The 72,089-nt window shown below is 39.5% G+C and overlaps 1 protein-coding gene across 2 annotated transcripts; it reads right to left on the reverse strand.

Annotated features, from left to right (window-relative positions):
* Window positions 1-12,772: 12,772 nt before the first annotated feature.
* On the reverse strand, window positions 12,773-59,758 carry LOC120517707 (macrophage mannose receptor 1-like). Of its 2 annotated transcripts, XM_039740169.1 has the most exons (7): window positions 59,697-59,758; window positions 35,357-35,680; window positions 25,625-25,660; window positions 21,735-21,764; window positions 19,882-19,911; window positions 15,501-15,595; window positions 12,773-13,354 (listed from the first exon to the last, which is right to left on the reverse strand). In XM_039740169.1, exons 1-7 carry the CDS (start codon window positions 59,746-59,748, stop codon window positions 13,265-13,267), a joined length of 657 nt encoding a protein of 218 aa, XP_039596103.1. In that variant the 5' UTR covers window positions 59,749-59,758; the 3' UTR covers window positions 12,773-13,264. The 2 variants fall into 2 exon arrangements, with proteins under 2 accessions (XP_039596103.1, XP_039596095.1); XM_039740161.1 differs by lacking the exon at window positions 12,773-13,354 and having other exon boundaries at window positions 14,814-15,595.
* Between the last annotated feature and the right edge of the window lie 12,331 nt (window positions 59,759-72,089).

The following is a 72,089-nucleotide window of genomic DNA, read 5'->3' on the forward strand; positions in this document are numbered from 1 at the left end:
TTCAGTTTATTGGATTAACAGAAAATATGCAATATGCATCATAACAAAATTAGACAAAAGAGAGCAGAAGTTGCCAAGTTACTTATTATGGAGGTGCTGATTCAAACCAGCAGCAGCCATTCTTAAGGGAGAAATTTAAAATTTTGGGATGTTTACATTATGTTTAATCTTTTTATGTAAATAGAAAACATACAAACAAAGAACTTTGCTTTGTTTTTCTTCATTGGAGTTTGATCTAATAATGACTTTTGGAATTTGTATTTGAGCAAATTTTCTCACAAACCCAGCAATAAACAATGAGTGGTGTTGTATTTTTTTTAAGTTTATTTTCAATGCCTATAAATTCTGATTTTGAAGTTTGCAAGACTAATTAGGAGGTCCTTGATCCCTTAGAGGGTAAGAAGCTTAGACAATGAATAGACAGGTATACTGTATGTACACTTTATGGCCGCTTCATTTGGGCCACTTAACTAGCACAGGGTAGGGCCATCTTTTGCCTCCAGAACAACATGAATTCTCCAAGGTGGATTTACTAAGGTACTGACAGCATTCTGCAGTAACTTTGGTCCATGCTAGATCAATAGCATGACACGTGTCCCAGAGATTTTTTTTGCCATATATAACCTTAATAAATTTATTTCTAAATTTAAATTTCATGAAAACTTTGGAAGCATTCATTTAGATTTGCAGATGATACTCACACTAGGTGGATTGTCAGATAATCTGGAATCCATTAAATCGTTACAGAAGGACTTGGACAACATACAGTATAGGGTTGGGCAGATTTATGGCAGATGAAAGTTAATGTTAGTAAATGTAAAGCATAACACAAAGAAAGTGAAAAGGTTAGGTTTGAATAAACAATGGGAGGTCTGAAAGTTGAAAGTACACCTTAAAAGAAGGATTTCTGGCTGACCAACCATAAGTGTTACCTGGTAGGTAATCATCCAAATCATCAGATTGCATTTCAGACCTATGAATATATACTGTTCAAAGAAATGAAAGGAACACTTTTAAATCCGAGTATAGCATCAAGTCAGTGAAACTTCTGGGCTATAGATCTGGTCAGGTAAGTAGCAGAGGGGGTTGTTAATCAGTTTCAGCTACTTTGGTGTTAATGAAATTAACAAGAGGAGCACTAGAGAGGCAACAATGAGATGACCCCCAAAACAGGAATGAATGGGTTAACAGGTGGAAGCCACCGACATTTTTCCCTCCTCATCTGTTTTCTCACTAGTTCTGCATTTGACTACGGTCCATGTCACTACTGGTAGCATGAGGTGATACATGGACCATACAGATGTGGCATAGGTAGCCTAACTTTTCCTGGATGCACATCAATACGTGTCATTGCCAGAAGGTTTGCTGTGTCTCCCAGAACAGTCTCAAGGGCATGGAGGAGATTCCAGGGGACAGGCAGTTACTCTAGGAGAGCTGGACAGGGTCATATAAGGTCCTAAACCCATCAGCAGGACCGGTACTTGCTCCCTTGGGCAAGGAGAAACAGTATGAGTACTGCCAGAGCTTACAAGATGACCTCCAGCAGGCCACTGGTGTGAATGTCTCTGACCAAATAATCAGAAACAGACTTCATAAGGGTGGCCTGAGGGCCCAACATCCTCTAGTGGGCCCTGTTCTCACTGCCCAGCACCGTGGAGCTCGATTGGCATTTGCCATAGAGTACCAGAATTGGTAGGTCCACCACTAGCACCCTGTGCTTTTCACAGATGAGAGCAGGTTCACCCTGAGCACATGTGACAGATGTGAAAGGGTCCGGAGAAGCCATGGAGAACGTTATGCTGCCTGTAACATCGTTCAGCATGACCGGTTTGGTGGTGGGTCAGTGATGGTCTGGGAAGGCATATCCATGGAGGAACACACAGACCTCTAAAGGCTAGACAACAGCACCTTGACTGCTATTAGGTATCGCGATGAAATCCGTGGACCAATTGTCACACCCTGTGCTGGTGCACTGGGTCTTTGGTTCTTCCTGATGCACGACAATGCCCGGCCTCATGTGGTGAGAGTACGCAGGCAGTTCCTGGAGGAAGAAGGAATTTATACCATTGACCGGCTCCCAAGCTTGCCTGACCTCAATCCAACAGAACACTTCTGGGTATAACGTTATGTTTTCGTCTGTCTGACACCACCAGGTCGCACCTCAGACTGTCCAGGAGCTCAGTGATGCCCTGGTCCAGAACTGGGAGAAGATTCCCCAGGACATCATCCGTCATTTCATTAGGAGGGGGCATACAAACTACTGAGTATGATTTGGAGTTGCTGCAATGACATTTTGGAAAAATATGCTAGCCTGCCTGCCACATCATTTTTTCACTTTGATTTTCGGGGTGTCTATGAATTCAGCCTTCTGTATGTCGATCATTTTCATTTCCATCAAACGTTGTGGCATCCTTTCATTCTTTACACATTACCCTGTCCATATCAGTAGAGATATCCAGCAGGATTGAGATCAGATGTGTTTTCAAAGTGTACCTTTAATATTTTTGAGTAGTTTATACAAAGGTGTGACCAGAACATCATGTGTGGGTGGGCATTCAGCTTGTCTGGTGGGGCAAAAAATATCCATCCATCCATCCCCATTTTTGTAGGGAGGTCAAATAATAATAACAACATAGTTTTATATGACATATAAAAGCAAAAATTGTGGCATAAATCATAACCTGTTGTTCAATAAAATTAACAGAGGCAATAGAACGTATATTATTATTTTTTGTGAACAAATATAGAACTACATCTACAAGGTAAATATCAACAAAGTCAAATGTATACAACATATGAGAGCAAGAACAGAAACGTGGCTCATTGTAGTCATTAGGAAGGTTATGGATATCAGTTTCCAGTGTTTAACCTGGATATTATCTACAGGACGAGTCTGCGGTTACTCTTGGCAAATTCTGAAATAAATTCATTCATGTCTAGATGTTCTCTGATGTTTTTCTCATGTGCCAGAATGACTAAATTTCTCTTCCTTGAATGCAGCATTGTTCGTCGGAGTGGAGTGAGAATGTGGTTCAAAGTAGAGAAAGTAGAGAAAGAGCTTTTGCATGCAGCTAAAGACACACCAATGATGAGTGCTGTGACACATAGCAAATGCAACATAGGGAAGGCCTCTTTGTACTGCTGTATGTGTTTGCACGCTTCACAGAGATTAGCATCAGCTGGCAGTTTATTGATCAACATTGCTTTTGCCACAGCCATTTCATTTTGCAAGCTCTTGCTGTTTTGCTCTGTGCCTGCAAGTGCCTGAAGTGGTTTCAGGAGAGAATGATCAAGAAATAATTCTGTTTTTGGAAGGAGAAGCGATCTGACCCTCAATAATTCAACATTTCTCTGTGAGGATCTTGTCTCCATTTCCACAATAGCTCTACCAAGAATGCTAAACATAACCCTTTTAAAAGTCTGATTAGGAGTAATTTGTTCATCAGAGTCACCATGCCTGAGCGTAGACACGACAATACTATCATCAAGCTGTGAGTTAACTTTCCATTTCCTTTTGAGCGAATTGGTAGGTTTACTTTCACACTGAGAGAAATGATCCTCCCAGAATGAGATGCATCTCATCTCCTTCAGTGTGGCCAGTGACACTGTCACCACCTCCCCAGCTGTACACAAATCCACTGCATGTGCCTGTAGAATTGCATTGGCTGGTTTCAGCACAACAAGCACATGAAGGAGGAATTTTCCTGTATTGAAGAAATTCTGCTTTTTTAATTGGGTCAAAAGACCACATGCCTCTATGCAAATGTCAAAAGGGGCAGTGTCAGCCTCTGCTACCTCTGAGAGAAGCCCCCTTATAGCTTCCTCATTGTTGACAATGGACTTTGTGACATCATAATGACTGGTCCATCGTATTTCTAGAAGTCTTTTCAGTGTGGGTGTATTGTATGTGTGTGAAACATAATGTCTGTGACAAAATGTTTTCAATGAATTTGACCAGTCAAAGAACTTCTTAGCCAGAGGTTCTGATTCCATTGCATGTATGACTGCTAAATGGAGCTGCTGGTTGTAGCAGTGTACATATGGAATGTAATTGTGACAAAGCCTGGACACTACACCTTGCACCAGACATGACATCAAAACACTGACACACTAAATTGTCTGGGCTGTAACCTAGCTCAGAGAGATGTGACAGAATTTGGTTACAAATATATTCAGCATCAAGCTGATTCAGTTCAATTAAGCCAATCAGGTGTTCTTCAGGGATGGAGTTCTGGACAAATCTAATCACTACAGACAAATTCTCAATGTTACAGCGATCCCTGGTACCATCACTTTTAATGCAAAATCCAGGAGAGTCAGCTTTTTCATATTTGGTCCTGATATCTTTTACCACCATTTTGGCAAGAGTCTCAATTATTTAATTTTTAATTACATTGGATGTGTATTTTGCATTGTCTGGGATGTATTTTACAATTTCTGCAAGTTTGGCATCTTTTTTCATTGTGTAATCAAAGAACTTAAGGAAAAGTCCGTCCTCCCCACCTTCGTGATTGTGACCACGCAGAGCCAGTTCATTGACTGCAAGGAACTGAACGGACTCCCCAATGCTTTTCATATAATATCTATTCTTTTGTATCTGGGTTGGACCCAGTCGTTGAACTATGCTTTCACCCGTCTCTGCCCAGCGCCGATACTCTTGCCATGCAGACATGGCTGTGACGTGCGGGATACTAGACGCGTGTTTGTGGAAGCCGCCACCATCTTTTTCTAGAGCTTTTTTCCAATTAGAGTAGCTGTGTTTGGTGAATATGTCCTTGTGGTCCAAACTGGAAACACTAAATTTGCGGCAGGCAAAGCAAGAGCTGGCATCATGGACAACAGAATATTCAAGCCATGGTCGAGACTGATACCAGCTTGCACTAAAACACCTGAGTGTCTTTCCGAATGCGCACTTGGGAAAATTAATTAAAATGGGCTGGGATGGGCTATCCATATTTAAGTCAGGCAGTCTGGACTGTATATTTTGTTGAAGGCAGAGGTTGGGAGTACCCGACACGGGCACAGATCTGGAGGATTGTGTAGGCTTATCTACATCTTTTGGAGTGTCAGTTCCCGACGTGGGTGCGCTGTGCTCCATGTTGGTAGCAGCGGTGCTGGGCTCAACTGTGGAGCCAGCAGCTTGTGGAAGGACAGAGTTTGAAGATGTCTGCTTTTTAATAAGCTACCTATGCATAGCCTTTGATGTTACCAACCAGAAAATAAAAGAAGAATGGAACGTATGCACTGTTTTAATTAAAGAATGTGGTCAACAGGTTCAAAACGTGCTCCAAAGTGAATTTTGAAAATAAAATGTTATTCTTCTCCAGAGTTTTTATTGGACAGACAGAGCATTTCGCAGGGTGGGCACGGCTTGTCTCTGGGGAGGCAGTGCCCACCCCAGCCCCCCCATGGTCACACCTCCAAGTTTATATATGCAGTAATTATTTATATTTATAAAATCAATATAAATAAAGAGTATTATTCTGTTTCTTAAAACGAGTGCACTTCAGTTACGTTGACATAAGTCTAATGGCTGGAGACCACCTCCTTCTACAACAGAGAAAGGGAAGGTAAATAAAGTAGGAGCCTTCCTGAAGTATTGGATTCATTTCTGACATTACTGAAAGCAAAATTGATAATTAATTAATCAAGCTAAATTCTCTTCCATTTCTTATAGGAAGGACCTCAATCTGAATTTTGCCACGCTGGTAGCCTGCACGTCTAACTCATGGGTTGTGTACAGTATATTAAGGCACCGGCTGACGCATGAGACCAAGACTAAAGCTGAGGACCCATGGGTGAGCAGATTTTTGCGTGACAGATAGACAAACCTTAGAATTTTATATACAGATTATTAAATAATCAATTTGTTTTTAAAAAATAACATTGATAGTTGTGCTTCACCTCAATGCCTTGTGCCATCGGCTTCTTTAACATGGCACAAATATAATGTTCTGTCTGTCTGCTTTTGAGCTGCTAATGGCTTTGTTTAAAGCTGAGTCGAATGGCCAGAGGATTTGAAAGCAGAATGAAAAGGAAATAAAGGTAAGAAGCCAATCAATTAGGAACAAAGCCAAAGTGGTCAGATGACATTTGCCATTTAGGAAAAGGTCAAAGCACAGAGTGAGTCAGATATCAGGAACTAGAGGCAAAAATCTAATGTGACATTGAAATAACACAGTTAAAGTTAAAGTTCAAAAGAAGACATAATAAGAGTTGAGCAGACAAAAGCAACTGTAACCTACTGACTCTGCAGAAGGAATAAATAAATAAATTAATTAAATAAATAAAGGTTAGCTAGGCAGAATGATGCAACTGACCTGCTTGCCTGGTCTATTTCACCTGACTGAGTTGGTTATTTGCCATTGGTTAATCTTGGACTGTTGGGGGAGGATCCATTGAAAGGGGTAAGGGGCGTCAGTGTTATTAAGGATATGGAGAGTAGACGTAAGTTTGTTAACCAGGAGTCAAGCTTGTAGCAGTTGTCATATGTGGCCGATGTCATGGCCGGGTTCTACATTCTCCATTATTGCAGAAGGACAAAAACTGCACAGGTATTAGGAATCTAGGTATTAACTGACAAGGACCACCTGACTCAGTGGGCCAATAGAATGTAACAGGGGAGGGGCCTACCATACAAAAAAGGTGAAGGATACTGGTGAAGGGGGAAGAAAAAAAGTCAAGGAAAGTAGCAGAGGAAGAATGCAAAATTACAGGGGACCACTACAGGAGGAATCAGGTGAACCCGGGTTCATCCACAGACAGCAAATAAAACCTACAGGATTTTTCCACTTCATGTTTTACATGGAAGAGGGCCTAACAAGTCTGTATAAGGAAGTTCCCTGTATCGAGGAATGGCTCTGTGTAAGCCTCGCAGTAACGAAAATTAAGGCAAAAAAGAAGTGCAATCCTATGGGTGGACATTCAATGAAATTTATTTTCAATTCAGTTAATCTTTTACGATAACTGTTGATTGTTTATTTCTGTTTTTCAATGGATTGTCTTATTTTATGATCTGTCAGTGTTGGGGTTGCTCTGCAGTGCGGATTTTGTATAAGAAACGACTTATTTACAATAATAATTTTACTGCAGTTATCACCTTGTACTTGTTGTGGGATTAGTAGAAAAGTAGTGCTGGTCACTCACACTCCAGATTCTTTTGATATTTTTTCTGCTTAGTTTCTGCTCTACGGACCGTCAGCGTATTTTATAATTGTGCCATCTCGGGGCAAGGAAAGTTTCACGAGGAGTGGAACAAATTGATCTTTCAACAAATCTAGCGTCAAAACAAGAATTGTGTTCAGAAAGAGAGAAATCAACTCTTTAAGCCGAAAACATCTCCACAAGAGCAATTTTTATACAACATTGGATAATGTGAAGGAGAATTTACTGTCCTTTAGACTGTACAGTAAAGATGTCACATGTTGCACAGCCCTGGAGAATTCTGGGAATATAACTATGTAAAAATGAAATGCAAATATTAGAAAAATGAAATGCCCAGAGGAAAATCAAAATGGCATTAACAATTTGAAACTCTTCCAGAACATTTTAAAATAAAAACTCAATGACACAATTGAATTCCTTGGGATTGAAACCCACAGAATAGACCCATAGATGAATACAAACACTTTAGGAAGAATCAGAAACATTTAAGGGAGGAGATCAATCATAGCACAGACTTTGCAGAAGATCTTCAAAGAGAATAATAACCTACAAAATTAGAAAAGTGTGTGTAGCTGCATTTGATGAGCATTTCTGAAGAGTTCCAAATAATTCTGAATGCAGCTACCAGAAAGGTTCCAATAATTAGTATGTGTTGTGTAACCAAAATAAAACACCCCACAATTTCCATGACCAACGCTTCCAGCCCTATAAAGTCCACTGGGAGATGCGGTCCATGGCTGTTCATTGTGAATGCGCTTGAGTTCTCGTTTTGATTATTTGCTTCTGTGTATTTACTGTTTTTTGTAATATCTGCTACTGTTTTACAGTAAAAATTCAGATTTTTGGCTTTTGTCTTGGACTTGCTTGATGAGGTTTGCCTTTCAGATAATACTCTTTTGACTATTTTTATTTTTTTATTTTGTTATTTTTGCTAACAAATCCTCCTTTATAAATATTCTGGCGGGACCTGTGTCTCTTCAAGCTGGAATTTCATTCTACTCCCTCTTCTGATGAGATGTCTGAAATATTGAAGACTCTCTTTTGCTTCTTTAACTTTAAAAGACCGTTCTCCATTTTGAGGTCTAGACAGGTCTAAAGCCACCTATTTTCCTAGGGTCAGGCTCCATTGGGGTGAGACCTATTTTTGGGGAAGTCCAGTTTGGATTCTGGCCTGTATTTTGTGGGCCTTTTTGATGGCCTCACCTTTTTACCAACTGTGTACTGGCTCAATCAGTACAGAATGAACGGCTGTATAAAAAACAAGAAACTTGTTTTGAAGTATAGCTCAATCCATAATGAGCTATATTATGTTTAAGAATCATGGGAGGATGTGGATACAAGTTTTCAAAAATCTTGTAACAGTTTGAATGCCATACAACTCATGGATGATACCCTGTTGATTTTCCAGACTCTTTAGTTATGTGCCCAAGCCACATTCAATATTTGATAAATGGAGACACTCCTAGAGCTGTAGAAGAAGCTTGGAAGCCCACAACGGTTAATAATGTCCATAAAATCCATGTCTATGCTATAGTATCTGTTGAAGCACTGACTCCAATTTTGGCCTCACTTGTTATCACGTCAGTGGTTCCAGTTTCTGCCACAGTCACTGTCAAACTAGTAGTTCCTGCCATTGCTTCAGTTATAATTAAACCACCAGTCCCAGTTTGTGCCTTCATTGTTGTAAGGTCATCAGCACAGTCTCTACCGAATCAGCAGTTCCAGTTATTGCCACAGTTGCAGTTGAGCCATCAGTTCCAGTGTTCGGCGTTGGTATAACTAAATTTCAAGCATTGATCATTGAGAATGAGCTTTAAGGTTTTGCTTTTACCTGTTTGCTTGAGTGTCTACTGCAGCCCATGGGGAACTACACATTCTATTTCCTTTAAGAGGCATGTTAGGGAGCATTAGAATTGAAAAAATTAGCCTTGTAAGGCATGCTCTCTCTCTCTCTCTGTCTGCCATTTTCTACCCAGGCCATCAGTACTTCCATTCAATGGCCATGAAGGAGCAACGATCAAGCCTGCCCAGAACATAAGACAGAGAGCCACCTGGTAGCAAGCATCTATGTAAGCCGTAATGGTGTTTTTGTGTCATTCATTTTCCCTAATTTATTGAACATTAGAACAATCTAGACGAGAACAGGCCATTCAGCCCAACAAAGCTCGCCAGTCCTATCCACTTGTTTCCTCCAAGAAAACATCAAGTCGAGTTTTGAAAGTCCCTAACGTCTTACTGTCTACCACACTACTTGGTAGCTTATTCCAAGTGTCTATCGTTCTTTGTGTAAAGAAAAACTTCCTAATGTTTGTGCGAAATTTACCCTTAACAAGTTTCCAACTGTGTCTCCATGTTCTTGATGAAGTCATTTTAAAATACAAGTCTCGATCCACTGTACTAATTCCCTTCATAATTTTAAACACTTCAATCATGTCACCTCTTAATCTTCTTTAGCTTAAACTGTAAAGGCTCAGCTCTTTTAATCTTTCCTCATAATTCAACCCCTGTAGACCTGGAATCAGCCTAGTCGCTCTTCTCTGGACCTTTTCTAGTGCTGCTATGTCCTTTTTGTAGCCTGGAGACCAAAACTGCACACAGTACTCAAGATGAGTCCTCACCAGTGCATTATAAAGGTTGAGCATAACCTCCTTGGACTTGTACTCCACAGATCGTGCTATATAACATGACATTCTGTTAGGCTTCTTAATGGCTTCTGAACACTGTTGGGAAGTTGATAGCTTGGAGTCCACTATGACTCCTAAATCCTTCTCATAAGGTGTACTCTCGATTTTCCGACCGCCCATTGTGTATTCACACCTAATATTTTTACTTCCTATGTGTAATTCTTTACATTTGCTAACATTAAATTTCATCTGCCACAAATCTGCCCAATTCTGTATGCTAAGTCCTTCTGTAATGATATAACGGATTCCAAATTATCTGCTAATCCACCTATCTTGGTATCATCTGCAAACTTAACCAGCGTGTTACTTATATTCCTATCTAAATCATTTATATATATTTAAAATAGTAGCGGCCCTAGCACTGACCCCTGTGAAACACCACTCTTAACATCGGCCAGTTCTGATGAGGTTCCTCGCACCATCACCCTCTGCTTCCTGTGTTTGAGCCAATTCTGTACCCATCTAAAAACATCACCCTGAACTCCCACTTCTTTTAACTTGATGCCCAACCTCTCATGTGGCACCTTATCAAATGCTTTCTGAAAGTCCAGATAAATAATATCATAAGCTCCACTTTGATCGTATCCTTTTGTTGCCTCCTCATAGAATTCCAGCATGTTAGTAAAACACGACCTCCCTCTTCTGAACCCATGCTGACTGTTCAGAATAACTCCTATCCTTGTCATGTGTTTCTCAATCTTATCCTTAATAATTCCTTCCATTAATTTTCCTGTGATGCATGTTAAGCTTAATGGCCTATAGTTGCTTGGATCTGCCCTGTCACCCTTTTTATATAATGGGATGATATTTGTCATTTTCCAGTCCTTTGGAATCTCTCCAGTGCTCAGTGACTTCCTAATAATAAGTGTCAAGGGTTTATATATGTACTCACTAGCCTCCTTAAGAACTCGAGAGTAAATATTATCTGATCCTGGTGATTTGTTTGATTTCATCTTATTTAATCTGAGCAGCACTTCTCCCTCTACAATTTCTAAATCCCTCAGTACCTCCTTAGTAGTCCTGTTTACCTCTGGGAGGTTATCCACTTGCTCACTTGTAAACACCTCAGAAAAATGTAAGTTTAGGGCATCTGCTATTTCACTGTCTGTATCTTTTAATTCCCCTTTACTATTCCGGATGCACTTGACCTCCTCCTTAACTTTTCTTTTACTACTAAAATACTGAAAGAATCTTTTGGGGTCTTCTTTCGCCTTATCTGCTATATTCCTCTCCAACTGTCTTTTAGCCTCTCTGATATCCTTCTTAATGGTTGCCCTCATTTTCTCATACGCGCTACGGTTCTCTTTGCAGTCAGCTACTGTTCTGAGTATATATGAAACATTTTCTTCTGCCCGTTCTTTGCCTGGGGTTATCGATTGTAAAAGAAAGAGGGAAGCGTGGAACTACAGCAGAAGTTAAACCTGACAGTATGAGAGGATTATGGGATTTGGGTCATTCTGTTTAGGTCTACAAAATAAAGAGTATGAAGGGGAACAGGGTCACCCTGACATGACAAAACAGCATCCATTCAAACAAATTCACAAGATAGTAACACAACAACAATAAAAAAAAATACAAATATAAATTAATAACATACTGAAATAAAAGCACTGCAAAAACTAGACAAAAAGAAAGTCAAATGGGAGTTGTTTTGCTTTTATTTAGCAAAAATAATCTGCCTGTGAGGTAAGCAAAATTTGCTTGACAAGAATTCTTAAAGTGAGCTGAATAATTGTAATTATAAGTTTTTTGATAAGTTAATAATTCTTACAATAAGTAAAATAAGATTTAATGTCATGATAGAAATACTTTTTACTTTCTTAGATTTCAGTTTTTGTAGTGTGAAAATTCCTGTTGCTAAAATTTCTCTTTGTATTTTACAAATTTCGTTTCTATTTGTATCTTCAATTGTACTGTCTACAATTATTATATATTATTACTGTTTAGGGTCACTTTTTAAATACGAGGTCAGACACAAAAATAACCGGATTGGTAAGAAAAATATTTATTGATGAATTACAGCATTCTAAACATTGTGACCTTCTATATACACCCCCTCCCGATCTCTACACCGCTCCATACGTATCTTCCATTGATTGAAACAGTGCTGGAAGTCTTCTTGCTTGAGGCTCTTCAACAGACTTGGCGTTTCTGTCTTCACTTCATCCATTGAAGAACAATGTGTTCCCTTCAGGTCACTTTTGATTTTCATGAACAACTTAAACTCACAGGGAGCTAAATCAGGTGAATATGGAGGATGATCGAGGACAGGAATATTTTTGTCAGTCTAAAACTGCTTTAAGGAAAAAGAGAAAATTCGCAAGAAATTTGATGTTGATTCGCTGTTTGATTTTTTCCACCCGACATTATAGCTGCAACTCGTGCAGTGATTGTTGTACAAATACTGACTGGATTATTCACAGGTGTCACACATGTGCGATTAGGAGGCAGTCAAAGAGCCTAAAGGTGAGTGAAACATCGCGAGATAGAGGGTTGTCACATGGTACTTACCTGAATCTCTTTTGCCAGACAGAAAACTGGAAGAAAAATAACTCCTCCACTTCCGGATTCCAAAATGGCCGCGACGACGTCACTTCCGGTCCACCATGATGACGTCACTTCCGGCTCCATCAATTCACATCACCTCCGTCCCATCCTGATGACGTTGTTTCCGGTTCCTGTTTTGAAACGTCACTTACTGCCAACCATTTCCTGTCCCATAATCCTTCCCTCTATAAAATCGCCATTTTGTCTCAGGAAGATTGTTCATTGTTTTATTTTTAAGACTTTGAATCGTGTTTTCTTTGATTGTCTGGACGACAATATATGGGGACGGTCCCCAAAACTTTTTCTTTGTTTGTGTATCATTCTTTTGAAGAAGAAACCTTATCACACAGGATATACCTAGCCGGTTGGCGGTTTGAGAGGGCGTGTAGGGGGGATATACTGTAGTTCTATGATTCACGTCTGGCCAACCTCCAGACGGTGTTCCCAGAAAGCCCCAAGCTCAGTCCGGTTATTTTTGTGTCTCACTTCATATATTTGTGCCTGCATGATCTATAAAATAGAGATACACCATATTACAGTAATAAACTATGTAAAAGTCACAATCATTTACTAAACCTTAGGAAAGTAATAAAGATTTTAAGATTTTCACGAAACTAGCCAGTTGACATTGTTCTTATTATAAAAAAATGCTTTATTGACTAGTCAGCGTATTTATTTATTTATTTTTTGAGGCATTTAGGTATAACAGTAAATGAAGGCAGTAGAATTTCATTTATTGAAAGTAAAGTGCATCACATTGCTAGGTTTAAACAAACACAACTTAGAAGGGAAGAGAAACCTTTATGTGTGTTTTATTGAATTAGTTACACAATATACTTTGAATTTTCTGTTCAAAATATCCGCCAGTGTCATATGACTTGGAAAATATTTCCATCGTTTGTCTTCCAATAGAGAACAAAGTTTATGTTTGACAGCAGTGCTGAAAATCTCTCATGGATCTGCATAAAGAAATAAAGAGATATTCGATTGAACTGACTAGAACTGATACTGAAACCAAACTAGGACAAAATAACTAAGAGGGGACTTTCAAACTTTTGTTGCCATGAACACAGGATGATTAACCTACCAACACCTAAATCATACAAACCCAGGAGAGTTAGGCGTGTTGTGGGTTACAGCCGCGCTGTACACACTGCTTTTCATTTAGCCTGTCACTGTCTCTGGCTCGTAACAGTAGTGTAATGGTGTAATGCAGTGTTTCTCAACCTTTGGGACAGGGTGGCATTGGAGGTGCGGTGTACTAGTCCTCAGATAAAAAAGCTCTTCAATGATTACACTTGATTCACAGCATGACCTCCCCAGTCCCCACTCTGATGAACGTGTTTGATTCAACAAAGTGAAAAACCGTTGATGATCCCACTGGACTCTTCTAATGCTCTGGTGATCATGAGGGACCCCCCTGCTTTGACGAACGTGCTTGATTTTTACTTGCACTAAATTCACAGAAGGGGCACGTGAGAAAAAATATGTTTTGGCACCACAAAGGTTGGGAAACACTGGTGTACTGTGGAAGTATGCAGTGTTGGTCCTGGAGGGCCGCAGTGGCTGCAGGTTTTCATTCCCACCTAACTGCTTAATTAGAAACCAATGATTGTGAATCTCAGACCTTATTTAATTTTATGGTTTGTCAGTCTGCAATGTAAGGCTATTATATTGTGGAATTTTTCCTTTCCAAGGAAATCATCTAAATGATTTGAAGCCTAAAATGGATCATTTTCAGTCTGTCACATTTTCCTGTTAAGTGTTTTATTAACCAAATAATGTATGATGAATATGCACAGGTGTAAATGAAAACAAGTTAGATGGAGAACTGCTGGCTCCTTTGTCATTTGCCTCTTATTGCTAATAAGGAGCCATTAAAACACTGAATGTAGCTAGTGTCACACACGTGAGCATGGGAGGCAGCTAAAGGGCTTGAGTGACGGCAGTTCCGAAGCATACCGGGATGTGGCAGAGTGCACTGACTCTTTTTCTCCCTTTCCTGTAGACCATTCACAGGAGATCCCACCTGGCTCTTTTGACGTCACTTCCAGCACCGAGCATGTGGAAGAAGACCTTGCTGGCCCCGGCTCCTGTGATGTCACGTCCGGACTTGAACCAATGGCTGAAGACCATGAGCCCGATCCATATGATTTCACTTCCTGTCTTCCCTTTTAAAAACCTGCACCTTTTCCCTATTCCCTCAGTTCTGTTTTGGACTCAGTTTTGTGCACATCAGTGCTGTATTTTGCTAATCATTACTTTTGCAGTCAGGATACCAGATTATACGGGTGGCTGCCTGTCTCATATTTATGACACTTTTTAAGACTGAAATAAGCAAGACCACTAAAATGAAGCAGAAAAATGTTACTTGAGCAATAAGTGCTTCAGTAGCATTAACTGGCTTCTCATTAAGAAACTGGGCAGGAACAAAAACCTCAAGTTACTGAGGCCCTCCAGGATTGACGGTGCATCGCCATTGTGTAGGGAGTTTGTTCTTAGCATATATTAGGCCATGCTGACATAGCTGTTAACACTTGACAAAGCATCAGTACGGCATCGGCTCCATCAAGCAGCACAGGGGGCTGTGGACCTTACAAACAGAAGAAAAGCTTGTCTGTCTGATGTCTCATATTTTAATTTCCAAAACAGAATGGAAAAAAGAAAAGAGCAGAGACAGCAGCTGAACTTAAATAAAGTGCCGTCTCTTTCAGGCAGCATACAATTTGGTGTCAGGAAAAGGGATGAGCAAAAGTGGGCTGGAAAATCAACAACTGGCAAGTAAATGTGACCTGTGCTGTGATTTCCAGTTGTGCAATTTGACACAGTGCAGCTACAAGACCAACAATTGATGTCTGACGTAAGTCATGTGATGTGGCATTGGCGTTAGCTGAGAGTGGGATGTGAGCTATGTGGATGGTCTCTGAACAATATGCCTGTGGTTTGTGTATATTTCAATTTAATATGTTAAAGTTAATGCTCAGTAAACAATCACAACTTATTTGATTAATGGGAGGAAGAAAGAAACAATCTAATCCTACAATAAATATTAAGAACACTTAAATGACAAAGTTCTATACTAGTCGATAAAAGATATATACGCACCATGGACAAAATGATGTTGCTGCTCATTTCGGCTTCATCCAGGCTTATATGACGTTCTGCTTGAATCCCAACTCTCAGAACAACGATCACTTTAGCTGTTTGTAAAGGAAAGTCCCCAACAATTAAAACATTAAGCTTAAACTTCAGGAAACCTAAATTCTTAAAATGGTATAAAATGGATGTAGTTAGAAATATATTAAAGTAAATATATACAGTATATACTAGCTGTGTAAGCCCATTTTGTAGAAAGCCCAGGGTCCTAGAAACTATTGAAATCATTAGAAAAAAATTTAAATGTAGAGATATCAGATAATTGAAAGGAACTACTCTGGGCGTCTCTCCTAGGAGAATGGTGATGTGCTCGCATCGCTTGTGCATTAGCAGTTAAGCGACTTTGTCTTTCTTCGGAGGTTTCGTTTTGCCAACATGCTCGCCTCTCTTGTGTATTAGTGGGAGGAGAAGAGTTAAAGGGATACCGTAGGCAATAATGGATACAATGAGGCTATTAGAAATAAACTGGATACATTAGGATTAAAAGTCAAGACGGAGGTAAAGATAGATAGATAGATAGATAGATAGATAGATAGATAGATATGCAAGGCACTATTTAATAATAGATAGATAGATAGATAGATAGATAGATAGATAGATAGATAGATAGATAGATAGATAGATAGATACTTTATTAATCCCAGTAAAAAGCTTAGGGGTAACCGTTGACTGTAATCTGAATTTTAAATCACATATTAATCAGATCACTAGGACAGCATTTTTTCACTTAAGAAACATAAGTAAAGTTAGACCTCTTATATCACTGAAAGATGCTGAGAAATTAGTTCACACATATGTTTTCAGTCGACTAGATTACTGTAACGCACTCCTCTCAGGACTACCTAAAAAAGACATAAATCGTTTGCAACGAGTGCAGAATGCAGCTGCTAGAATCCTAACTGGGAAAAGAAAATCCGAACACATCTCTCCAGTTTTGATGTCACTACACTGGTTACCTGTGTCATTCAGGATTGACTTTAAAATACTGCTTATGGTTTATAAAGCCTTAAATAATCTCGCCCCATCTTATATATCGGAATGTCTGACACCTTATATTCCAAATCGTAACCTCAGATCCTCAAATGAGTGTCTCCTTAGAATTCCAAGAACAAAACTTAAAAGAAGTGGTGAGGCGGCCTTCTGCTGTTATTCACCTAAAATCTGGAATAGCCTACCAATAGGAATTCGCCAGGATAATACAGTAGAGCAGTTTAAAACACTGCTGAAAACACATTATTTTAACATGGCCTTTTTATAACTTCAATTTAACTTAATTTAACTTAATCCTGATACTCTATATGTTCAATTCATCATAACAACTATTCATGGTGGCTCTAAAATCGGTACTGACCTCTACTCTCTTTTCTGTTTCTTTTTCCGGTTTCTTTGTGGTGGTGGCCTGCGCCACCTCCACCTACTCAAAGCTTCATGATGCTCCAACAATGATGGACGAATTAAAGGGCAGAAGTCTACGTGACCATCATCATCAAGTCCTTCCGTGAGAACCCTAAATCCAAAGAGGACTGTTTCATTTATATTAGGTAGAATGCCCAGAGTGGACTGGGCAATGTAATGGTCTGGAATCCCTACAGATTTTATTTTTTTCTCCAGCCGTCTGGAGTTTTTTTTTTTCTGTACCCCCTGGCCATTGGACCTTACTCTTATTCTATGTTAATTAATGTTGACTTATTTTATTTTATTACTGTGTCTTTAATTTTTCTATTCTTTATTATGTAAAGCACTTTGAGCTACTGTGTGTATGAAAATGTGCTATATAAATAAATGTTGTTGTTGTTGTTGTTTTGCTGATGTGCTCACCTCTCTTCTGTATTAACAGCTAAGCGAACGATTCTTTCTTCGGAGGTTTCATTTTGCCAACGTGCTGGCCTCGCTTGTGTATCCTCGAAGGCAGAGCTCTTACCCAGACTCCACCTTTCACTTCCAGGCCGGACAGGCAGACATACATAATTCCACACATATATGATGTTTATATATAAGATATATTCGTAGTTCTGAATCGCAATATGATTATTTAGGTGATTACCTACAAGGTAATGGTCTGCTAGTCGGCAAACACCCACTATGTCCTCACACTTGCGAGCAGCAGATCATAGATATGTGATACAGTATCTGCCAAATAATGCAAAGAGTACCCGACAAGTGTTTTGCCCTAATTGGTTCTCATCACCTTTGGTTCTCTTTAAGGGGATCAAATGTCAGCGTGTGAGGAGAAACCTCTGACGTTGTGCCACAGTGGCTGGTTAAATGGATTATAACAGTACAGTATATATCAAAATCTAATATAAAATATATTTAATCAAATACAGTAAAAAGTATTCACAATTTATTGTTATACAGCATTGAATATCAGTGGAATTATTTGGGATTTGTTGACATTGATTGGCAGGAAAACACTCTGTAATGTTAATGTGAAAACAAACCTCTGCAAAGTGGTCTAATCTAAATACATATTTAAGACACAAAATAATTAACCACATAAATATTCACCTCCTTTAATGTGACACACCTAAATCAGCAGTGGTGCAGTCCACTAGTTTAAGAAGTGTCAGAACGAGTTCAGTGAAGATCGCCTGTCTGGTGTTTCAATCGATTACAGTCTTAGTACACCTGAATGCAGAAGGTCCAAATCGTGGTGAGTCAGGATGGTGGACTAACCTACATAATGAAAACTAAATCAAACCAAACCAACATCTAACCAACTCTGTGAAAAAGTGATTGAAAAGCCCAGGTCAGTGAATAGAGGCAAGAAAATATCCAAATCACTGAATATCCAGTTAAGTCAATCATTTAAAAATGGAAAGAGTTCAGCCAAAAGCAGCTGTCCACCAAAACTGGGTGATTATGTAAGAAGAAGAGAAAGGAAGGCCTATTAGACTTCTGAAGGAGTTACAAGCTAAAGTGGTTAAAGTTGCAGACAACAACTGTTATCTGGGTGCTTCACCCGTCACAACTTTATGGAAGGAAAAAAAACACACAGGAAATCTAGAGTTGTCCAGAAGGCATATGGGAGATGCTGAATTCGAATGAAAGAAGATTCCAAGGACTGATAAGACCAAGATTGAAGTTTTTGGCCAGTCAGACTAAGCGCCACAGAATTATAAAACTGTACAATTGATTCACTGCAGCTGGCCCAGGAATGCATGTGATGGTTAAATGAATGCTTCAAAATACAGTAAAGTCCTGGAGGAAAACCTGCTGCAGTCTACAAGAAACCTGCACCTTAGAAGAAGATTTGTTTTCCAAGCACAAAGCCAAAGGAATGGCATAAAAATAAAAATGTGAGTGTCCTGGAGTGGCCAAAACAGAGTCATGACCATAATTCAATTTTTAATGTGTGGCTGGACCTGGAAAAGGCTGTTCACTCGTGACCACCATGACACTTGACAGAGCTTCGGCAGATTGCAATGGAGAAAAAGAGCAGAGTCCAGATGTGTAAAGCTGATGAAGAGAAACAGTCCTGCGCACACAGCCTTAAGACTGACATTTTGACCAAAGGTGCATCGCTAAATACTGACTTGAAGAAGGTGAATATTCTGCGATCAATTATTTTATGTTTTATATGCATATTTAATTTAGTCCACTTGGCAGGGATATGTTTTCACTTTGACATTAAAGGGTCTTTTATTGTTGATCTACAGTATGTGAAAAAATCCAAATGAAAAACATTGTGATTCCATGTTGTACAACAAGAAAATGTGACAACTTCGGAGGAGGTGAATAGTTTTTATTGGTACTGAATAAAGTGTTGTCATTGAGCTAAGATACTCTGTTGGGCCTCTGTTTAATGAAGGACTTTCTTTCTGAAGGTGCGAAACAAAAAGTGTGGCTACAGCAGAAACTTATCCATGTCCAGTCCTTGGCATTTTGTATTTAATCCACTCTGTTATTTTATATAAAAAAAAAATGTTTATTGTCCACGTTATATATATTTCCACAGTCAAAATGAAACTCAAGACAGACATGGTAAGAAAACCGTGTGTTTCCAAAGCCCTATTAATCCACACTCAAACTTACAATAACTTCCTAATTCCCATAACTCCTGCTACCCAGCAACCCTTTTTAGAGTAACAATACCTCATTAGAACCAAATAATTATCTAGGCCTATTCTTAATATATAAGCTAATCATGAACTACAAATATATTTAACATATTTTCAAATTAGCAGAACATAGAAACGTTAATATAGAACTTGGCTCATACACTTTCTTTCTTTCTTTCTTTCTTTCTTTCTTTCTTTCTTTCTTTCTTTCTTTCTTTCTTTCTAGTATTACACCCTTTCTAAATAAAGTAATAGTAAAGGCAACAAACCAATATTTGATCCTTGAAGTCCATTCTGAACTAAAAAAAAAAGAATATAATGGAATGAATAATCATCATCATCTTCATCATCATCATCATTATTACCAACTTTAACTGAGTCCATGCAGCTTGGAAAAATTTAAATAATGGGGCACATGCCAAGATTTCAGGATGCACAACACACTATCTCCATCTGTTCTCACAGGCGTCTACAGGTGCACAGTGGCATCCAGTAAATCTTCGTATGGCATCTGCTTGGCTCAAGACTGGAAAGCATGCCAAGGGTGGTGAAGGTGCAGAGACATATGGCAGCCTTCTAGATGGGGGGCTGGTCTTTCTTCCATAAAATTGAATAATATTAAAATTAGCTTGCCTTTTTTGTTCATTTTCAGTGTATGTGATGTATTTCCCTGGCCTAAGGGTTTCATATGAAAACATTAAAATAAGCAGAGATACAAGGTAGACCTGTTGAAATATTGATGTTTATTATTCAGTGCAGAACTTTGTTTCTCATTCTACTTCTTGAACCAGTATCAAATCAGTATAAATTTGAAACAGAAATAGTGTTTAAATAAATAAATAAATAAATAAAACTTGTAAAAAGAGTATAAAACAGAATACAAAATTTTATAAAACATAATAGAAATACTAGTAGTTAGCATGAAATGCTACATCAGTGTTTCATTTACTTTCAATAGAGTACTTTAAATTTCTTTTTATTTCAAAAAGGCTCTATTTCTAAATAATTCATAGTGTGACTTTTTCGAATGACACATATCTAAATAGCTTGTTATTTATTTCAAAAGGTCACTTTTCAGCTGATCAATCCATCCATTATCCAACCTGCTATAACCTAACTACAAGGTCACGGGGATCTGCGGGAGCCAACCCCAGCCAACACAGGGCACAAGGCAGGAAACAAACCCCGGGCAGGGCGCCAGCCCACCGCAGGGCACACACACACACACACCAAGCACACACCAAGCACATACTAGTGTCAATTTAAGATCGCCAATTGACCTAACCTGCATGTCTTTGGACTGTGGGAGGAAACCCACGCAGACACGGGGAGAACATGCAAACTGAAAGCAATAGTGCTACCCACTGTGCCACCGTGCCGCCCATCAATCCATCAATCATACTTTTAAATATATTGTTGCAGTTTTTCAAAATGTAATAGCTTAAATATAACATTGCTCTTTTCATGTGTGTACAGTATAAACATTCTGGTGAGTGTTCAGACCAAAGTGTGTTTGTCTATCTATCTATCTATCTATCTATCTATCTATCTATCTATCTATCTATCTATCTATCTATTTATCAGTGCCTTTCACATCTATCTATCTATCTATTATATAGTGCCTTTCACATCTATCTATCTATCTATCTATCTATCTATCTATCTATCTATCTATCTATCTATCTAAAGAGTTTCTGTAAAAATCTAAATTTCCACTTGGGGACAAGGAAAGGTCTATCTTATCTTATCTGAACTTAGCTTATTCAAGTGTTTTCCCTTGAGGAAAATGTTCAATACAAAATAAAGTTAAAGTGACGTCTCTCAAGCTAAATTTGAAAACAGTAAACTTGTCGCACAGAATGTTTCTCCGTTCGCTTTAAGGATGAGCTTCATGTAAGAGAAAGTCGCTTAGGACAGCATGGATTTATTTATCATCATTGTTGATTATTAATATATTTTCATGAGATATGACTTGAAAGAAACCTTTGAGCAACAAAGTACCATTTATTGGAGATTTATTTTACTTAAGATACCTAATCTGTTGGCCCACCAGCCACCCTTTAAATTCTGCCCATGGCAACTGGACACAGTAATAAAAAAGAAAATAGTAAAAGTAACATACCAATAGAGGTTGTAGGAGCAAGGGTTTGAACTGTAAAAAGAAAGATTAGCAACAGCAATACATTATATGAGGAAGATGAAAAAAAAACATTCTTACATCAAAACAAAGAACAGAAGTTTACCTATTATATTCACCAATTTATTCTGGTAGAAAAACACGAGCTGAATATCCTATTTTAATGCCATCTCCAGTCAGTCATTTTTGTGATATATGAAGCAGCAGTAATGGATAATTCAGAAGATGAGCCCAAACATGTTATACGTTTAGATGTCTAAATATACTAAGGAATAAGTGGCAAACATTAACCTCTTAACGCGCACACGTGCCGGTCCCGGGACATAACAGCGTTTTAAAAACGTTACAGTAATGTGTGCATGCCCATCTGCCATGCATCTCGACACCCTACCCATCAAATGAAACTTCAAAGTCTCATCTTTCCGATGATATAAACCATTTTGACACACAACAACCACAGCACTGACACTAAAGCCTTTTTTACAGAGAAGTACATACTTTTAAGAGTTGACTGTGCCTACCTTTGAAGACCCCCTGCAAGTCAAACATCAATATTTCCGAGCAGTATTGATCCCATTGTGTCCGTAAGGCTCCAGCGAATATAATCCAGTAAAACGATTAGGTCCAAAACACACGATATATCCAAAAAGGGACAAAAACTCCAGAAAACGTTTCATAACTTGAGACCACCTAAGTAATTTTTTTTCACTTATATTGCTCATATTAGACGTAATTTGTTTCTGTCGGCGATAACCATGCTACCGCATGAAACACGGAAGTATTAGCTTCTGAAAGACACCTAAGTTGGCCAATTACGATGGGTCTGGGGTTGACTGGCACCTCGTATAGCCAACCAGTGTCACAGAAAGCTTGAAGGGTGACGTATAGCTCTGAACTCTGGTAGAATCTACCAGTTTGATTGGACACTGTGACTGACACTCAAAACTTACAGCCAATGAGCAGCCGAGCATTTTGATAGGTGACTTGCTATGCTTAACTTGTAAAAAAAACAATCAGAGCTGCGTGAAGGTGGCATTTGTGCCAGTCTGCAGAGTTGGTGCGTGGTTGTTTATTGTGATTTCGCCAAGTTTTTTCGCAGTTTAAATATGAATAAAAGTAGAAGTTTAAGCGTAAATAAACGCTCGATTAAATAATAGATGCATGTACGCATTGCAAAAGTATTCAACCGGCATACGGGAGGTATAATGGGAGAGAGCGACGTGCCACACCCTTGTGCTTTCTGTTTGCTAGCGATTGCTGCCATCAAGTGGCACATGGAAAAACGCTGAGCTGTGTTCTAACAGTTTGTAAAAGAAATATATATAGTTTGTGTGCATTTTATAAAAAAAGTAAAAATAAAAATATAAATATATTTTTGGCCCATAACTTGTATTGACTATTTTTACATAGAAATGTGTATTTTTTATTGTTTTTATTATTTCTATAACTAATAGAGTGACACTCTGTGTAGATATAGATTCCTTTAGGTGTAAGCTTTCAGTAGAGCCCTCATTGATATCTGTGGGTTGAAGCATTCAAAAGTTATTACACTTTTTCCATATGTTCCAAAATGTGGATAATGGTCCCTCTAAAAAGCCCCTGGACATGCCCACATAAAAACTGGTGTAAAAAATGTCATTTTTACAGGTATTCTTTTCAAATTTGAAATGTGAGTAGTCAACAAGTTATTCTGTTGGTACATAGTGTGTTTCTGTCCCCACCTACCTACTGCAGCTTTATTTGCCTTTATTTTCATAAAAAAACTTAGGCGAGAACAAAAAAAATTCGTTTTTTTTGTGAGTTCTAATGTGCATAACTTTTGATCAGTCACACCTACAGTGATTCTGACTGCTAAGGGTGAAACTAGAGAATGTTACCTTTACAAAGAGACCAAACATGTGTTTATACTCCAGATAGTTCAATAACAGCAATGATTCTAATTTGGAGAGGTCGAATTACAAGCGATTTAGCAAAAATGACCCCGAATGATAAGATAAATTTCTATCCTAGAAATTATATAGACATCTCTCTATATATAAAATCCAATGTCTGCCTGTCTGTCCACATTTCATGACAGAACTACTTTTCAGATTTAGATCGAGTTTTTTTTCTATAATTTGCTTGAACATTCCGGTTGATTTTGCAACCTCTCTCATTGCACTAATTATCATATTTTGTTTGTACAAATTCGAGAGGCACACAGTGGGCTGAGGGGAGGGTGGCGGTCCCTCCTCACTCACATGCCAGCCTCTGGGTGTATCTTACATCTGCTTAGCTAGCGAACGAGATAACTACTCATAACTACAGATTTAGATCGGGGTATTTTTCTATAATTTGCTTGAACCTTCTGCTTGATTTTGCAACTTGTCTCATCATGCTAAGAATCATAGTTCACTTGCAGGAGCGATATATTCGTGCTAATCCGAGACAAAGACTGTGGGCTGAGGGGAGAGGGGAAGCGTGACGTTAGGAGTAGAGAGCCAGGTGGGGTCCTCCTCACTGTCCTGTTTTACTAATACGCGGGTGAAGCCGCGGGGGACGGCTAGTAGATACAGTAATTAAAGAAACAACAATCAGTGCAAAAATACATACAGTGATCTTTACTTACAGTAATCAGCAGATACAAACATTTTTCTAAATCTTGATTAAAGTCATATAAAGAGCATGTCAGGTACTGTGTTATTATTATAAACTGTTGGATGTTAAACCCTTGCAATGTCTTTTGGGTCAAATTTAACTGCTTCTGTGTTTAAAATCGGTAAAAACACTCTGCTCAGTATGAAACCTTGTGCTTTTATTCCCTCAAATATTATCAAAAAGTAAAAACAAAAAAAACAAACATCCATTAATTTGTACAACGTTTAATTTATTTTTACCTTACCATTTCCCACTGCATTCAGGGTAGTTTGGCCGTTCAAAGCCCATAAAAACATTCTGTTAAAGGTTAGAGTATAGTGCCCATACTTTATAAATTATATATGTTTGTATACAACTGCTACACATGTTGAATTCTGCCATGTGACCCAACATTGACTAGTGGCCTGTAGTGTTCATGTAGGTTGGTTTGTTTGTTAACAGCTAATAGAAACGTCCCACGTGTCGCCTGTTCTCAAAATGATATTTATTGGTATTTCTGGTTAATATAGTCAATGAATACAAAACAGGTCTGTGGTGAAATATCTGAAGTCCAATGCACTTAAAATGGGGTGTGAGAATCGGGTGCGAGAAGATCCAGGAGACAAAGCATTGAGTTGGCACTGGAAGACATGCTAAAGGGCTGGCATACTCCGCACACACACACACACACACAGTTTGAACTCAAAATAATTCATATGATTTGTGCTTTCTTATTACTTCACAGCTATTTTATTAACACATTTCAAACCTTTATGGTAGCATTATTCATTTAATATTGTTTCTTTGTATCAGTATACTGCTGCTGGATTATGTGAATTTCCCCTTGGGATTAATAAAGTATCTATCTATCTATCTATCTATCTATCTATCTATCTATCTATCTATCTATCTATTATATAGTGCCTTTCAGATCTATCTATCTATCTATCTTTATCTATCTATCTATCTATCTATCTATTATATAGTCCCTTTCACATCTATCTATCTATCTATCTATCTATCTATCTATCTATCTATCTATCATATAGTGCCTTTCATCTATCTATCTATCTATCTATCTATCTATCTATCTATCTATCTATCTATCTATTCATTTTTTTGCCAGTTTTCCATTAACAGATATTTTTAAATGCATGTTCCTTACATATAAACTTTTGTTATGGTCATCTGTATCATTTATAACACAAGGCTAGCTAGTATTAAACCAAGCAATAGAAAAATCACAAAATAGGACATACCTCCAGATGTGTCAGTGATTGATGCTTGTTGTTTCACTGTAAGCAGAAGATGTTAAATATATGTTAAAAATGATAAAACCAATGCAAAATATACAGAAAATAATGAAAATGAATAGTTACTTATAGAATGAAATTAGTACCAATACTCCTGGAATGTTTATGAATATACAGAAATATAATAAAATTGTGTTAGAATTTTACATCATCAGCCCAAGCATAAGAATATAATGCACTTGATTTGTTATTTTTATTTATTTTTGTATGGAGTTAGTTTCTTAATAAAAAAAAAAAAATCTTTCCCTAAATTTTAGTTTTATGCGTTAAGTCTTTCTCATGTTTTGTCATTTATCTACTTCTCATTTACCTGCAACTAACAGAGGTGTTAATCTTTATCATTAATCATTACAAACTGAAGAGAACCAAGTGAGGAGGTTTGGAATCCCAAAAACAGGAATCTGAAATGACAAAGAGGCAGGACTCAAAATGACGACGGGAAGAGCAAATCAAAACCGAGATTCATAAACCACAAAGGAAGCTGTGAGCAGTCTTTCCTTTATTTGTCTGAAGACAAGGGGCAAAGGGGGCTCTAGTCCTTAAAGAAGCTGAATCCCATTATGTCATGAAAGGGTCAATGGAGCACAACCACCAAAGACAGCACATTCCCAACAGCCACAGCGATGCACAAAGGAGCATTTGGTGATTAAACTCTCGGGAAGCACACTGGATAACAAAGACTTTGCTTCCTGAACACTTTTGGGTGTATCTCATGGACTTTGACCTGATATTCACAAAAATCTCTTATTAAATGCTCCTGTCGCATACCATTTAATTGTATTCCCCTGTTTTTTGGACTTCCTCACAAATTCAAAGTATACGCACACAGTACAGCAACTTCAGCTGATCTAAAAGTAGGGGCTCAGCTACTAGGCATGCAGCTCGGCTACACGCAGTACTTTAGTTTCATTTGAGAAAGGGAGAGCTGTGCTAAAGAGACTCATTACACTAAAAAGCACTGCCCGCTCTGTAAGCATTTGGTTAAGGGCAAGAAAATGTTTTTGCCTATTTTTCATATAAAACTTGGCCTGACTAAACATTAATGAACCATAAAGGTAAAGAGTTTTGATATCTGAGACAGATCTTTCCACAAAGAACTGATGCCATGATTTAAGAAGGCAGTTTTGTTGGTTCCCAAATCAGACACGTCATCAATGACAAGCAATTTGAGGATCTGCTAGTCAGTCTGGAGGAAATCACAATGACGGTGTTCAGGGATGATGGTGAGAATTTTCTTGGCAACTGCTGAACAGAGCACCAAACTACTGCACACCCAGCAGGTTGACAAGATGCTTCATACATGCAAAACCATTAAACGCATCACTAAAGTTTCATTTTCTGAATTACACTTGGACTTGCTCCTTGCTAATCTTGATACAGTTGGTGACGAACATGATGAAAGGTATGGAATAAGAACACTGGCAATAATAACTTGTAATGATTAATGACAAATCTGCATTTCACATGTGTGAATACGCTTGGGTTTCTCAAAATTATGCTTATGCTTCTGAAAATTATGAGTACAATTCTCAAGCGTGAACAAACAGTCACGGGAGTGTAGTGCATCACATACTTAAGCATGGTTAGGATATCCAACCGTCCCGCATAACGTTATCTGCGTTTGCATAGGTAGATGTGAACGGCTCGGAATTTGTCTCCCCATCCCATCCTGTTTGCCGCTGCTGGGAGATTTATTCGATCTGCCAAAGCACTCCATTTTCTTCCCCAAATAATTGGTTCATACAATGCTGTGTAAGTTCCAAAATAGTAAGTTGTTATATAGGGTGGTCCAGATCTAATTATTCAATTTTCATTACGCTATAACTTATTAAGTTTATTACATATACTCAGCAAAAAAAAGAAACGTCCCTTTTTCAGGACTGTGTATTTCAACAATAATGTTTTAAAAACTTTACAGATCTTCATTGTAAAGGGTTTAAACAATGTTTTCCATGCATGTTCAATTAACCATAATCAATTAATTAACATGCACCTGTGGAATGGTCGTTAAGACCTTAACAGCTTACAGAAAGTAGGCATTTAAGGTCACAGTTCTAAAAACGCAGGACACTAAAGAGACTTGTCTACCAACTGTGAAAAACACCCAAAGAAAGATGCCCAGGGTCCCTGCTCATCTGCGTGAACGTGCATTAGGCATGCTGCAGGGAGGCATGAGGACTGCTGATGTGGTGAGGGCAATAAATTGCCATGTCCGCACTGTGACACGCCTAAGACAGCGCTACAGGGAGACAGGAAGGACAGCTGATCATCCTCGCAGTGGAAGACCACGTGTAACAACACCTGCACAGGATCGGTACATCCGGATATCACACCTGCGTGACAGGTACAGGATGGCCACAACAACTGCCCGAGTCACACCAGGAACACACAATCCCTCCATCAGTGCTCAGACTGTCCGCAATAGGCTGAGTGAGGCTGGACTGAGGGCTTGTAGGCCTGTTGTAAGGCAGGTCCTTACCAGACATCACCAGCAACAACGCCGCCTATGGGCACAAACCCACCTTCGCTGGACCAGACAAGAGTGGCAAAAAGTGTTCTTCACTGATGAGTCACGGTTTTGTCTCACCAGGGGTGATGGACGGATTCGTTTTTATCGTCGAAGGAATTGAGCACGTCTGGGACCTGTTGGATCGCAGGGTGAGGGCTAAGGCTATTCCCCCCAGAAATGTCCAGGAACTTGCAGGTGCCTTGGTGGAAGAGTGGGGTAACATCTCACAGCAAGAACTGACAAATCTGGTCCAGTCCATGAGGAGGAGATGCACTGCAGTACTTCAAGCAGCTGGTGGCCACACCACATACTGACTTGTACTTTTGATTTTGAGCCTCCCTTCATTCAGTTTATGTCTTATGGTGTTGACTCTTTTAGTGTTCATACAAATATTTACACATTAAGTTTACTGAAAGTAAAAACAGTTGAAAGTCAGAGGACGTTTCTTTTTCTGCTGAGTATAGTTAATCACCTGAAAAACCCCAGACCATCGAGAAGTTGCTGAACTGACGACATGAACAATCGTCTTTGTGCCAAAAGTCAATCAAAGTCATCCAGATGATCTGGATCTACATAATTAGATCTGGACCACCCTGTACATTTTATCACAGTATAAAAGGAAAAAGAATTTCTGTGATAACCACAGATAAGATGGAGTGGGGGGGATTTTAATTAGTTGGAGGTTGCAGATAAAGCGGTCTGAAATCCCAACCCCGTCCGTGTATGTGCACGCCCCTCTGAGTTTTGAACCCCGCCCCCATGCTCAGTCTCCGCCCCGCCCCACAACCCACAGTGAAGACCCGACAGTTTGTTCATGCCTGAGAATTGTACTCGCAATTTTCAAAAGCAAGTGTCATTTTGAGAAGCACAAATGTAACTTTGTCGTAAATTATTACGAGTTATTTTTGACAGCAATCTTTTCCATAGAAAGACTTCACCAGGACACTGCAACAGTGGAAAAGCAACGTTAGGGCAGATTGAATCCATCAGGGCTGGCCAGCTATTGTTGAACACTGAAATGAGAAGCATCAGACGATGAGTACATTTGAAAATCAGCAGCGAAACATGTGTAGCTCACCTAAGCTAATGCAATGTGTCATCATTAAGCGATTAAACACTCTCAATTTAATTAGAACATTAGAACAATCTAGAACAGGCCATTCAGCCCAACAAAGCTCGCCAGTCCTATCCACTTGTTTCCTCCAAGAAAACATCAAGTCGAGTTTTGAAAGTCCCTAACGTCTTACTGTCTACCACACTATTTGGTCGCTTATTCCAAGTGTCTATTGTTCTTTGTGTTAGGAAAAACTTCCTAATGTTTGTGCAAAATTTACCCTTAACAAGTTTCCAACTAATAAAATTGAATTGCTTAATGCCAGCTATCATAAACAGCAAATTATGATAATTAGGAAGCAAAATGTTTGGAAAAAAATGTTCAGTGTTATTCACAATCTGCGGTGGGCTGGCTCCCTGGCCGGGGTTTGTTTCCTGCCTTATGCCCTGTGTTGGCTGGGATTGGCTCCAGCGGACCCCCGTGACCCTGTAGTTAGGTTATAGCGGGTTGGATAATGGGTGGATGGGTTATTCCCGATTGGACGATTGACCTCTGTAAGCACAGTTCTCCCTAGAGCCGCCCATTGCATGTCATAGAGACAGCAAGCTGTCTGTCTGCCTTCTTTTTTTCTTTTCACTTTTTCCATAAGGGGAAGAAACTCATTGTCACTTCTATGTTATGATTTGCACAAATATTAATGTTTTCTCAGATGCCACTTTTGAATTTATGTAGTAACAACATCTCTATTTTCCTCTTTCACTCTGTTGTTTGTGTTTTGCTAACATGCAAAATATATATAACTAATTTATAAATTAAAATATAAATTATAAAATTTAAAAATAAAGATTAAGAAAAAAAAAATGATTCAGTAAGCTCATCTGAAAGTAGGTGCCCTAAAGTTAATTTCCATGTGGCTGTAATTCTGTTCTTCACATTAAGCAGTTTGTTTCTTGCAATACGTGGCATTCCTACTGGTTTAGACTTTGCCTCTCTGTGAAACTAAATTGGAATAAGAAGACAAATAAATGGCTGCAAGAAAACAAATGCTTAAAAGTTAATGTACTTTGCAAACAAGCACTGTATCAACTGTGATTGGTTTTGTAAAAACAAAAGAAAACAACAAAACTGAAAATGAAATGAAAAAGTCACAAGGAGTCAAAATAAATGTATTGAACAACAAATGAGATGTGATGAGTGACGAGTGATAAATGTAAAGTACTGAAAGTACCAAAGAGCACAACTAATGCACTGAGCGACAAGTGAGTACTGATCTGTGATGACAGGTAAGTAACTAGTGGAAAGCTCTAAAATGAGCAGCTGGTAATATGTTAAAGCATTAAGTGTTAACCACTGAGTAACCAGGCCTTAACAACACAGAAAACTGCACAGGGTTCTAAAAAATGTGTAATAGGCTATCATACAGTCGCGCCAGAGTGTTGTCTTCTAGGCTCACCTATTGTATGTGGCGCTACCTCAAGATGAGAGATGGGCTGTCACTAACGGTCTTGTCTTCTTTCTCCTTCACAGCACTGAAAAACTTCACTAGTCTGACTGATATAAATGAGAGACATCCCTAGAAGGTGCCATGTCATTTGAACCCGAGTGTCAAGGATGACTCCTTCCAAGGAATGCCACTAGAGGGCAATAAGAGGCTATTAACGGATTGTTTAATGTAGCACTACCATACACATATTGAGGTTTTTTTTTTCTCAGTTGGCACCTCAACGACGAGGGACGTTCAAAATGTTTCTGCACTTTTTTTAACTCTATTATTAAGAATTTCAAAAATAAATTGCATCACTTTTCTACATAGTCACCTTGCTTTGCAATTTCCCCAGCATTGTACCAATTTTTAAAACTATCAGCAAAAAATTCTTTTGGTTGTGCACATAGCTACTGATGCACCGTCACACTAGTACTGCCATTTTCAAACGTTTCAATCCACTCATAGACAACTAAACACTAAAGAGAACTTTATCCCTATACTGAGCACACATGCGGAGAAGGGTATTACAGAAGCTATGCCTCTTTGGTGCAATTTATAAGTTTCGCAGCCATCTTCACCACAGGGTGACAACTCTTATACTAAACTGTAAGTCACTCTCAGACACGACCAAATACTCCTCCGCCTTCACTGTTTCCAATGAAAATATAAAAGTGCAGAAAATTTTTGAATGTCCCTCGTATTTTGGGACTCGCTCTGCCTTACCACTCATCCCTCAACACAGACCTTAAAACTAGCCTGATAAAACCTTGTTTTGGAGACCACAAGAACTTCCTTAGCTAATACAATACAATACATAGCTAAGCTGATCCAAAGTAGTCAGTGTGAATATCAGCCTACGTTAACTAGCTCCTAATGTGTTCCAAAAATCACATTTGTAAAAACAAAAGATCAAACAAAATATTTAATAAAAAATAAGAATACTGCGGTAAATATGAACCACTAAATATTTCACAGTTCCCCGGAATGCTCAGTAGAGGTGATTATTCCCATGAAACCCTGGGCTAGTAACAACACTTCAATAGAGGCCCACTGAATCAACAAGCTAATTAAAAGGGCAGAGTGAGTTATAAGACACACTCTGGACCCCCTGGAGGTTGTAGTGGAGGAGAGAATGAAAGCAAAACTGAGTGCCATTATGAACAATGCTGCACATTCTCTCTCTAACACAACAACACTGAGGACTTTCAGATAATGAATCACTGTCAGCAGAAGTGTGTCAAGAAACGCTACAGGGGCTCTTTAATATCAATAGCAATACGCCTAAATAATGAACACCTCACTGGGACTGGGACTACCAAGTCAGAAGCTTTCTTTCTTTTTAGTCATTGTGGTGTGTTGTCAGACACCATATATATATATATATATATATATATATATATATATATATATATATATATATATATATATATATATATATCCCCTCACACCATCCCTACTACATGATCATCACCACCTAACACTTCAAGGATGACCAATCATGAGTTCATCTCTGACCATCAGTATGAGCTCTCCATAACCCAGTGAGGAGACAGCTTAGGAAACTACATACAAAGAAAGGCCATGGGACTTGAGTTCTGAAGGTCTGTGCTGACCAATTTTGTGGTGTCCTCTGTCACCTGTTCTGCCTGTACCTAAGGCTACAGAATGTGCTACTGTGGGAGAAAACAGCCTGCTCTGTTTCTGTTTCAAAGAAGACAGGAACCTCTTTACCTAATGACTACAAACCAGTGGCACTTGTATCTCACATATGAAGAACTTTGAGAGGCTGGTCCTGGACTATGAGTGCTCTTGTGGTGGACCACCTGGACCCACTGCAGTTTGTCTATTGGTTATTGACTTTACCCGCACCAAAGAGCCTCTATGTCCAGTCAGTATTCAGGGAGTGGATTTAGGGGAAATGCACTCTTACAAGTACTTGGGGGTCCACTTCAATGACAGGTAGGACTCATCTTGGAACACAGAGGAACTCTATAAGAAAGGACAGAAAGGCAGGCTCTTCTTCCTTAGGGGACTGCACTCCTTTAATGCAGGAAATTATATCCTTCACATCTTCAATAACTCTGTGATGGCCAGTGTGATTTTCTTCGCTGTGGTTTACTTGGCTGGTAAAATCACTTCAAGAGGAGCCCACCGGAACAACTAGCAGAATTAGAAGGCAGGCTCAGTTATTGTACACACTCTGGATTCTATTGGAGGTCTTAGAGAAGTAAACAATTAAAACAAAACTGAGTGCCATCATGAACAATGCTGCACATCCTCTCTCTGACACTCTGAGGACTTTCAGAAAACAAATTATTCAGCAGAAGTGTTTCAAGAAACACAAGGGAGGCTCCTTTATAACAACAGCAATAAGCAACTATAGTGCCGAGGTAAAAGTTTTCTTTTTTAAATTTTCTTCCTTTGAAGTCAATCTGGTTTATATAGTGTCTATCTATCTATCTATCTATCTATCTATCTATCTATCTATCTATCTATCTATCTATCTATCTATCTATCTATCTATCTATCTATCTATCTATCTATCTATCTATCATATAGTGCCTTTCACATCTATCTATCTGTTATATAATTATATAGTGCCTTTCATATCTATCTATCTATCTATCTATCTATCTATCTATCTATCTATATATCTATCTATCTATATCTATCTATCTATCTATTATATATTATATAGTGCCTTTCACATCTATCTATCTATCTATCTATCTATCTATCTATCTATCTATCTATCTATCTATTGTAACCACAAGGGGTGCCACCAAGTCCAAACTGGTTTCAGATAAAACGTTTTTATTTTTAAACAAAAACACTTTTCCACAAAAACACCAGCCGCAAATACTTCACATTGAACAGATTCACTCTCCTTCTGCGTCCAGCTGAGTATTTGACCTCAGGGAGTCAGAGTTGGGATCCAGTGGGCTTATTTTAAACTTGGCTGTGGTTGATTCCAGTATCCTGGGATTGGTTATCAGGGGCACTGCTGGGACAGAAGGAAACCCAGGTAGTCTTCTCATGGCAGTGTCCCCTTGTGGCACCCAAAGATCCATACAGGGTTGTACTTCTGGACTCCAAGTCCCATGATACCCTGCAGGTGTCTCGATTGGATTTAGCCTGAAGGAACACTGCCATCTGCTGAGTGGGGGAATGAACTGCTCCCGGCACTCATCCTCGCCCAGTCCACTTATCACCCATCTCTCCATGCTGGGATGAAAAATGTAAGGCATTCCGGCCAGTTCAGGTCTGTCTATCTATTTACCTATCAATTTGTCGATCTATTGTCACATACAAACATTTGGGTGTCAACCAAAGGGACCAGAAAACGCCAATTCCACGCCAGGCCAGGGGGTGGTGGGTTGCACTAAATCACTCTCTTTTCTCTCAGCCGACCAGTACGTATCTGAGTATGGTCTGACGACATCATTTCCTATCCCAGCCACGAGGACGTCACTTCTGGTTCCGCTGGGATGACATCACTTCTTTTGAGACATCTTAAAAACTCGAAATCATCCATACCAAGGCAGTTCTACTTTGGACTCAAACCTGTACACATTGTACTAAAACGTAAGCCCTTTTGCGGCCAGGGAACGTATACAGGTGGCTGCCCCACACCTTTGTTGTGCCATTTATTTCACACTATCTATGTAGCACAGCGTTTCTCAACCGTTAAGTATTTGTGACCCGAGTTTTCATAACAGTTTTAATTCTGCCCCCCCCTAACATTTTTTTGAAAAGTAGATGCATATTTTACTATACCTACTTAACTTTTATCGACATTTATCTAACTCTATATTTATTGTTCTAGTATCAAAATGTAGTTTAAGTTTTGGTTTCAACAGAGTTTTTTTTCATATTTTTGATTCTTTTTTTCACATCTTCGCACCCTCCTTTTTGTTACTTCGTGGCCCCCACAGGTTGAGCACCACTGATGTAGGACATTAAGCACAGTTTAAGAACCTTATTATTCTACCTAAACAGATACTGTAGCACATGCTACCTCCTTTGCATAACAGTCATGCCTGTTCTGATGGATGTGCTTTACATGAAGAGCTCACAATTAGGGAAAAACACAGCAGCCTCTAAAACATTTGTATTTAATACTAAAGTGCAAATACAGTAAAACCCCACAATAACCCAAACTGAGAAATGAACATGGTCTTCCTTCCCCACAAATGATCACAATAATGAGAGTTGCTAGTTTGCTTGAGCTCAGATTGTCCTCACTAAAGTGTGTGCCACTGGGTGTTGATGATACTCGCAAACTGGGCTCAAATCATGCGGTGTTGCAGACAGCAGTGACGTGTTCTTAAATTATTCTGTTTAATTACAAGTCATAATGTTATAACAAATCAACACAGTCTCTGCTTAATATTGTAATTCCAGCCCCAGATAGAAGTATACAGTACAGTAGAAAACACAACTTGAGAAGAGAGAACGAAGTTGAACATTCTTATCTGGGTTCAGCCTCAGAGACTCAGTCAGTTTAATTTTCTTGCTGTCCCTCCTAACTTTTAGACCCCCATTTTGGTATCCATGTATGATTCATACAAACTCAACACTTAAAAGATCTTGAAGTTATAATAAATAAAACATTATAACTCCTCTTACCGTCATAGCAGAAGAAAGTATATACATCACTGCAGTACCTACTATGCCATATGTATGGGGACACATAACACAAGGCCATGCAGTTGAGGACATCTATATGTGGATTTAGAAACGTTATCGCTGTCCCATCTGACCACTTCCAGGCATGGTTGTAGAGGCCTATCCAGACTGCCCTGCCGTTCGCTAAATTGTAGATGTCGTTATTTGTGATGTCGCTGTTGATGGTGACGAGGTCGGCGTAGTTTGAACGACAATAGGCTTGTGCTTCACTCCATGTCTTTTGTAGCTGGATCAGGATATATTGATATGAGTTGTCACTGGTGTCTAGTGAAAACAAACACAATCATTTAGGAACATTTTAATGGACACTGTCACATTCATCTGTCATTTATATTCTTAGTCAGGTTTTTTTTACCAATATTGAGTCACACAGTGCAAGGTAGAGACAAGCCCTAGAAGAGAAAGCAGTTCATGGTGGGGTGCGGTCGCACATAAATACCCACACTCACTCTCATCCATACAACTATTTTCAGGATGCATTACACAGAAGAGTTTCTTTGCCTTGTCCACACTTGTTGCGCGCAACACATTTGTTAGTTTGTAACTATTTGTGCTCAGTGAGTGTCAGACTGTCCATGTACTGCTGTCCTGACAGTTGGGATAAGTCGGAGTCCTGTCACTATCTTAATCATCATCAAAATATTCATCTTGAAATAAATCTAGTTGTTTTAAAATATCAGTAGCTTTATGCCTTCTTCATGATGTCTTACTATCCATCCATCCATTATCCAACCCGCTATATCCTAACTACAGGGTCACGGGGATCTGCCAGAGCCAATCCCAGCCAACACAGGGCACAAGGCAGGAAACAAACCCCAGGCAGGGCACCAGCCCACCACAGGATGTCTACCGTAACTACAAACTGCCTATTTATGAGCACTATATTCCACAAGCTGTTTCCACCTAAAATAAAATGATATGTCTATCCACTAGATGGCAGCACTTTACTTAGTAACTGAGACTCATCAGAATAGCTAACCCGAAAGATGGCTGCATCTCTAATGGCTGTATACTTAGGGTGGCCAGATTAGAAAATTAGAAATACGGGACACTCTTAAAATCTCTGTATATATTACTATATATATATATATATATATATATATATATATATATATATATATATATATATATATATATACACATTTATACATGCCCCCTACACACCCAGACCAATATATTATATAAAAGTAGAGACATAAGTTAAAAACATAAAGCAAGGATTTTAATGGGGAAACAAAAGTGAAATTATTTGTAAATATTTATTTAATACAGACAACAGAGAAATATAACTGCACAGCAGCGTGGCTGGAGAACAAAATGGTAAGTGTCGCTGTCCTCGGCCAACCATAGCAAGTTGCAAACAGGCAGCAAACACTCGTTACATTTGGGTTATTTTCATCAAGAGAATCTGAGAAAAGAAAGTATAATTACTTATAAAATTACAACTAAGTACCATAAAAAAGTAGTAAAAATATATTTTTTATAACGAAATTTGAAAATGAACTAAAAACGGGATATTTGGGTGTCCCTGAAAAGTCAGTACGGGACAGGAGACAAAATAATCAAATATGGGACATGTTACGTATATAAGGGACGTCTGGCAACTCTATGTATACTGAGATACTTCTTTATTATTTTGCATTTGAATAGGCTCAATGAGATACAATTTAACGTGTACATTGCATTCAAAGTGTTAAACTTATTTCCTTATAATCTGCTATATATATCTATGCTCTATATATAAAATCCTAAGCCTAAAAGAGTAATGATTTTATGTGATGTTTTTATGTCACTTTTTTCTCCCGCTTTAAATCGGGTTATTTTAAAACCTACATATATATGCTTGATATCATTCCTTTCAGAATTTATCAAACTTTAATGTGATGTTGTTAGATTTTCAGATTCTTATTCCATTTGTAAATTATAAACTAAAAAATATCAAGAACCCATGTCCCATGAGACAAGACTTTGTACCAAGTGATTTAACCACACCCGGGACCGGAAATAAAAGACAAAGAGTAGGACAGCTGCTGTACAGGCTTTTAAATGTTTGAAGCGCCACGCGTGATGCAGATCACACGGCACAGCAGCAGCTGATCGAGCAAAGCGGAGGTAAAACAAAATCTGTATTTGTTTTCCATTGTATCACCTTTTAAGAGGGGGTTTGGGAGGAGCGACTACGTCTCCTTGGGGTGCGTTCAGCCCCCCTCTTCACAACTCCAGTGGCAGAGACGTAAAGTGGCTGGTGAGCGAAGTGAGCAGGGGGTGAAACCCCTAGTGTATATATAAAATGACTGGCTAGATTGTGCAACTTTTTCATGCAAAGCTCACTTTTCTTCAAAACAGTACATCATATACTGTAGTATACGTCTACATATCATTGTCTTCATCTTCATTCGGAGAATGCAACAATGATACTCTTGTTACAATACAACCAATTTAATGTGAATATGTCCAAAAAAAAATACATTAAATACATCAGCTTCACTGGGAACAGTAGTGGTTCAGTTGTGTGCTAGCAGTTGACAAGCCACACATTTGGTGCAATGGCAGCGCAGTTGTCTCCCAGTAAGGAAATCATAAGTTTGTGTCCCGGGTCATCCACATGTGAAATATTGTTAAAAGAGTTATTTTTGTTTTCATTAAATGCAAAAAATTTAACTGTGGACCAAAGCGAGCAACCAGTTAGGACAGCGTTTCTCAACCTTTAAGTATTTGCGACCCGAGTTTTCATAACAGTTTTAATCTTGCCCCCCTAACGTTTTTTTGGAAGGAGCCCACTAATACCAATTTGTTCTTTTTTAATAATGATATATCATAGAACTTCCATATTTTATTACACCTACTTAACTTTTATCGACATTTATCTTACTCTATATTTATTTTTCTAGTATCAGAATGTAGTTTAAGTTCATTTGTTTTGGTTTCAATAGATGTATTTTTCATATTTTCGATTCTTGTTTTCTTTTTTCACCTCTTTGCGCCCCCCTAGAGGGGCCTGCCCCACAGTTTGAGAACCACTGAGCTAGGGGTTTGGCCGCCATAGGCGACCGGGGGGCACACACCACTAGTCATGTTATATATTAATTTGCCACAAAACATCATGTCCTAAAGTGAAGCTTTGTTATAAATTTTAAAAATACCTTGTCTATTCTTGCAGCGTACAACGGGCACGTGTCCTTAGGTGAATGAAGAAAGCCTGCCTTCCATGTATTTGAAGCATCTTTGTAACAATGACATGAAACGAGATAGAATTATTTTATCACAGATTTTTCACGTGCGGAGGTATATCCCCAAGTGCCAAGATCAATTTTACTTAATGACCTACTTTTGCTTCTGCAATTTAGTTTTTTCAGCACTTGTGCTCTCCCATGGCTTGTAACAACACACAGATAAGAGCTTCAGACTTTTCACCCATTATATTCTGTGTTGCTATTTTACATAGTGGCAGCGTAATGAAAAAGCGCACATAACAGTTTCAATGTACTTTGTACAAATAACAATAAATCTGAATCGAAACTGATTACACTGCCTTGTATTTTTACTAAAGCCTTGGATTTGTGAATGAGCCAAGCCATCCTTTCTCTGAAAAAGACAGAGTGTGCGATAGAGCAGATTGAAGCGCCACAAACCAGCTATCGACTGTTTAAATGCAAAATGAGTCTCTCATGCTGTGGATTTGGAAATAAAAGAACTGAAGACGAAATGTTTGAGTGAGTAAAATCTCGGACACTCACTGATACCAATCAATCTGTCTATCTATCTATCTATCTATCTATCTATCTATCTATCTAATCCTCCCACATGCGCTATCTATCTATCTATCTATCTATCTATCTATCTATCTATCTATCTATCTATCTAATCCTGCCAATTATGCTATCTATCTATCTATCTATCTATCTATCTATCTATCTATCTATCTATCTATCTATCTATCTATCTATCTAAAATTCACAGGACAGAACATGCAAACTCAAGCAGACCTCGGCTGGCACTGTGAGGCTGGAATGACTCAGTACTGATTACTGAACTAACTAAACCTCAACCTGATTAAACGTTGGTGAATTGGCACTGCTGACCCTACCCTGTGCCTTTGTGTTCCCCTCCGATATGGACTGACGCCTTGTCCAGGGATCGCTCCTGTCTGGCACCTCTTCCACAATTCTATCCTTATGGGTGGATGTGTGTCTATAATCTCGACGCTCTGACATGCTCCGATCTCCAAGGGGGAGCCCACCCTGCTCATTGCTACCATATATATCATACCGCAAGGCCTGCAACATTTTGCAGGTCCCCTTACATAGACTTTTCACACTTCTGCCATCCAAGAGAAGATACTGCCGCATCAGAGCCAGATCTGCCAGGCTGCAGGAGAGTTTTTACCCCTTAACACCATGCTGCCCCCTGGGATCTTCCACATGGTCTCAACCAACCCTAAAAACAGAACTTTTATACATGCCAGCCACTTTCTTGCATTGGCAATCCTAAATTGTCCCTATTGTGTGCTTGGCGTGTGGGTGTGTGTGTGCGTACCCTGCCCGGGGTTTGTTTCCTGCCTTGCACCCTGTGTTGGCTGAGATTGGCTCCAGCAGACCCCCGTGACCCTGTGTTAGGATATAGCAGGTTGGATAATGGATGGATGGATGGATATTTCTTAACTATATTTATGTATCTAGGTTGCATAATACCATACTTTGCATCAATGTTCATATTGCTTACTACACATCAATATTGCTGCTACTTCTTTGTTTTGTCTTTGCACAATGTCTTGTCTTGTTTGTGTTTTAATTTTAAATCTTAATTTTAATTTTAATTTGCACATCTTGTTGTTACACTGTGCACCCTGAGCTTCTGTATACTTGTACAGTATATGGTTGAGATGACAATAAAGTTCGCTTTGACTTTGCACTCCAAAGTCATAGGAAGAGGGACTTAAATGTCATGTAAAATTTGTAACGCATCACAAGGATGACCAGCAGCACAGAGTACTAGGAGTAGTGCTGCTTGGTTCAGTTCTTATTGCATATTACAATGCAATACAATACCATTTATTTTTGTATAGCCCAAAATCACACCAGAAGTGCTGTAATGGGCTTTAACAGGCCCTGCCTCTTGACAGCTCCCAGCCTTGACTCTCTAAGAAGACAAGGAAAAATAAAAAAAAAAACACCCTTGTAAGGAAAAAATGGAAGAAACCTTGAGAAAGGCAGTTCAAAGAGAGACCCATTTCCAGGTAGGGTGGGCGTGCAGTGGGTGTCAAAAAGAAGGGGGTCAATACAATACAATACATAGACAGAACACAAGTAATCCTCAGTACAAAATAATATGGCCACTAGATGTTACAGATCATGTAGAGCACACACCATAAGCCTAACAGCATATACTATGACACCATAGTGACCAACATCCTAAAGTGGCAACGCTCATACAATACAATACAATACAATACAATTTATTTTTGTATAGACGAAAATCACACAAGAAGTGCCGCAGTGGGCTTTAACAGACCCTGCCTCTTGACAGCCCCCTGATCCTTGACTCTCTAATAAGACAAGGAAAAGCTCCCAAAAAATCCTTGTAGGGGAAAAAAATGGAAAAAACCTTGAGAAAGGCAGTTCAAAAAGTGACCCTTTTCCAAGTAGGTTGGACATGCAGAGGGTGTCAAAGAGAAGGGGCCCAATACAATACAATACACAGAACAGGACACAAGTGATCCTCAATACAGCATAAAAATACAAATTTTACAAGTACGGACCAGAATTCAAGAGTAGATGATATCACATAATATGATTTGGATTTGTTTAGAGGCCTGGAGAACTCGGCCAGCAAGCTGATGAAAGGACCCCTCTACCCCCCGATTCCTCCGATCCTCCATCAGGGATGACTTTACCTTACGACAGCTTGCGTGGTGCAATGCTAAGAACTGCTGACTCCCAATCAACAGCTTCTGAGTTTGATGCTGGCTGCTCTTATTGTTAATATTACAGTAATATGAGTATAGTAATAGGAGAGTCACGTGTGCTTTGTGCTGACGTGTGCTTTGCAAACGCTAGAGTCTGTTGAGAGTGTTGGTTTGTTCTGTGGTGTGAGATTTACATTAAAAAAATACATTTTGCTCTTAAAAACTTGGGTTTTGGTTGCCTCTAAGGAACCGTGTGGGAATTTTTTAAAGCTTTTTTCCCTTTAGAAGGGTTTTTTTGCTTTTTTTTTCGCCCGCACAAGAGCAAAAGTAGCTGGGTGTTTGGAAGTGCGCTTGGAAAAGTTATTTGTACTTGTTCTTTTTCTTGTTATCTGTATTTGAATTAGCATCGAGGCGGCAGGGTAGAAAGCAGCAGTAACTGATATCGGCATTTGTAAATAAATAACCGCGTCGTCGTAACAGCGATTCCTTAGTTTAAAGGAAAAGAAAAAAAGGCCGCGGCTGACTTCAAAGCAGTAAAAGGTGGAAACTCAGTAGTGCGCAGGTAAGCGGCCTGCGTTAAGACACCGATCAGGCACAAGGAGCAGTAGGAGCAAATAAGGTAGTAAAGTTTTATTTATTTGTTTATTTTAGATTAAACAGTCCTTAGCGGTCCAGAGGCAGAACAGTTAAGTGGGCGACAGCGTATTGGTTCATTAATACGGGGGAATACAAACAGTGCGAGTGAAGAGCTTATAAGTAAGAAGAGCGCAAAGCTAGAAGAGACAGAGAAAAGTAAAGTTAACCTCATAGAAAGGCAGGCAGCTGAGAGGGAGAACAGTACAGGAGCTTAAGGGGGAAAAGGTGTAAAATATCTGTAGCAGATCTTAGTGTTACCATTTAAGTTAAGGAGCAGCTGAAAGAAGAAGAAATTTAATTTTAAGAAAAAAAAATATATAGTTAAGGCAGCTTAGTAATCCCAAATCAAATTTTAATAATGAGGCCAGTGCAATGCAAGTCCTGTTGGATGTTGGACTTTTTAGATGATGGTTTGGAAGAGCCAGTTGTCTATGAGGGCTACATCTGCAAGAGATGCCAGCTGATCCAGCACCTCGAGCTCAGGGTCGCTGAACTGGAGGAGGAGTTGGCTGACCTGCGTTGTAATAGAGAATTGGCGGACTTGGCCCAGGTGTCCTTTAGAGATAGTGTGCACCCCTAAGGTGGCGCGGAGGAGATTCCAGACCAGACAGGTAGGAATAGGTGGGTCACGGTCGCAAGGCGTAAGGTAAAGGGTGCACACTGTCCGGGGGCATCAACCCCAGAATTAGAAGTGTCTAACCGTTATCATGTCCTGGCGGAGCTGGACGGTGACTCTGATAATTCTGAGGTGGTAGGCAGGGTTGAGGAGCCCCAACGGGCCACCTCAAAACCAGTTCCCAAAAGAGAGAGGTAGTGATAGTTGGGGACTCAATCATTAGGGGATTGAAGCGCAGGTGTGCTCCAGAGAGAGAGAGTCTCATGCGGTGTGTTGCCTTCCGGGAGCACAGGTGGGAGACCTCCTGGAAGGGTGGATAGGCTCTTGGCCAGAGCGGGTGGATCCAGTTGTCATTGTCCACGTTGGAACAAATGACATACATAAGGGTAGTCTGTCAGTTCTGCGATCCAAATTCAAAGAGTTAGGTACCAAGCTGAGGAGCAGAACTGACAAGGTAGTCTTCTCCGAAGTTCTGCCTGTGCCACGCGCCAGTCCAGGTAAGATTGAGGAGATTAGAAGGCTTAACGCGTGGCTCAAATCTTGGTGCAGGGTAGAAGGGTATAGGTTTATGGGGCATTGGGACTCCTTTTGGAACAGATGGGACCTGTTCGCCGTGACGGGTTACATCTGAACCGGAGGGGCACCAATGTATTGGGGAGGCGTATGTGTAGGCTAGTCGAGGATTGTTTAAACTAGGGAATGGGGGTCAGGGAGTTTAGGACAGGCCAGATTTAGATCTATACATGGAAGAACAAACAATGGTGTAGAAATAAAAATGCATAGTAATGTAAATTTTAAGCAAACACGTAAAGATAGAAGGATTAACACATTAAAAATAGCTTGCCTTAATGCTAGAAGTATCAAAAATAAGGTAAGTGAGTTGGAGTTGTATGTAGCAGAGCACAATTATGATATTATAGCAATAACGGAAACCTGGCTAAATAACAAAGATGGGGATGAGTGTAACATAGAGGGATACACATTTTTAGGAAAGATAGACAGAACAGAAAAGGAGGAGGAGTTGCTGTTTATGCCAAACAGGAATTAAATGTAAGTCATCTTCAGTTGGATGATGAGCCCCATCTTAGTGAGGACATGTGGCTTCGCCTGGAAAATATTAGGGAAAAGGTCTCATTTTAGGAGTGTGTTATAGACCACCCAATTCAGACAGTAATTTCAACACACATCTTTTAGTAATATCAAAAGGCAAGTTTACAGGGGATATTATAGTCATGGGGACTTTAATTATCCAAATATTAACTGGGATAACCTTACAGATGGAGGAGCACAAGAGCAGGAGTTTTAGAAGTAATCGCGACTGTTTTTAACACAGCATGTTAAAGCACCAACAAGGGGTGAAGCCTATCTGGATTTAGTATTCTGTAATAATCAGGATAGAATTGAGGGTGTAGAGGTGATTGAACCACTAGGGTCAAGTGACCATAATGTAATACAATTCTCAGTATTTTGTAAGAGTACAGATGCAAAGACTAAAATTGTTAAGTTGAACTTTAGTAGGGCTAATTTTGAGCAGATGCGACAAAGTCTAAGTAGGATAGACTGGGATAAGCTTTTAAATGTGGAGACAGTCGAGGAGCAGTGGAACAGGTTTAAAATGTTTTACATGTAATGCAGGACAGATACATACCTAAATTTGGAAGTAATAGGAAACTAAAAAATCTCCACGATGGATTAATAAAGATTTAAAAAGAAGTTGCAAAGGAAAAACTGCTGTATAAGGCATATAAGACTAATGACTGCAAAGAGAACCGTAGCGTATGAGAACATGAGGGCAACCATTAAGAAGGATATCAGAGAGGCTAAAAGACAGTTGGAGAGGAATATAGCAGATAAGGCGAAAGAAGACCCCAAGAGATTCTTTCAGTATTTTAGTAGTAAAAGAACAGTTAAGGAGGAGGTCAAGTTCATCAGGAATAGTAAAGGGAATTAAAAGATACAGACAATGAAATAGCAGATGCCCTAAACTTACATTTTTCTGAGGTGTTTACAAGTGAGCAAGTGGATAACCTGCCAGAGGTAAACACAACTACTAAGGAGGTACTGAGGGATTTGGAAATTGTAGAGGGAGAAGTGCTGCTCAGATTAAATAAGATGAAATCAAACAAATCACCAGGCCCAGATAATATTTATCCTCGTGTTCTTAAGGAGGCTAGTGAGTACATATATAAACCCTTGACACATATTTTTAGGAAGTCACTGTGCACTGGAGAGATTCCAAAGGACTGGAAAATGGCAAATATCATCCCATTATATAAAAAGGGTGACAGGGCAGATCCAAGCAACTATAGGCCAGTAAGCTTAACAAGCATCACAGGAAAATTAATGGAAGGAATTATTAAGGATAAGATTGAGCAACACATGACAAGGACAGGAGTTATTCTGAACAGTCAGCATGGGTTCAGAAGGGGGAGGTCGTGTTTTACTAACATGTTGGAATTCTATGAGGAGGCAACAAAAGGATACGATCAAAGTGGAGCTTATGATATTATTTATCTGGACTTTCAGAAAGCATTTGATAAGGTGCCACATGAGAGGTTGGGCATCAAGTTAAAAGAAGTGGGAATTCAGGGTGATGTTTTTAGATGGGTGCAGAATTGGCTCAGACACAGGAAGCAGAGGGTGATGGTGCGAGGAACCTCATCAGAACTGCCGATGTTAAGAGTGGTGTTCCACAGGGGTCAGTGCTAGGGCCGCTGCTATTTTTAATATATATAAATGATTTAGATAGGAATATAAGTAACAAGCTGGTTAAGTTTGCAGATGATACCAAGATAGGTGGATTAGCAGATAATTTGGAATCCGTTATATCATTACAGAAGGACTTGGATAGCATACAGGCTTGGGCAGATTTGTGGCAGATGAAATTTAATGTCAGTAAATGTAAAGTATTACACATAGGAAGTAAAAATATTAGGTTTGAATACACAATGGGCGGTCGAAAAATCGAGAGTACACCTTATGAGAAGGATTTAGGAGTCATAGTGGACTCCAAGCTATCAACTTCCAAACAGTGTTCAGAAGCCATTAAGAAGGCTAACAGAATGTTAGGTTATATAGCACGATCTGTGGAGTACAAGTCCAAGGAGGTTATGCTCAACCTTTATAATGCACTGGTGAGGCCTCATCTTGAGTACTGTGTGCAGTTTTGGTCTCCAGGCTACAAAAGGACATAGCAGCACTAGAAAAGGTCCAGAGAAGAGCGACTAGGCTGATTCCAGGTCTACAGGGGTTGAATTATGAGGAAAGATTAAAAGAGCTGAGCCTTTACAGTTTAAGCAAAAGAAGATTAAGAGGTGACATGATTGAAGTGTTTAAAATTATGAAGGGAATTAGTACAGTGGATCGAGACTTGTATTTTAAAATGAGCTCATCAAGAACACGGGGACACAGTTGGAAACTTGTTAAGGGTAAATTTCGCACAAACATTAGGAAGTTTTTCTTTACACAAAGAACGATAGACACTTGGAATAAGTTACCAAGTAGTGTGGTAGACAGTAAGACGTTAGGGACTTTCAAAACTCGACTTGATGTTTTCTTGGAGGAAGCAAGTGAATAGGACTGGCGAGCTTTGTTGGGCTGAATGGCCTGTTCTCGTCTAGATTGTTCTAATTGTTCTAATTGTTCTAATCCCTCCTCGATCGCGGGGGTTGCGTTCCAGAACCCCCCGCGATAGATGAAAATCCGCGAAGTAGAAACCTTATGTTTGTATGGTTATTTTTATATATTTTAAGCCCTTAGAAACTCTCCCAAACTGTTCAGAAATATTCTCCGCACAGTTATACAGTAAACCCTTGTTTATAGCGGTTAATCCTCTCCAGACAGATAAATGAATTTCCATGAAGTAGGATTCTTTATTTATCCATCCATCCATTTTCTAACCCGCTGAATCCGAATACAGGGTCACGGGGGTCTGCTGGAGCCAATCCCAGCCAACACAGGGCACAAGGCAGGAACCAATCCTGGACAGGGTGCCAACCCACCGCAGTTCTTTATTTATAAATCTAATATTTTTGCAGTTAGATTATAGAAAACCTGTTTATGACCTTCTAAATATGTTTTTTAACATTATTAGACCCCTCTAGACATGAAATAACACCCTTTAGTCAAAAGATTAAACTGTGCTCCATGACAAGACAGAGATGACAGTTCTTTCTCACAATTAAAAGAATGCAAACATATCTTCCTCTTCAAAGGAGTAAATGTCAGGGGCAGAGAATGTCAGAGAGAGAGAGTAAAGTAAACAATCAAAAATCAATAGGGCTGTTGGGCTTTTATGTATGCGAAGCACCACGATAAAGCGGCCGCAATGAAGGGATCAATGTGAAGGTAGTCTTTCAGCATTTTTTAGCGGAGCGTCCGTATCTTCTAAGCAAACAGCCCCTCTGCTCACACCCCCTCCATCAGGAGCAGAGAATGTCAGAGAGAGAGAGACAGAGAAAAGCAAACAATCAAAAATCAATATGGGCTGTTAGAGCTTTTAAGTGTAAGAAGTACTGCGCGGGAAGCATATCATATATCATTGAGGAGTTTTATTTAATATGTAATACGTGCTCTGATTGAGTAGCTTGTATGAAATCAACTGGGCAAACAAACTGAGGAACCATGTACCATAAATTAAAAGACCCATTGTCCACAGAAATCCGCGAACCAGCGAAAAATGCGTGATATATATTTAGATATGCTTACATTTAAAATCCGCAATGGAGTGAAGCTGCGAAAGTTTGAAGCGCAATATAGCGAGGGATCACTGTATACAATAAAAACTTACATTTGATTTACGTCTTTAACAGCCACTGTAAATTTATAGTACTTGTCAAAGTTAGCATTTTTTTTTCAGTTTTATTCTCTCACTCACGTTCACGCTCTCATAACATGTCCCCCCAAACCCCCGATCTGGCGCTGTTTTCAGATACAGACATGGTATAACAAACAAACTCCAGAAGAGGCAGAGGACAGAATAGTACAGAGAGGTTGGTTCCGTGCTGTATAAAATCATCACATTCAAATGTTAACAGTTCCCACACACCCAAGGACCGTTCTTCCTACATTTACGACACGTGCACTTGTTGCAGTGCACACACCTCTCTGTGCTGTGGTTCCTATTACACTGAACGAGCATCTGACACTGAACTTTCTTTCTTGGGGGAAGCGGAGGTCTTAGAACTGAAGTTTGTTGATGCTGCATCATCTTTTCTTTTTCCATTGCCTTTTCCTGTGTCACGCATGCGCGAGTAGGAGGCATGGCGGACCAAATCGCTTCGAAGGACGTTTGTCGGTAGGGAATGGCAGGGTACTAACCTTTCTGCTCTCTCTTTCAGGAAAAAAGACGCTCCGCCATCATAACCTGACCGCACCACGTCCACTTCCGCCCTTCCTCCGCCATCTTCCCTGACGTCACGAATCCCGTCATCCCTCACGCCTCCTTCCCAGCATTCCTCCACTTCCGGCTCCTCCTATATAAAAATGGCCGCCGGCGCATGTGAAGTGGTCGCGCGCATAAGCAATATTTTTGTTTGTACCCTTGACCTTGAGAACATATTTTGTTTACAGTATACGGGGCCGGAAACCCCAACTCTTTACGCTGTGTTGTCTTATTTCTTTTACACCTGTAAGAAGTGACAACGAAGTTCTTCTGCAAGGTGAGCCATGAACACTCTTGTTCTCCCTGTGGATGCCATCGCTGCTAAGTCAAGGATGTCTCACTGTAGCACATGTGTCCATTGTCTGCCCAGAGGCAGCATGTATTTGTGAAATAATTAAATAAGCTTCCGTATTGTCAAAGAGGTGCAATGTAAGTTATCGTAATGTGTGACAGGGCACCAGCATTCCATGTCACTTGGTGATTACTTCTTGAGGTGAATTCACATCCCTGGAGCTGAAAGGTCATCATGGAGGAGGACGAAGTAAAGCAAGTCAAGGGCTCAGCCGGTCTCCTTTTAAAATGGCTGAATAAAACAACAATGTTTTGCTTTTTTCCAGCTTATAATTGCAATACGCATTTAATCTCAAGGTGCAAATCAATACTCAATAATATTGACATATTTGGTAAGTTTTAATGCTTTTTCAATCACGAAACTGTGCACCCTTCTGCCCCATTGTAAGCTGCAAGAACAGACAAGTTATTTTTAAAATGTATTTAAAACAAAAAACACTTCACAGTAAAGCACAATTTTAAGTGGCAAATTACTAATTAGCAGGGATCTCAAACTCCTGGAGGGCCGCAGTGGCTGCAGGTTTTCATTCTAACCCTTTTCTTAATTACTGCCCTGTTTTTTGCTGCTGATTAACTTCTTTTGAATTCATTTTATTTGACTTGCTCTTGAAGACACAGACTCCTTAATTGTTTCATTTTCCCTAATTAGCAGCCAAACAATAATCTTCTTCTTATATAATACGCTACTGATTTTAAATCACCTGTAGCTCGCAAACCGTTTGAACTATTAACCTGAAATTTGGTACACATATACTATGTGACGTCTACTATCCACTTTTGGGGTGCTGATTGACCTCCAAAGTTATTCCTCTATTTATTTTTATTTTATTTCACTGAATCAACTTTCGCCAGCAGCCAGCAGGGCGGCCATGTGGCCCATGCGTACAAGCGCCGTTCTCATCCCTGCCACCTTCACTGTCACTTCCCCTACCTCTTCATGCCTTAAATCATTCTTGAGGCAGATTGAAGACTTAAGTGCCAGCTTATGTGAAACATTAAGGAAAACATAGTAAGTAATTGCAACACAAACACTGACTTAAAGATGCCGACGGAAGAAGAGAAGAAGCAGGCCGCTAGGGTGGAGAAAAGAACAGCTGCTCAGGAAATGTGACGATGCAGGTATACTGAATGCTCCCATCTCGCTTCCGGGAGCCCTTAAACCAAACACTGTCAGTAATGTTACCAATGAGCACGGCAGTGAGGCACAACAAATGGAGCAAGGAGATGGTGTAAAAAGTGTCAAGTGCTTTTATGTAAAAACCAACAACAAAAACAAAGTGTCCAAATAAATAGCGCAGTGCCTTCCTAAAATTTTCAGTACATAATCCAGTAAAACAGGGGTGAAAAGTGGAGGTTAAAATCAAATTAGAAAAAATCTTACTGAATGCTGAACTTTTAAAAATCCAGTACATCCTTCTTCTACTACTGGCGGCTCCCCTGCTTCTCCCAAATGGGCCCTGCAACAGGGGAGTCACCCTAGCTGCAGCTGACCTGCTCTGCCTGCTTCGGCTGATCGGTTCACCTCACCGAACCCTGGCTCCACCAAACACCGACTTGGGCTCCCCAGCAACCAGTCATCCGACTTCTGGTCATTCCCGCTCTTCACAATAAACTCAGCGGGAGTCGACCACTACGACTGCTCCCTGGGTGTCGGCCAAACACCCAGGCTCCTTGTTTAGCTACACTTGCACTTGGGTGCTCTCTCTCTCTCTCTCGCTCTCTCTCTCTCTCTCTCTCGCTCTCTCTCTTGCTCTCTTGCTCTCTCGCTCTCTCTCTCCTGCACCGGCTTTCTCCTCCTGCTTCATGCCTTCTCCTGCAACTTCTCGTTCTTTCCTATTCTCTTCTTTTTCTTCTCCCCCTTAGCCATCTCACACGTCTATTTATCAAGAGGACGTGGCAGCTGTGGCAATCAGCAGCTCCTGGGAACAATTATGGATGCAGACCATTTTTCACCTGTGCACTTAGGTGAGAAACGCCCACATCACAAACTACTCAGGAACCGCTTTGGCTACACAACCAGTACGCCCCTCGTTAAGCTGCGAATGCGCCGATTATTTATTTTAAAAAGAGGCCCTTTTAACATGAGCTGTGGACCCGCGATACCACAGGAAGCAGCAAGCACATCAACCTCTGAACAAAGGAATGCTAAACATACAGAGAAAGAGGATGAAAACTAGGAATGCTCAAGTCAAGTGTATTCACAGCATGGGCATTTCTGCAAGTTGTCCACAATTTTCTTGGCAGTCACAGAGCAGAGAGTTATGCTGAGCTTGTAGAGAACTGGATGGTATCGTCTTCTGGTTTGTTTTCAGAATAAACACATCAAAATAATTTTGGTGGGACAGAGTTGAAACTCCAGATATTGTCTTGATGTATTGATATTCAATAGTGTCAAAATGTCAATGATGTGTATCTCAAAAACCTGACGTGCTGGCTTAATTATGATTGCACATATGAAATCAGTGTAAAAAACTTAATAAAGAGCTGGTCGGAAGTTCCCAGCGGCAAACAAAAAATATTTTTTATAGACTTGTGATATCTGTTCTTTAATTCTTAATCAGTTCAGTCAAAGCCTACCTTGGTAGCACTGGGCACATGTAAGGAACCAGCCCTGAACTGGGCACCAACTCATCGCTGAGACCACTCAGGCACACACCTGTTCTGACTCCAGAGTTGAAAGTTTATAGTGTCATTATTGTCACATGCACAGTGACCAGTGAAATTCTCACTTGCAGCAATGGCCCTCATCACTCTTTAAGTCTGTAGATATAATATTTTCCAAACACCATTTTACTAGCAACAGTAGCCACCATGTTCATAGAAAAAGATGTTTTTTAACCGGTAAGTTAGGACAATAGGGTCATTCTGGTCACAAGCGTAGAGTAAAGTAAAATTCTTGTGTTAATTAACATGTGACCTGTTGCCATTCTCCAATGCCATGGTGAGTTTAGAGTTACTAATAAGCCCAACCAACATTATTTTGGGATGGAGATCATAAATCAGATCACAGCACCGGGCAAGAAAGTGCAAAATGCACACAAGACGTGTTCACACTGGGAGCCAACCCTGCAGCACTGGTGCTGGGAGACACTGCGCCACCATGACTTTGAATGGGAATGAGAAGAATTCTTTTAATGTGTGTTTGATGTTGAAGCTCATAAGCAGAAAGGAAAAACTCATAAATGCAGGTGTTATAACTTTGTGCAAACAGTAGCTCACCATCGATCAAATCAATCAACATTTAAACACAACAGATGGAAACAAAAGTGCTCCACACAAATGAAGAATAAAAAACAAGTTCAAAATAAAATCAATAACTATAATAAATAAATGTATTATAAGCTACAAAATGTAAAATAAAATACATAAACATAAATGATACCATGCCATTAAGAAGAATACAATAAAAAATATGATATTACTACCTTTAAGCACGTCCTTAAGAAATAAGAAAGGAAAAGATTTTAATTAAGATTTAAAATTGTCAGTAGAGTTGGAAGACATAATGAAGAAGGGTAGACTACTCCATAGAACATTATTCAACATTATTCCATGGAACATTCACATTATTCAAAGTTGTTGGCTGTTTTTACCTGCATTTTCATTAATCTTTAATTTAATATATATTTTTTATCATTATGCTGTTGCTGGAGTATATGAATTTCCCCTTGGGATTAATAAAGTATCTATCTATCTATCTATCTATCTATCTATCTATCTATCTATCTATCTATCTATCTGTCATATAGTGTCTTTTAATCTATCTATCTATCTATCTATCTATCTATCTATCTATCTATATCTATCTATCTATATATAGTGCCTGTTATCTATCTATCTATCTATCTATCTATCTATCTATCTATCTATCTATCTATCTATCTATCTATCTATCTATCTATCTATCTATCTATCTATCTATCTATCTATCTATCTATCATATAGTGTCTTTTAATCTATCTATCTATCTATCTATCTATCTATCTATCTATCTATCTATCTATCTATCTGTCATATAGTGTCTTTTAATCTATCTATCTATCTATCTATCTATCTATCTATCTATCTATCTATCTATCTATCTATCTATCTATCTAAGAACAGGGGCAGCCACAGACAGCGCATGAGCCCCCTAAACCTTCAGCCGAGACTGCGGGACAGAAACATGTTTTCAATCAGATTAGAGATGGAGTCGAAGTGAAGGAGGTCCAAGATATACAGTGATAAGGTACCAAACCATGGCAAGTCTGAGTTAGTGTAAACCTGCAGCGGCCTCGCTAATATGGCCTGGCTGCTGAATATCTGGAATGTCTGAATGCCCTGAGGTTGTTAATGTGTATGGCATGCCCTGATGAATTTGGCTATCTATAACCTTAAGGGAATTACCCAACATTATCCTATTTGGGGCGTTCATAAGAAAAGTAATGATTTACTTAATGAGGAAGAATTACACAGTTAAAAAGAATACTCGCGTCAAATATTTGAAAAAGAAGATGCCCATTGAGGGTAGCTGACTCTATCCTTCTGGCTGAAGCTCCGTAAAACTCGAAGACATCAAGAGAAGTGTCGGTCAATGATGACTAGAGCTTCATGCACTTTGAAGGCCACAAGTGCCACATTCTGATTCTTGTTATTTATTTTGTTTTTCACAAGCCATCAAGCGCCCGTTTTTGTTTTTGAACTAAACAATTAAAAGGGGAGGAAAGGGTTGGTACCCCAACATTTGCTTTGTTTGTGCACTCCTTCCCTTGCATGATGACACTGTCTAACTGATAGCTGTTAGGTTTTGTAAATCTGGGAATTATAACTCACTTATATATTCCATTAGCCATTTGCCGTGGCTTAGTAGTGAAACAGCATAGTGAGGAGGGCCCTGCCCAGCTCCCCACTCCTGACGTCACACTTCCCCCTACCCTCTGGAATGTTCAAGCAAATTATAGAAAAAAAAACGATCTAAATCCATTAAGTAGTTCTCTTGTTCGCTATCTTAGCGGAGGTAAGATACGCCCTGAGGTTGGAGCGTGAGTGAGGTGGGCCCGCCCCCCTCCCCTCAGCCCGCTGCGTCTCTCTCAGATTCGCACAGATAAATCAGTACCACAAGTGAACTATGATACTTGGCGCGATGAGAGAAGTCGCAAAATCAACCGGAATGTTCAAGCAAATTATAGAAAAAACCCGACCTAAATCTGTTAAGTAGTTCTCTCCTGAAAAGATGGATTTTATATATATATATAGGTTGAGCTTTTGATTTGTGGAAATCAAGTTTGTACCCTTGCCCTGTAACACCACAGACTGATGTTTACTCGATTATGTTGACTTCTTTTGGATAAAAGCACCTGCTAAGGAAATGAAACTAAATGTAGATCAACACTTTTATAGGAAGGACCCTGTTTTGTTCCCCGTGTGTATCTCTGCCTAACTGGTGTAGTTTTTTAATAAACACACATTGTGTTGGTGTTTTTCATGGGATTGAACACAGTCCAAGAACCCCTCTATCTTAGATAGTTTCTTCATTGGACATTCCTTTCTCACTCCATGCTACAATCAAACAGCCATAGCAGTTGGTACCTGTCATGTAGCAAATGAATTCCAGTTGTAAACTGCAGTTGTCCGTGAGCCACCAGCCAAATGGGTCCAACCTCGTGCATTCAAAATCATTTATACAGCCTTCACACCAGTTGGTGTAGAGAACGGCATCCCCGTTGGACCACTTAAAGTTACTGATGCCCCGGTAGAGCCCAATCCAGATGTGGAGCATTGATGTAGAATTCATGAGCCAGTTGTACAGAAGAAGGTTTTCAGCTGTGCTGTCAATGGTTGCCAGGTCCACGTAGTGGTTTCTGCAGTACGTCTGAGCATTTTTCCATGTCTTTAGTAATGGAACATAATGGTAGCTTTTGCCTTGACAAAATATAACTTCACAAAAGCCTGTAAAACAATCAGATTATTTAAATGTAGAGTTTGCAGTATCAGTTGAAAGCCATTCAGCTTTATATGGTGTGATGGACGGTGGGCAGCTTAACTCGGCCAGGATGCCCAAAGAATAAAAGGATGGGAGAAGACAGCTACTTGTGGACACTGCCTCCCCCAAAGTTGTAAATGGCAGCTTTTCTGGACTGCAAGGGGTCCCCTGGATTCCCATAGGGCACTATGGGACATGGAGTCCGACAATGCAGCCCTACTGGGTACCATGGGTGCCGGCAGGAACACTGCAAGAAGGACCGGAGGAGTCATGCCACATCAATCACCCAGAAGTATTCCCAAATCACGAGGACGGAATCTCCAAAGTGCTTCCGGGCTGAAGAAAAAAAAGTGCTGGCAAGCCACGTGGATGGAAGAACAGAAGCACTTCTGGGTGAAGGACTATATAAAGGACTATTGTGAACCCAGCAAGCGAGCCAGAGTCGGGAGGTAGTAGACAGCGCTTGCTGGGAGGAGTGGAGGAGATATATATATATATATATATATATATATATATATATTGTCAGGGATGCCAGGGGCCATGACCCGGCTGGGACGTCATGAGGGACCGGATGTGGGTCTGTGCCCACCCTGGATCACGTGGGGGTTGCCTTCCGGGTTGCTCTGGTCACCGCCAGGAGGCGCCCCAATGCCTTGGGGACCTGTTACCCCAGCACTTCCGCCACACCAGGAAGTGCTGGGGAAGACTTTGGACGTTACCTGGACAGCTGCCGGGAGGATAGCCGGCACTTCCGCCACGCTGGGCGTGGCCAAGGGAGGAATGCCGGGAACACCTGGTGCTCATCCGGGTACAGAATAAAAGGGGCCGTCTCCATTCATTCGAGGCTGGAGTCGGGAAGAGGAAGGACGAAGCTCAGGAGAGCTGTGGAGGCGGCCCGAAGAAAGGCATTGTGGCCAGGACTGTGACTTTGGGGTTTGTGCACTGACTTTATTGAACTGGGTCTGAGTGACCAATATTGTTGTAAATAGTTTTGTATAATAAACGTGTGGTGGTGTGAAAACAACATGTCCGCCTGTCTGTGTCCGGGTCAACTTCACAATATATATATATATATATATATATATATAGAGAGAGAGAGAGAGAGAGAGAGAGAGAGAGAGAGAGAGAGAGAGAGAGAGAGAGAGAGAGAATTGTGGTGATTATTGGTTTATTTGCCTGTTTATTGTGGCTATGGTGCTTTGGGCACTCTTTTCAAGAGGACAAAATATTAAAATATTTCTTGGTGCTTTTAACCTGTGTCTTGTACGTCTGTCTGTTGGGTTAAAAAGGGTAACAGGGCCACCTAGTGTTCACAATGGATTGATTATATCTACATTATTTATTTTGGAGCTTGCTTAATATAGTTTGTATATTTTTTCCTAATGGACAGACCCCAGGACGAAGCTGCAGTAAACCGCAGGTCACATGCACATTCACTCGTATAGGGCCAGTTTTGAACAGCTAATATGGACATCATTTGGACAGAGAAGGAAAATTCTAAGTCTACATGATCAGGAAATGATCAGACTCTGCAGCTGTTTGCCATGAGTTTTCATTTTAGAACCTATCGATGCTTGATTTATATACTTTTATTGAATTTTAAATATGGTTAATACACTTTAATGTAATATTTATATCATCATCTCTTTACCATTTTCTATTTTTGTTTTCTTCTGCACTGGTATGATTCTGGTGATACTAATGGTGCTGTCACCATGCCTGCCAATGCCCCTGCAAGATCCTAGTCTAATAGTCCAGATGTGTACTTTTTGGGCTAAAACTCTTAAAAAAGTAAACTCATTCCCCACTGATTTTTAATTACAGGTTTCTCTTCTGGCGTTTGCATTTTTGGCTCAGTTTGTTCATTTTGTTACAGTCAGGGCCTCATTTGTGGCTCAAGGGGTTTCTCTTTGAATTGAATCTAATTGTTGTCTGTTAAGTATTATTTTATTATTGATGTTTGTTACTTCTCTTATATTATTGTTTTTTGTTAAACATAGATTTATTTAGTCATATGGACTTGGATTTTATGTATTGAACCAAGGAGGGCAGGGCCACCCTATATGACAGCTACATGGCCTGTTAAAATTGAGATGGCCTCTGGGTCGGGGCTGAAGGATTGGCTTCTGGTCAAGTCTGGTTGATTTTTGGATTTCGCTTTTTTTCCTATTAACCTATACGTATGGGCTTTGGGTCCATTTTTGGATTACTGATTGTTGGTTGTTATTTGGTTTGCTTTTGGGCATATTTTACTTTAGATATCTGTTTGCTTCAGTTTTACTTGTTGCTTTTTAAAAATAAAATGTTGAAATCTAAAGAAACTATCATGCTGAAAATGAGCATGTTGAATTTTTAAAGTAACCAGGAGGAAAGACACCATCAAAGGACACACAATGGTATTAAAATAAGTCTCAAATAAAGCATATTATTTTTTATATTTAGTCTGTGCCCCCCACCATGAAGCAAGCCTAAATATCAGCCTTTGCCCATACCTAAAATCAAAGATAACATTGCACAGGTTAATAGCAGTAACTTAAATCCTTTTTTTAAGATACACCTCCTTATTCCAAGATAGCAAAATGTGTGCCAGTTAGTGATGAGCAGAACAGGGAAGTTTTGTTTCGCAAAAATAACATTTTATTTTTCTGCGATTTTGTAACATGACTCAAAATTAAGTATTTGGGGGTAGAAAACAAGGAATATCGCTCTCTAAAGACTCAATCACATTTCCATATTTGAATTAATAATTATCTGCGTACTTGTAAAATCAACTCTGTTGATTGACATCAATGCAGAGGTGCAGCGCGTTTTTTAAAAATGTCACCATGCTGCATATTTTTCACACAGACGTTGCATACCACAAAAACTGCACCCCAATATGCTCTGGCTGTGGCCACATTAATGCGGTACCCACTGAAAAATGAAGGAAATGATAAAATGTTTCACAAAGAAAACAAAAGTTATTAATGTCCAGAAACAAGACAGCACAAAGTACACAAATATATAATGAGTTCCTAACAGATGATGAGCAATGCTGAAATAACAAAAAAAAAAAAAATCGGACGCATTGCAATTTATTTTCTACTTTAATTGACATGAAAGTAGACCCCTTGGCCTTTGCTTGCTGCGATACGTGTTTAAATGTTTTAGCTTGTAGTAGATGGGTGCGACCCCTCAGATCTAAGAAGTTGTTTGTGAACTAATCTAAACTAACAAACCAAGCTGACAATCACAAACACAAAAGTGACAAGTGACCTGAAAGTTCAAACATCCAACAAATATGTGGCTACCAGGATATGTGACCGCGTGACAAAGTGTCTGTCAAAGCTTTTCTTGAATGCCAAGATATTACAGCATGTGAGTGAGACGGCACAGATCCTAAGAGAAGCAGTTGTGGGTGAAAACAAAGCTATCATAGCGTGGTAAGGGAGTGCTGTGGCAGCAGATATTTGAAAAGTCACAGAGTCTGGAACTTGACTCTGGAACTCACTTGAGCCCAGCACCTCAAAGACGTCTCTACTGCTTCAAAAACTCGTCTGATATCAGGACTGATTGGTCGGTCTAAGGCAACAAAACTGTTACTGTCTCTGACTGTGGAGTTCACATACAGCGTCTATCTTTATATGTAATACGCTACAGTGGCTGTTTGTCTGTCCAGGATCTTAACTCATCTGTAGCTCGCAAACCATTTGAACTGCTGACCTGAAATTTGGTACACATATACTACGTGCCGTCAATCCGCTTACTGGGTGATGATTGACCTCTGACGTTGTTCCTCTTTTTATTTTTATTTTATTTTATTGTAGAATCAACTCTCGGCAGCGGCCAGTAGAGCAGCCATACGGCACATGTGTACGGACGCCGTTCTCATTCCCTACCACCATTTCCGTCACTTCCCCTACCTCTTCATATCTTAAATCATTCTTAAGGCAGATTGAAGACCAGTGCCATCTTAAGTGAAAAGTGAAGGAAAACATACTAAGTAATTGCAACACAAACACTGACTTAATCAGTTTTAATGCGAAAAGATGCCAACAAAAGAAGAGAAGAAGCGGACCACTAGGGTGGAGAAAAGAAGAACCGCTCAGAAAGCAGCAAGCACATCAACCTCTGAGCAAACGAATGCTAAATGTACAGAAAAAGAGGATGAAAGCACATTATCGTGCAGTGCATCGTTATTGGTAAAAAATATTCACTCTTTTGGAAGTTCTCACATTTTATTATTGTACAACATTGGATCACAATGGATTGAACTTGGACACCCGCAGGGGTAAATGAAAGTTGGAGTCTGGAAGTGCCATCCTGTTGGGGTCCCTGAGTGCCATTAGAGGGCGCTGTCTGGACCTTTCTGGTTTCTACATGACCCAGAAGTGTTTCTAGGAGACACACTATGTATGGCCTTTGTCATTTCAGATGCTACCGATTACATTTCTTTTTGTTTTTTTGTCAGTTTTAGCACAGGCAGGTGAATTGACTTGCTCAGGGCCACAAAGTGTCAATAATGGGATATAAAAATACAACCTCGGGGTTTGAAGTCCAAACCTTTAACCTCAACATCTCACTGCCTGCCTTAGCTAAAATGACATATCATTGATATATGTTTTATAATGCATGCATGTACTGTATAATCTTACACATTCATAATTATGTGCTAAGAAGCACCTCTGGGGGTCTTTTTTGTCCACTACTATCAGGCAATTCAATGCTGCCTCCCAAAGTTCTTGCTGAAATGTATTTATTTAAATTTATTTTTTATATTTTGTAAATTTATATTTATATACTTATCGCTTAACTGCTTGATTGACTGTATGGTTATGTGAGTCTGTTTCTTTATTTTTTTATTCTTGTGCTGCAGTATGCATCAGCATTTACCCTTGGATCAGTAAAGTGTATCTAATCTAATGTCATCTAATATTCATCTAGGGTATATATATGTAATATTTATACAATAAATCTAATGAAAATACTACTACTATTTTTTCCAAACAGTTATTTTAAACATATTGATCAAAAGCAAGTCATTTATTTTATATATATGTCATTTTTTAAATTGAAATCATACTAAAGACAACCTGAATTAAACCATGGACAACATTTTTATCAAATCTTAAAATAACTTTAAAGCAATAAAAATAGATTATTTAAATACATGTGTAAAAATTGTTAAAAAATTAGTTTCTTATAAAATATTTTTTATTAAAACTATACATAAGTATAGAACAAATATTATATATATACAAGTAAATAATAATAATTATTATTATTATGACTTCTTTAAGATATGTTGTCAGATATGCATTTGGCATTGACTGCATTTATTGTGTAATTTATTGTCCGTTTACCAGAATAAAACAGATAATTTAGTTTAATTTACATTTTGAACAAGTTTGCAATAATTAAATAATAAAATAAATAATCAATACTTACTGGCCAACACAAAGACTATAATGGCACTTTTCCACATTCTGAACTTGAACATTGTGACGCTAATTTCCTTGGACTGTTGCACCTCGAGTAGCTTTTTCTTTTTGAATGTGGGTGTTGGAGAAAAGCACATTTTCCTAAATGCTCAATTTTTGATTATTTTGCCGGCTCATTTAACATGCACTCCAGCTTAGCACATCAAGAAGTGAGCCGAGTTTTGTTTCCTCACCAGGGCATTGACTGAAATGCTTGGAATTGCTTTTCTTCAATGTAATGTAAGTGAGCTCAGCTCCGTGATTTTTGTGCGATTGTGTACTTGTTGCCCATATTTCCTTCACCTCAGGTCTTTTTGGATTGCCCAGCCTAAAAAAAATCAAAGTCTACCCTGAGTTGAGCACCAAAGAGTGACCCAGGGGAGTATGCCAGGCATGCAGTGAAGAGAGGACTCTATCTGATGACTGTGTATCGGGCACAAAACCAGTGCAACCTCTGACCTGACCCACTTCACACCCTACTTTGAGGGATTTGAGTTTTAGCCCTCATGATCCTGATGTGAAGAAAGATAGTGCAGATAATGGATGGCTGGATAAATGAGTGAGCATGGGAGTGCAGCTGATGAAGGACTGGCCCCCAAGTCTGTTTTTCCCACCTTACACCCAGTGCTGTCAGATACAGAAGACACTGCCTCCCATGTCATTGACCTGTATTAGTGTTTTAAACGATTAGAACAATAAATGGATAGTCAGATGGAGATGTTGGGCTATAATGGTGTGATTAATGACAATTTATAACATGGAGAAGAAGGGTGGACAGTGACCATATTATATCTGAGTGGTACAATAAAGTCCATGCAGCCAATTCGTTGTGTGGCTCAGTTCTCAGTATGCTGTCCAGTTCATGAGGAGGATGTTTCACAGACGAGCCTGTGGGAGCTACAACTATATGGAGGCTACCACCTCCAACTGAAAGCTGAAAGGAGATCCTTAATGAGAACTTGCTCCAGAGAGCTCAGGCTTTACAATGACCCCAAAGCACAAGGTAATGATAACACAAGAATGGCTTAGGGTCAAGTCTGTGAATGTTCCTTGAGTTGAATATCTCTGGAGAGACCTGAGAATAGCTGTCCACAGATGGTCTCCATGCAATCTGGCATGAATTTGAGAGGACATGCAGACTGCGCCCAGTCTAGGTGTTGTTCCTGCTTCATGCCCAGTGATTGCTGGGATTGGCTCCAGCTTGTCCTGGAGAAGTGGGTTAAGAAGGTGGATAGATGTTAATTGTACATATTGTTATACAGTCAGACTGAAGAAGATAAAGGGTCGGGTGAACCCCGTTTAATAGACACACTTATTAAATATTACAATAACAATATTCAATAAAAATTGAAATATGGATTTCGTAAGTCTATTTTCTTCTCAAAAGGTGGCTACCAGAGATGTAGTCCTTATCATCCAGTTGCAGGTACCTAACTGAATTCTGACTCCCTGGTGTTGACGTTTTCATTTGCAGATTGTGGCGGAACAGGAGCTTCACAGTGTCTGAGGAAGTAATGTTACAGTTCTTCTGGCCAGTCGTCATCTGCTCTGAGTGCAAAAGAGAACAAGGAGTTAGTGATCACAGCACCATCCCATGGTCTGAAGGTCCGTTATATTTCATTTCAGAGCCTTGAAGATAATCGCCAATTGCGTGTCTCTGGTAGTATTCATTAACAATTTGTCTAACTTAGAAGAGTGTTAACACTTTTTCTGCTAGGAGCTTACCTTGGTGTTTAGTTCAGTCCATGCTCCCAGATTGTCAATGTGTGTCTCGGGGCTTAATCGTGAGTGCAGATAAGTTAGAGGACTGACAGTAATCCAACATAGCAAACATCTGTTCTTGGGAACATGTGTAAACCAGAACACTAAAAGCAGACACCAGGATTTTACACATGTAGATTTCAAAGTTCTAAAAGGCACATTCAGCTCTAAGGAGAAGCTTGACCTCAGCACGAATACCTCCCTGTCACCCATCGGCGACCTTGATGTTACTATGGCTTCTGTGAGGCATTACTGGGTTCATTGTGAGTGCAAAACAGAATTTCACAGTTGGTTCAAAATTACAAGAAAAAAATGCAAAGACCAACTTATCAGGATCTTTTGAGATTCATATTTATGACATGAATGTGCAGAAAGTTTATCGATGACAGGAAAAGACTACAAAAGGTTTCTCTGTCAGGTGTTGTAAGCTGATAATGGGGCACTGTGCCAATTGGCAAATGTGTTCTATTTAAATAAATTTGGTTCACCTTTCATTCTGTTGCAAGGCTGAAGTAATGTGAGTGTGCATATTTTGACAGCATTGGCTATTCAAAGTGAACCCTTTGTCTTATCTGACACCCACTTTCATACTTTATGAATATTTTTATCATCTAACAGCACAGACATTTACAAGCTATAGTGATAATATTCATTTGGAAGAATGGTGCCAGTTCACATAGAGTTGTCCTGGGTCACTCATTCAGTGTGCTTGCTTGTTTAGCTACGCTGTCCCGATGTCTTATCCAGGTTCTTCTTAAAGGTCCTCAAGGTTTCTGCTTCATCACCATGTGTCTGTAGTTTCTTCCAGATTCCCACAACTCTTTGTGTAAAGAAGTGCTTCCTGGCTTCAGTCCTTAATGCACTCCCCACTTAATTTCCACTGATGTCCTTGTGTGGGTGATTTGTCATTTAGTTAAAAGAATTCTGCTGGATCTCCTTTCTCAAGTAACATACATCAAGTAAGCTTAACATGCATCACAGAAAAATTAATGCAAGGAATTATTAAGGATAAGATTGAGCAACACCTGGCAAGGACAGGAGTTATTCTGAACAGTCAGCATGGGTTCAGAAGAGGGAGGTCGTGTTTTACTGACAAGCTGAAATTCTATGAGGAGGCAACAAAAGGATACGATCAAAGTGGAGCAGATGATATTATTTATCTGGACTTTCAGAAAGCATTTGATAAGGTGCCACATGAGAGGTTGGGCATCAAACTAAAAGAAGTGGGAGTTCAGGGTGATGTTTTTAGATGGGTGCAGAATTGGCTCAGACACAGGAAGCAGAGAGTGATGGTGCAAGGAACCTCATCAGAACTGGCCGATGTTAAGAGTGGTGTCCAGCAGGGGTCAGTGCTAGGGCCGCTGCTATTTTTAATATATATAAATGATTTAAATAGGAATATAAGTAACAAGCTGGTTAAGTTTGCAGATGATACCAAGATAGGTGGATTAGCAGATAATTTGGAATCTGTCAAATCATTACAGAAGGACTTGGATAGCAGTGGCGTAGCTCGAGTTTGTGCCGCTCGGGGCGGGGCGGGGCATTTCTTCAATTTGCCACCCTCCAACATATCTGAATATGTTAAACTATTTAAATAGACAATTAAAATGACGTATAGAGAAAAATTAAGATACATTTTGCATAGATTTATTCATATAAAAAGAAACAGCAATAATGTTTTATATACATTTATAAGCATCAACTAGACCAGAATATATTACAAAGTAGTTTAATATAATTACGCTACAAAAACCAGAACCAAGGTAATAGGTGGGGATGTTTTCTGCGCAGAGCAAGAACGCATTCGGATTAATAACGAAACGAAATTATAAATTGTAAATTAGTTGTTTATCTTCCTAGAAATTATTATCGGTGTAACATTTATGTTTATTTTTGTCATTGCCTCATACATTTCAACTTCTGTGTCTGATGCAGAAGGACAGTCTGAACATTATTTTTCAAGCATTTGTGGTTAAAAATCAGAGAATTTGACTTTTTTCATACATGAGTGATATTTTTCCGAACCCTGCTGCTTACACATGAATTGTACTGAGCCTTGTGGCCAATAATGCCGCCCCCAAAAATGTGCCACCCAGGGCGGACCGCCCCCTCCAACCCCCCCTACCTACGCCACTGTTGGATAGCAGACAGGCTTGGGCAAGTTTGTGGCAGATGAAATTTAATGTCAGTAAATGTAAAGTATTACACATAGGAAGTAAAAATGTTAGGTTTGAATACACAATGGGCGGTCGGAAAATCGAGAGTACACCTTATGAGAAGGATTTAGGAGTCATAGTGGACTCTAAGCTATCAACTTCCCAACAGTGTCCAGAAGCCATTAAGAAGGCTAACAGAATGTCAGGTTATATAGCACGATGTGTGGAGTAGAAGTCACAGGAGGTTCTGCTCAACCTTTATAATGCACTGGTGAGGCCTCATCTTGAGTCCTGTGTGCAGTTTTGGTCTCCAGGCTACAAAAAGGACATAGCAGCACTAGAAAAGGTCCAGAGAAGAGCGACTAGGCTGATTCCAGGACTACAGGGGTTGAATTATGAGGAAAGATTAAAAGAGCTGAGCCTTTACAGTTTAAGCAAAAGAAGATAAAGAGGTGACATGATTGAAGTGTTTAAAATTATGAAGTGAATTAGTACAGTGGATCAAGACTTGTATTTTAAAATGAGCTCATCAAGAACACGGGGACACAGTTGGAAACTTGTTAAGGGTAAATTTCGCACAAACATTAGAAAGTTTCTTCTTTACACAAAGAATGATAGACACTTGGAATAAGCAACCAAGTAGTGTGGTGGACAGTAAGACGTTAGGGACTTTCAAAACTCGACTTGATGTTTTTTTTGGGAGAAATAAGTGGATAGGACTGGCAAGCTTTGTTGGGCTGAATGGCCTGTTCTCGTCTAGAGTGTTCTAATCAATCTTTGAGAATTTTCAAGACCTGGATGAGGTCCCCATGCAGTCTCCTCTACTTGAGGCTAAACAGTTTAATTCTCAGAGTGTGTCACAGTAGGACATTTCCTTAAATCCTGTCCTGCTGCTCACCTCTGCACACCTTCAAGTGTTGCTATGTCTCTCTTGTGCAGTGTTGGCCAGAACTGCATACAATACATCAAGATGGGGTCTCATTAGTGCATTATGTGGTCTGAGCATACTGTCCCTCGATTTGTATTTAAACAACAGTTTTTATGATGTAACGTTACATATTATTTGCAATTTTAATCACCTCTGTGCATTCCTTCGATAATAAAAATATTGTGTCAACACAAGCCACTAAATCCTTTTCTCAGGTTGCTTCCTTTTGGACAGGCTCTACCATCAATATTTATAATTTACCTTCCTTTTGCACACATGTAGTGCATTTGCACTTTTCTGCATTAAACTGCAGTTTTACATGCTCACCCAATTCTGAAGCTTGTCCAAAACACTTGGGAAGGTTTTGCAGTATCCAATGTTCAAGGAGAACACAAGAAGCATTTGAATCCCTCACCAGAATCTTGCCTGTCCTGTTAGAATTTAAAGAAGTGCTTTGACATGCAGCCAAGTGTTGATGTCAGCTGGTAAGCCAGTCGACGGGCGTTGTGCTTATCTGGAGGTTAATAAGTCGCAGGGTGCCAAAGAGCTGGGTGTCTGGTTGAAGCTATAATTTGCAAACTGATCAGTGGCGATTACACAGATTTAATTCTATGGTGCATCTTTCCTTGCTGCTTTCAGCTGATGCCTTTTGTAGCAAGAAAGAAAGAAAGAAAGAAAGAAAGAAAGAAAGAAAGAAAGAAAGAAAGAAAGAAAGAAAGAAAGAAAGAAAGAAAGAAAGAAAGAAAGAAAGAAAGAAAGTTTTGAATTCCATGCAGGAATTCATTAAACAGTAATCTACAATGCATTTATATTATCATAAGTAAAGAAAACAAGGAACAACCCAACTCACCCCAAAAAGAAAACAATACCTAATTCATATTTCCCATAAAACTCATATCCTCAAATGTATGCCTCATGAACATACCATCTTTTCACAAAAGAATTCACAGTTGCAGTTATCTTGTGGAATTTATATTGTAAAATAAACTCCGGCTTTCACAAGTCCCTGAAACGCCCTTATCATGTCGCATTGCCTATTTGACTCGGCTTTCTCTTGTCTTGATTTATAAATGGCCAGCTTGGCCTGTCCGATGAGGACGTTCCCAATTTGGCCTTTCTTCTGATTCTTCTTATTTCTGGTAACACCATAAATAAATGTACAATCATTAAAAAGCAAGTTAAGAACACTAAAAACAGAGGTAAGAACATTAAAGAGATCATGAAGTCTCTTTCTCCACAGAGAGGACATTTGTCTGTGACTGAAGGATCAACCAGTGAGGCATAGAAATTAACAGCAGTGATGCCGTGTAGCACATGCCATTGCAAATTGACAGTTCTTTTGTTCCATGGTGGTCTATACAAGTTGTGCCAAGCTGCTGCTGATGTCTCTGCCCCCCCAAGTCTGCTCCTCCACGGTGTCTCTGGTGTTGTGTTCAGTGATTTCCGGTGATGTGCCAGTATGCATATTCTGTGAAGCTCTTTCCAAGCAGCCCTGTCTAAAAAAGAAAGAAAGTGTCACTCTTGCATGTTATCCCAATCTTACCTCAGCCAAGGTGCGCTACTGCTAACTATGCCTCAGATTTCCACTATAATGAGGAGCCAGGAGATGACCACGTCCCCGCCAAGCATTAGAAGCTTCGCCCCTTCTGGGAGCAGAATATATAAATCATGGTGGTCCTATTCCATGTGTCTTAAAGACCAGGCCCTAAAACTAAAACTTTTACTTTCCAGTGCACAACTGAAATAACAGTGTGGACAGCCTGATGAACACCCAGCTGCCCAAGAAGAGCCATCTCTTCTAATGATCTCCTACATCTAAAACAACAATTTTAGCAGAATATGTTCCAAGGGATTTCATTTGTGTGTTGTACTGGAATTTCAGAGAATTATTAAGGCACACTTATATGGTAATCAACTGCTTAGCACATACAGTAGGTTGCTTTTGAAAAAGTGAAAAATTGCTGACAAAAGCTATAATAATAACTAGCTGTGTAAAGCCCATGCTATCAAAAGCCCAGGGTCCTAGAAACTATTGAAATCTGTAGAGATGTCAGGTAATTGAAAGGAACTACTCTGGGCATCTCTCTCCTAGGAGGATTCGTTTTGCCGACATGCTCGGCTCGTTTGTGTATTAGCGGCGGGAGGAAAAGAAAAAGGATACCATTTTGTCGATGTGTTTGCCTCGCTTCTGTATGTAGCAGGTAAGCAAGTGACCATTTCTTCTGAGGTTTCTTTTTACTAATGTGCTTACATCACTTTTGCATTAGCGGCGGGAAGAAAACTTAAAGGGATAACGTTTTGCCGATGTTAGCGGCTAAGCGACTTTGTCTTTCTTCGGAGGATTCGTTCTGCAGACATGCTTGCATCTCTTGTGTATTAGCGGCAGGAGGAAAAGTAAAAGGGATACCGTTTTGCCAATTTGCTCACCTCACTTCTGTATATAGCGGCTAAGTGAGTGACCATTTCTTCTGAGGTTTAGTTTTGCCGATGTGCTCATATTACTTTTGCATTAGCGGTGGGAGGAAAACTTAAAGGGATACCGTTTTGCCGATGTTAACGGCTAAGCGACTTTGTCTTTCTTCGGAGGTTTCGTTTTGCCGATGTGCTCGACTCGCTTGTGTTATTAGCGGCTAAGTGAGTTTCTGTTTTCTCGGAGGTGGAGCCCTTACCCCGACTTCACCTCTCACTTACAGGCTGGACAGACACACACACACTTCCATGGTTATATATAAGATAATAAAAGTAATAATAATACATTAAAATAGCACCTTTATCCCATGCTAAAAGAGAATAACAACAAGAACTTAAAAAGAATGAATGGACTTATGTGCTTATTTTCAGCCGAGCTTGTCACTGTTTATATAAATAGTAAATGTTGAAATGTGATGATGGCAATAACAAAACAAAAGAAAGCGTGAAGCTGTACCAAAGTAGTAGTGCAAAAATTAGCTGTTAGTGAAAAGTCTGTTTAATGCTCAAAATAATATCTCATTCTGTTCCCCAACCAACATGCATTGCCATCTCCTGAAATACGATTTAAGTTGGTATCGTTTATACTTTACAATATACTGTATAATGGTGCATTATGACAGATATGCCTAGCAGCTATAATCAAGATGTCTCTGAATAACATCTACCTCAATTTAAGATGGAGTTTTTAAAATTTTATGTGTCAAATGAGTGAGAGTGCATCCATTGTAACATTGATGTCTAAGAGAACCCAAAAGTCAAATTATTTAGTCTTAAGGTTGGACTGCTGAGTAAAAGGGAGTCAGACAGGATAAAACACTGAATGAGGATCACAGGAAAAGAACAAAGTCAAACCAAACATGAAATAAAGAGAGTCCTCAAAACCAAATTGTAAAACCAAAAATCTGAGTCAAAATGCAATCAGAAAATTAAGGAAAAAAGTTAGGTTTGGTTTGATCTTAGGTAAAGGTGGCTGTATTTGGGGAGTCTTTGCACTGGCACACCAATGACATCACATCTGGCGCAGCCTTGGTGCATCATGGGAAAACCCCTATGGAAATGGGCAAGATGAAAACCACAAGATAGAGGGTGCCAATCGTGAAACCAAAATGGTCAAAACAGAAGCTCTAAGTAAAGTTCTGACTGCAGAACTGAATTCCAACACCAAGATGAATCTTCTGGCCTCAGTAAAACTCAAGAAAAATTAAAAAGAAGCTCAAATCATAAAAGGGGAGGGTTTGGGGATGGTAATGGAAAGGAAGGAGAGCAAGTTATTATTTTTGTACATCTTTTATCCCCTCTGTTGTAATTATGCGCTAGTGTACTAACACCTTGCAATAAAAATATGAAATTAGTGCTGAAGATGAAAGATGAAGTAACTCAACGATTTTATCTAAGATCACAAAATGTCCCCTAATGCTCAGAAGCAGTTTATCTCTGATCAGTCACTGAATTTTGTAGGCTGGAATGTCAAAAGTAAACATTATGGGCCTTCATCTTTTTATTAAAAAGGTAATGAATCATTTGTCCCAGCTGGGATGCTAACCAACCCATATTGCCTATTATGATAGATAGATAGATAGATAGATAGATAGATAGATAGATAGATAGATAGATATGAAAGACAGTATATACAGTAATAGATAGATAGATAGATAGATAGATAGATAGATAGATAGATAGATAGATAGATAGATAGATAGATAGATAGATAGATAGATAGATAGATAGATAGATAGATAGTGGAAGGCATAGGTGCCCTGCCTTGATTCAGAAATCCATTATTTATCTATTTATCTATCATTATTTTGGATGACAAGAGTTGACACCCTCACTTGTTCCTATATATTTGTAAATTAATACCAATGCACTCTTGTTCATGTGAATTAAGTTTATTTAATTAAAGTTAGACTTCATTACTGGGCATTTCACTAGTGACCATCGAATAATGAAAAGGACCAAGAAAAGCGTTTTTATTTTATCTGTGAAATAAGCCAAAGTACTATAGGATTAACAAAGCTTAGTTAATATTTTATCCACTTGATTTGAATGTGTTGGGACATTTAAATAGGCCTAATGACTCAACAAACGTCAAGGTGCATATATTCAAAATCAAAATGCAAAAAACAGGTAAATGACACAGGCACTACCTCACAGACTCCTGACTCTTTGCATCTTATTATCAATTTAAATTATTTTAAATGATTGCTAAACTCTACAATATCTTAAATGCTGTACAGCAAGATTCAACAACATTGATTCTGTTGTGCTGCAGTTCATTGTTGCAGTGAACTTTTTATTTAGTGCATTCCACTTTCTTTTGTGTTTGTCTTAAAATGTAAATGTTAATTTCTTTACTAACATGAATAAAAAATGAATGAATTAATTTTAGTTAGAATGGAGCAATGGTGAACATGGTTGTCTCCCAGGACTCTAGTCCTACATTCAGATCCCTTTGCTTTTCTACCGTCACTGTAAAGATTGCTTCCCCACCATCAACCCAGATGTTTTTATTATGCTATTCTAGGTTTCCAGCCACATTTTAAAGATGTGTGTAGTAGGTTCACCACTGAGACTAAACTGTCCCAGCTTGACTGTGTCTAAAGTTGTTCTGCAATGGAATGGCGTCCCACCAGTAATTTGATTCTGCCATGACCCTGTTCTGCATTAAGTAGGTTCAGTAAAGGATGTGTTTTTATCCATACTGTTCAGAGCAGTCCAGCATCTTTGCTTTAAATAAAACCAAAACAACAATCCATGAGCAAAAAACTAGTCCCACTACTTATTACATAGAGTAAATACTAACACAGCAAAACACCCATTGAAGGATAACAGAATGTCAGGTTATATAGCGCCTTGATGTGTGGAGTACAAGTCACAGGAGGTTCTGCTCAAGCTTTATAACACACTGATGAGACCTCATCTGGAGTACTGGGTGCAGTTTTGGTATCCAGGCTACAAAAAGGACATAGCAGCACTAGAAAAGGTCCAGAGAAGAGCGACTAGGCTAATTCCAGGGCTACAGGGGTTGAATTATGAGGAAAGATTAAAAGAGCCGAACCTTTGCAGTTTAAGCAAAAGAAGATTAAGAGGTGACATGATTGAAGTGTTTAAAATTATGAAGGGAATTAGTCCAGTGGATCGAGACTGTAATTTTAAAATGAATTAATCAAGAACACAAGGATACAGTTGGAAACTTGTTAAGGGTAAATTTCACACAAACATTAGGAAGTTTTTCTTCACACAGATAACCACAAACACTTGGAATAAGCCATCAAGTAGTGTGGTAGACAGTAAGACTTTAGGGACTTTTAAAACGCGACTTGATGTTATTTTGAAGGAAGTAGGTGGATAGGACCCAGCCACAGGGATGCACAAACCAGTGTGTTTCTTCATGCCGGTCCCAAGCCTGGATAAATAGGGAGGGTTACATCAGGAAGGGCATCCGGTGTAAAACTTTGCCAAATCAATATGGGAAAACAATACAAATTTCCATACCGGATTGGTCGAGCCCCGGGTTATCAATGACTGCCACCAGTACTATTAGCCAACAGGGTGCTGGCAGAAGTTGGGGTACTGTTGGGCAAAGTAGAAGAAGGAAAAGAAGAGGAGGAAGACATGTCTGGAGGCAGAAGGAGAGGAGGAAGGTAAAGAGAGTGGAACTGAGGATAGGAACTTTGAATGTTGGCAGTATGACTGGTAAGGGGAGAGAGTTAGCAGATATGTTGGAGAGAAGGGAGGTTGATATATTGTGCATGCAAGAGACTAAATGGAAGGGGAGTAAGGCCAGGTGGATCGGAGGTGGATTTAAATTGTTCTATCATGGTATGAATAGGAGGAGACATGGAGTAGGGGTTATTCTGAAGGAACAGTATGTCAAGAGTGTTTTGGAAGTGAAAAGAGTGTCAGACACAGTAATGATTATGAAGCTGGAAATTGGAGGTGTGATGATGAATGTTGTTAGTGCATATACCCTGCAAGTTGGGTGTGCGATGGGTGAGAAAGAAGATTTTTGGAGTGAGTTGGATGAAGTGATGAACAGTGTACCCAAGGGACAGAAAGTGATGATTGGAGCGGATTTCAATGGACATGATGGTGAAGGGAACAGTGGAGACAAGGAGGTGATGGGTAGGTATGGTGTCAAGGAGAAGAATGAAGAAGGACAGAGGATAGTGGATTTTGCCAAAAGGATGGACACAGCTGTGTATGTATTTTAAGAAGAGGGAGGAACATAGGGTGATGAACAGGAGTGGAGGAAGATGCACACAGGTAGATTACATCCTATGCAGAAGATTCGGTCTAATGGGGATTGAAGACTGCAAAGTGGTGGCAGGGGAAGTGTAGTTAAGCAGCATAGGATGGTGGTCTGTAGGATGATGTTGGAGATCAAGAAGAGGAAGAGAGTGAGGGCAGAGCCAAGGATCAAAAGGTGAAAGTTGAAAAAGAAAGACTACAAGGTTGAGTTTAGGGAGGAGGTGAGACAGGCACTGGGTGGCAGTGAAGAATTACCAGACAGATGGGGAACTACAGCAGATGTAGTAAGGGTGACAGCAAGAAGGGTGCTTGGAATGATATCTGGAAAGAGGAATGAGGAAAAGGAAATCTGGTGGTGGAATGAGGAAATACAAGAGAGTATACAGAGGAAGAGGATGGCAAAGAAGAAGTGGGATAGTCAGAGAGATGCAGAAAGTAGACAAGAGTACAAGGAGATAAGGCACAAGGTGAAGAGAGAGGTGGCGATGGCTAAAGAAAAGGAGTATGATGAGTTGTATGAGAGGTTGGACACTAAGGAGGTAGAAAAGGAGGACCTGTACCGATTGGTTAGACAGAGGGACCAAGATTGAAAAGATGTGCAGCAGGTTAGGGTAATAAAGGATAAAGATTTAAATGTACTCACAAGCGAGGAGAGTGTGTTGAACAGATGGAAAGAGTACTGTGAATCAGGAAGTGCAATGGATTACCAAGGAGGAAGTAAGGACAGCTATGAAGAGGATGGAGAATGGAAAAGTCATTGGTCCAGATGACATACCTATGGAAGCATGGAGAT

The sequence above is a fragment of the Polypterus senegalus genome, chromosome 1 (genome assembly GCF_016835505.1).
Source record: "Polypterus senegalus isolate Bchr_013 chromosome 1, ASM1683550v1, whole genome shotgun sequence".
NCBI classification, from domain to species: Eukaryota; Metazoa; Chordata; class Cladistia; order Polypteriformes; family Polypteridae; genus Polypterus; species Polypterus senegalus.

What these genes read in the sequence shown, in the direction of transcription:
- LOC120517707 (XM_039740161.1), bottom strand. Translation starts at nt 59,748, where the DNA reads ATGTTCAAGTTCAGAATGTGGAAAAGTGCCATTATAGTCTTTGTGTTG. An exon ending in TATAGTCTTTGTGTTGGCCA is followed by an intron (nt 35,681 to 59,696) that starts GTAAGTATTGAT and finishes TGTTTTCACTAG; the next exon opens with ACACCAGTGACAACTCATAT. An exon ending in ACTTCAAGGATCAAATATTG is followed by an intron (nt 15,596 to 19,881) that starts GTTTGTTGCCTT and finishes CTTTACAAACAG; the next exon opens with CTAAAGTGATCGTTGTTCTG.